Source organism: Argopecten irradians, chromosome 10, assembly GCF_041381155.1.
Source record: "Argopecten irradians isolate NY chromosome 10, Ai_NY, whole genome shotgun sequence".
Taxonomy (NCBI): Eukaryota; Metazoa; Mollusca; class Bivalvia; order Pectinida; family Pectinidae; genus Argopecten; species Argopecten irradians.
The window spans coordinates 7,712,141-7,764,400 of NC_091143.1; the positions used below are offsets into that span (position 1 = coordinate 7,712,141).

Here is a 52,260-nt window from a genome sequence, read left to right on the forward strand (position 1 = left end):
CGCAAGAAGGTACAATGGCCCTGTGAGGTCTGTAAAAAGGAAACACACGTTTGTGAGTTTGGCTCCATGCTAAGTGCGAAAACTTGAACATTGATCAACACAAGGCTTTCACCGCATCATCTTAAAGATCGATAATGAAGTGTAAATGTTAATTATGAACGAAGGTACTAACTTGGAACGTGTAGTACGAATTAAGTATAAAAACTCAAGCAGTCTTTCATATAAATGTACAATCAGTTATGATTAGTTTTAATATTATGTTCGTATCTATTTTTTCTGCAGTTTAACATGAAAGATATTAAATATCAATTGTTTGACAAATATAGATATGTATATATCATTTATACTAGCTGTCTGTGACATTAAAAGGATTTTGTCATTCAAACCATAATTAAAAAAATACATAGAAAATATTTACTTTGGTCCAAAATCTCTCGGTACACAATTTTTTATAATATTGCTCCTCAAAATTGTGGTATGTTTATGTTTGTTGTTACAAATAATAGACATCTGCTTTTAGTAGCACTAGTGCCTTCACGTTAGATTAGTGGTTCATAAATAAATTGTCAATCATCTGGTTACGAAACTAAGGCATTAGCCACCAGACAAACCTTAGAATTTCCGGCCATTGAAACCATATTTACAATGGCTTTATCCTATTGTAACTCGTATTACTGATCATGGATTCTTATAACTGACTTGAGGTTGGTTTACCCCCGTTTCATCAACACACTATGCTAGTACCCCCTCCGAACCAAAGAGACAAAAGAAAACTGAGAAAACTTCGAAAAGAACTTTGAAATTATCAAAAGGATAAAAAACAACACACCCTATTGAAGAGTAACATTCAAAACTCGCAATCGATTCGAATGTTTGAGTGACTCTGATGATTGTCAAGGCATAGAAAATGTAAACGTGATATTCTCCGACAATGAATCTGTCCACCATATTCCATCTGACAATGAAGCTGACCACCATATACCATTTGAAGCCTCCTATAGTCCAGTGAACACATCTAACTCAGAACATTTACCTCACAATGAATCAGTAGAGATAATTGGTGTTTATTTCTAACTGTACTGGAGAAGGGGGTAGTGTAGTGGGTATGGACCGGACTTTTAATCTAGTGAAATGCTTCGTTACTCCAATAACCTACAAGAATCAGGGAGTTCTAAACAACACGACAGACGACCATCCGATTATGTTAGGGCCATTATTCATACACTGGGACGGAGAAAAGAAGACATACAGGACTTTATTAAATCATGTTAGAGGGGAGGTAGGGAAACAAAAACTAACTATAGGGACGGACGAAGAAAAAGCCATGACAAATGCACTGTACGACATATTCCATGATGCAACTTTCTTGTTATGTACTAAACATATCCAGGACAATCTATACAGATATTTGGAAAAAGTAGGCACACCGCTGCAAATTCGAAAACAAATTAGGGACATCAACTTTTTGGACGAAAACACTAAATTCAGATCTTACTGGGAGAATTATTTAGAGCCCAAATTGAAGAAATTTGTCATAGAACCATTACAAACTCCCCGACCTGGTAGAAAAATGTCTCTTGTGTCCGAAATGCAAATGTTAGATTTACGTAGAGCTCTGCATGGAACAGGGAATTTTCGGTTACCTAACCAATCACAAACTTTCTATGTAGCGCCCTACATCTGGCAAGAAAAACTCAAACAGACAAAAAGGCATATTTCAATCGATTTTTAAAAAGCAAAAAAGGGAAAATCAGCAACTTTGTTTTGGCCTCTCGTGCTGACTTCCACTGTCCGAGGCCAAAACAAACATGCGAAAAAAACCGCATGGGTAAAGTACATTAACTTTGATAAGTCCCACTATCTGGTGAAAATGACGTTCATAATTAACAGAAGGTGCTACTGATCGACGGATGTACAGATATTTCATATATTGATTGGAGGGAATGTTTCCTTCACTATTAGTGAAGAAGAACTGAATGATTTCAGAATAAAATCTGTCGTCTATGTGTACAAGATGTGTAAATCATATTATGCTTAATCATGTATTGACTGAAAAAAAGAGGAGTTGATATATTTTTAAAGTATAACACTTTAATGTGAATTACATGCTGTATCCTTAAAATTATAGAATAGATGTGCGAGCCCGTAACGCCTCGCTGGTACTTGTACGGCTCTGCCCACCCCTACTGTTAGTTGTATGATTTTGTTATAAATTTCATATAACAAAAGAATAATGGGTAATGAATAATAATTAAGATAATAAAAAGCATCGGGTTTCACACTTTGTTATGCCATCCTATATTTAACGTATTAAGATATTTTGTATATACTTATACTTATATTATTTAACAAATAACTATTTATTAATGTAATGTTTACTTTGTATTACTCTTATATCTAAAAATGCTTTGTATATTTGTGTTTATTATTCATGCTTTTGTAATCTTCAAATTTGGAGGCAATAAAGAGAATGATAATAAAATCTAAATATTCCAGACTCAGCAAATGTTACTAACTTTACGAGAAGAATATTTTGGGTAGGTTTTGGGAAGTTTTGGGTAGTTTTGGGTAAGTTTTTGGTAGTTTTGGGTAAATTGTTATGCCCCGTTAGGGGTTACGTTCTGGTGACCTTTCAAATTTACCAATCAACCTTTTCTTAACTTTTAAATTCTGCATAGGAAAGCATTACGGATTGTTTTAACTTAGGATTTCGTATGGAGAAGTCTAAGTTAAGGAAAGTTCGAGATACTGGTACCTAAAATCTTGGAAGTGAATCTCAGCGGACCAGAAACATATAATATATATATACATAACTATGTAGATCTATATATGTTTCTGAGCGGACTAAATAGATTGTCTAGTTGGGAAAAGATTTGGTACAAATTTGACATATTTTTTGCGATATTTTCAATATGCATTCCTTGAATGTTTATCAGTTTCTGAGAAGGACTGCCTCTTGGGTGTACGTCCACAATAAAAAAATTATCGTCGTAACTGCAAGCTAAAAATAGACCGGTTTTATTCCTCACTACGTCACTTCCGGTTTTGATACAGCCAGGGGACCCCTTTTGGTACGCGGGACATTTTGCTTTGAGATTCTCGATTGGTGTGCTGAAATTTTAATGTATGCACTTTGATCGAAAAGTATGGTATTCATTCATAATTCTTTAAGTCTGTCTTTGATATTTACCGACGATTATTTAAAAAGTACCGCAATTCAAAACACTATCCAAATCTGGCTAGGCATTTCCCGTATTTTTCAGTGAAATTGAAAGACAGTTTGGTGATCCAATTAAAATATGAAGAATGTCCACTACACTTCTTCATATAAACTGATTTAAAATAGAACATACCTCTATCAATACCAATTTTCCAAACTTTTTAAAATATGTTATCAAAACGAAACAAGCACCTGCTCATTTGCATATCAACTTTGATATAACATTCCCAAGGATTTATAAGTGAGAAGGATTCGTGACTGTCTCTTTACATTACTAAACAACACGCGAGAACGCCTATGAACCGCGAATAAAAACCGTTTTTCTCAACAAATAAGTAAAGTTAAAATTTCACGACCGGGAATATTTTTTTCGTAACAACGGCTCATTACGCACCCTCCCACCGCAAGCTACATCAAAGGCTGCGCCGGCGGATATCAAAGGAAAATCAGTCGTCGCCCAACGTCACGGTCAGTGCGCTGCACAAACACAAAAGCTCCTGCCTTGTACTCCCCCAAAACTCAGTGTGACTTATCCTTCTCATATACGTCCTTGAACATGCCTAAACAGTCCATATTATAATTAGGCCTATAATATAGATCTAAATAGAACATAATTATAAGATATGGTATCTTGTTTTATATGATCAATTTATTTTAATGTAGTGTACATTAGTATACATATTGTAAAAAGAGCTTGTTTCTGTGTCTATGTAAAATGTATAGCCTTATGATGTGCATGTATTTAATTTGATAAGACTTCCTGATCCCGGCATGGTTACTTCCTCGATCGGTATAATTGCGGTGTTATACTAAGAAAAGTGTCGTATCTGCGTTAATAAAAGGGATATAGAGATTCATTTAATCCGTTTACTATTGTTGAAAATGGATAACAATGTAGCATAAAATAGCTGTCGAATGGCTCCACGGCACCCACTGCTAACATTTACGGCCCTTTCGTCCATTTCTAACATAAATCGACGATCGAAGTCAAATTTGAGCTTAAATTGTCATTTTATACTTGTATTTCACATCACAATAGTATAAACAACAAAACACAGTAACTAGGATTTTAGAGGGGAAACCCCGAATTTTGTACCAAAAGGGGTCGTGTACCAAATCACAGGGACCTGGCACGAAAATTTTTAACCAATAGTATACATATATATATATATGAAAACTATAATATATACATATGTATACTGTTAGTTTAAAAAAATCGTGCCAGGTCCCTGTGTACCAAATGGGGTAGGGTCACGTAGTCATCAAGCCAATTGCCTAATCTTTGAATAAGTGTATAAATAGTATTGAATTGTTGGTAAAGGCTATGATGTGAATTTGGCAGTAATTCTAAATTTAAAACTGACATAGTTAATTTGTCTGATCATTCATGTTAGGCCATACAAAAAATATTTGTGTTTCCGGTAACCAGACCAATTCAAATCATTGCCTACTCAAAAACTTTTTATCAGTTTTGTCCTCACGCAAACAAATAACACGCAAACAAATAACAACCTAAATTTGATTGGTTTTGCACAAAATTAGGAATGTGGGTACAAATGCTGTAAATTTAAGACACTAATAATAACCGGGGAACCAAATCCATGGTTTATATAAGGTTGAATAAAGTCAATTTCAGGTTTTTTTTACTGCAAGAAACTGGGATGAAGAGAAAAAAAATATATATATAAAAAAAAATTTAAGGGTGTTACCAGAAACAAGAATATTTTTTTATTTGGCCTTAACCTGACCCTGATCAGAACCTGCAGCTCGTTTGCTGCTTTAACTCACTGCAATCAAAGACAACATAATCAAATTGATGTTGAAATGGTCATTTATTTGATGACGTAGTTATCATCAAAAATTGGTTGTCATACAAGTATTGTAATTGCATTACGTTATAAATGAGAAACAGCAAAGATGGGGTTCAAATTTTGCCATCTTGCTGATACAAGATATATCGTGTACATGTGTTCATGACCAGGGCTAAAAACCAGAGATAAAACTGTAACACAGAAAAAAAACTTTCTGGAAAAAACTTTCTGAAAATAGTGAAACATGACCATAAAAAGTTGTCATACACAGAAAAAAAAACTTATGAAAATAGTAAAAAGTTGCATATAGTACATGCATATAAATAAAGAAGCAGCAAAGATGGGGTATAACATACATCTTGCCATCTTGCTGATGCAAGGATATATTACTCTTGTATTCATATCCAGGGTTAAAAACCAGAGAAAAAACTGTAATACTGAGAGAAAAAAAAAACTCTGGAAAACTTTTCTGACAATAGTGTAACCACAAAAGTTGTCGCACACAAAGACAAAACAAATGCAGTAAACACATATAGTAAGCACTTCCAAAATATATATAAACTAGCATTAAATTAGGACGCGAGTCATAAGTGTGGCTTAATAAGTAATGAAATTAAAATACAAATTTCTTAATCACCGTACAATGGCTTTTTCTTGAAAAGTTATCTGCAGACTAGGAAGTGACAATGCCCCCATATGTGGTATATATAGACAGATTGATACAATATATTCTCTTGTATTGATGTCCGAAATAAAAAACCAGAGAAAAACTGTGATACAGAAAAAAAACTGGAAATACAGAAAAAAACCTCTGGAAAACCCGACAATAGTGTACCATATAAAAAGAGAGGCAGCAAAGATGGGGTATAACATACATTTTTGCCATCTTGCTTTCATATCCAGGGTTAAAAACCAGAGAAAAAACTGTAATACAGAAAAAAAAACCTCTGGAAAACTTTTCTGACAATAGTGTAACCACAAAAGTTGTCGCACACAAAGACAAAACATATATATAGACTAGCATTAATTAGGACGCGAGTCATAAGTGTGGGTTAATAAGTAAGGAAATTAAAATACAAATTTCTTAATCACCGTACAATGACTTTTTCTTGAAAAGTTATCTGCAGACTGGGAAGTGACAATGCCCCCCACATGCGGTATATGTAGACACATTGATACAATATAATCTCTTGTATTGATGTCCGAAATAAAAAACCAGAGATAAAACTGTGATACAGAAAAAAAACCTCTGGAAAACCTTCTGACATTAGTGTAACGACAAAAGTTGTCATACAGAAAGACAAAAATATGAAGTACATACATATTAATATATAAATGAGAAGCAGCAAAGATGGAGTACAAATCTTTCTGATACAATAGATATATCACTTTTGTATTCATGTCCAGGGTTAAAAACCAGAGATAAAACTGTAATACAGAAAAAAAAACTCTGGAAAACCCGACAATAGTTTACCATATAATAGAAAAGCAGCAAATATGGGGTACAAATCTTGCTGACACAATTATACTCTTGTATTCATGTCTGAGGGTTAAAAACCAGAGATAAAAAACTGTAATATAGAAAAAAAAACCTCTGGAAAACATGACAATAGTGTTACCTAAAAACTTGCAATTATACAGTACATACATGTACATATAGAAAACCCTTAGATATAAATGGGAAGGGAGTCATAAGGGGAAGTGGGGGGTTATTAAATAATTAATAAGTAATGTTGGTAAATTTCATAATCACTGTACAATGGTTATCTCGTTTTCAGATTTCATTGGTCAAATAATCTGCAGCTGATAATATAATATTGTATCTGGTATTCATGTCCAAGGTTAAAAACCACAGATAAAAAACTGTAACACAGGAAAATAGATCACCTCTAGAAAAAACTTTTGACAATAGTGTAACCTATAAACTTGTCATACATAAAGACAAAAAATGCATATACCGGTATATATATATATATATATATGGGTGGGTGATTAAACAACAAGTGTTGGTATTAATATATATTTCCTAATTTAGCCGTACAATGGATATCTCTTGAAAAGTTATCTGCAGACTCGGACAAGCGGGGCCCTTTGATTGATTGATTGGGCTTAACGTTCTTGTTCAGCCCTAAAAATGCGCAGTACCTCTTGTAGTCAGATTTCATTGGTCAAATAATCTGCCACTGAAACTTTAACTGACCAATGATTAAGTGCAGGATTCAAGGTTTATTTATTCTCTCTGACTCATAAAAGTATGTAAGAAGTCAAATTTTTGTAATAAATATGTGATATATGGCATAAAGCAATCAAAATATTAGTGCTCTTAGCATATATACATATATAATTGAAAAGTAATCAAGAGCACTTAACAGGTAATGAATTAGGTCAGAAAGGCCACTTGATAAAGATTGATTTTGAATTAGTTTACATAAATTTTCTAAGAATCTGCCATTTGTATCTAGGTTTTACCATTAAATATATTGAACTTTCCTTGCATTAGTTCTTGACTTGAATAAGTATTAGTGCATTTATTTTAGAATAAGATTTATTTCTTAAAACATTACTGATTCCTGTGCTCATTTTAAAAAGATAAAATACATTGCCAATGTTGATTTACATAAATTACAATTTCTCTCATTTTGCAGAATACGAAACTATCTTCGACTCATGATTCTTCATGTAGATTATATAAGCGGTTCTAAATGTATACATAATTTTGCTACCATTTCATTAAGTTCTAATAAAATACTTAAATATGTCAAACTGTGTCAATATCGTCATACAGTTTCTGAATAAATTGATGAATTAAGTCTTAAATTCATCTTTTGTAAACTAGCTATTTGATTATATATATTCAAACATTACTTTAAGTCAGCTCTGGATAAAATATCTTTAACATGTGACATTAATTTAAAAGAGTTTACAAAAGTTAATTGATCTAATATCTTTAACATGTGACATTAATTTAAAAGAGTTTACAAAAGTTAATTGATCTAATATCTTTAACATGTGACATTAATTTAAAAGAATTCACAAAAGTTAATTGATCTAATATCTTTAACATGTGACATTAATTTAAAAGAATTTACAAAAGTTAATTGATCTAATATCTTTAACATGTGACATTAATTTAAAAGAATTTAAGTTACTTGATCATTTACGTAATGTTATAAGGTTGTGCAAAACATAATTCTGCATTTTATTTCAATAGCAAGCTCGTCAAAGAGCATGAAATTGTTTGTATACTTTCTTAATTTAAGAATGCCTTTACAAAATTGCAAATGTCTTTTTCTATAACATTTGTATTTTCAAATCTTCACACTTTGTATGAGTATACATTTTCAAAAGAACTGGCATTACAAGTGAATTGAATATCAACAGGAATAGATAAGTTTCTTATAGATAGCAAACAGCAAACTCTTTCAGCAGTTTCCTTGCTTTAAAAAACTTAACATCAAAATTTAAAAAAAATTATATACCTAGATATGTATACCCTTCTAATAAATCTAATTCTGTATTAAATAACTGGAGTTATTGGATTGATTTACAATTTTGAGAATATTATGATTGTTATGATTGTGCTCCACCGCTGACAGAGCATAAATGATGTTCATCATTTGAACAATAATTTGTGATTAATCTTGTCTATTTATGCCTAATTAACACAAAAAATAATATAAAATAATTTATTTCGCCTTAAGTGCTTGCGCAATCAGTACTTCATTCCATATAGGATATAGTGCCACGGAATTTTTTCTTGATATTAATTATTTTCAAATTTTTAACTTTAAGTAAAATTAAGGTGGTAATGGTGTGAAGTAAGTAACTTTTGGTTGTACTAAATCGTCTGCTTCTGTTTTTGATAGTGAAAAAATAATTTGTCAGCGGTGGAGCATCTTTAAATAGGATTTGACATTTGAATCTATTTGATGTTGATAAAATGATAATTCATTAATGATCTTATTAAAATGACGGGGTTTAAATCATAATTTATTAATGACATAATTATAAAAAATTGGTTGTCACAAGTATTGTAATTGCTTTACATTTCTATCAGCATTATAAATGAGAAGCAGCAAGATGGGTTCAAATCATGCTGATAAAATGTACAATGATAAAAACTCGTGTATTCATATCCAGGTTAAAAACCAAGATAAGACCAACATAGTAAAAACTCTGGAAAACCTTCTGACAATATTGTAACATAAAACATTGTCACACCAGAAACATATGTTTTTGTTGACGGAAGATGGACCTCTGGTTTATACATTATAAGCATTTTCCCTCGGCTAACTTTAATTCATATTTTTGCATCAATACAAAGATTAAACATATCATGGTCATGATTTTTGAAAGCATGAAAATAAGAAAATTATACTTTAATTTTAGACAGTCAGACATTCAAAACCGGAAGTGCATTTTGTATTACATTATTGTATGTAAGTTAAAATGTTATTTTTTTTATTTCCAAAGTCTACTAAAACCATCTGAAAATTATTGAACTTTTGTATCATATCAAAGTTATTCTCCTAAATTTAACTATTTAAGAGCATATTTAAAGAGCATATATGATCGTTAGCCTATACAGAAGTACATCTGCCAATCTAAAAATGGCCCATATAATTATATGTTTCTGGTCACACAAAGACAAAAACTGCAATACATACATAGAAAACTCGTGATTTTTGTAGACGCTTGATGATTCTTAACAGATGCATAAGTGCTTTAATTCTTTTGAAACCATACATAAAAATGATATTGGTCAAGGAAGTAATATCAACAGTTATTTTCCATATAACACTGGATCCTTATAGACAAAGGGACAGATCACCTTGAAAATTCAACAATCTTTTGTCCACACTGTTAGAATTACTTATTTGCCCCATATAAAAATGATATACAATGTACACGTATTTGTTTCAAAATAAAATTCATAAATCCCATAATTTTGATTTTTTGTTCACTTACGTACTGATGACATCTACAGTACCTGTAGGTCACTTATGTACTGGTGACATCTACAGTACCTGTAGGTGATATTTAGAAATAAAGTGAGATAACTCCTTAATTGAATTTGTTACAACGACAAATTAAGACAGTATAGTTTCAAATTGATCTATCTTACTAAATCTTATTCCATATCATATTGATTTTTCAATGATTATTTTATTACCACACTTTTTTCAATGCTATTTTCTGGTCTACAAGGCAGATGGTCATAACAGCTCAAGCCAGTATGTGTAGAAGGATAATATTTTCAAAAATAAAAAAAATATAATTTTTGAAGTTTATCTTAAAATTATTGACTAAAGAATATAGAAATTAAGTCCTTTGGAGTGAGAATGTGAATTAGTAGTTTTAGTGATAGGGTCAGTTCGTACGCGCCTCCCACGTCAGTCCCGTCTAGTCGTTTCTTGTCCTGTCATTTGGGAGGTTTTTCGTCAATGTCTTGCAGAGTGAGTAAAAGGATTAAAGAACTTTACTTTTCTATATTCATTAATTGAACAATATAAAATGAAATTTGGAAAAAAAAGAAATTACCTTTCTTCTTTTTTTCTTACCCAAAAACAGGCTACACAATGACAATTTTTCCAAAGATTATGATCAAGAATTATTTTTCAAAACATACTTGTTATTGCAAGAGCAAAAAAATGACCCTTCTGGCCTTCATAGACTAAAACATAACATTACTAAATGTGTCATTTTTAGAATATGAAATTCTGAATTATTTGGAAAATATAAGTCAATGTAATTTGAAATCAGAGACAAGAATTTGAATTTGTTATCTTCAGTTGTGCAATGTTAGATTTTTTAGAATAAATAAATATAATTATAATGTATATTCTTAACCTTAAGACTTTATTTTCAAATGATGGGAGGTTTCTGTTATGATGGAAAAAAAGGCATTCGTCTTTTATAAGAATAAACGTGCTAAAAATCTTTTGTCTCCCTTGACACTAGTTCACTAGATAAGTCTCTTTATCAAAAATAGTTTTCTCCTTCTACCATCATACTGATATGATCTAGTTGCTAAAAACATAAAGATGATCCACCGCTGACATACAGTATTTTTTCTCTATCAAAAACAGGAGCAGATGAATTAGTATTTTTCTTCAGTTACAAAAGTTACTTACACAATTACCACCATTGAAAAATTTGAGCTTCTTTTTTTATTTCAATACAAAAATATTAAAAATAATCAATTTTGTCCTGAAAGAAATCCATGGCACTATGCCCTATATGGAATGAAGTATTGATTTTGCATGTACCAAAAGCAAAATAAATGATTTAATATGTATTTTTGTATTAGAGACATACATACATCATTAACTATCATTTACCGTTCAAATAATAATGGGTATCGTTTATGCTCTGTCGTGCGGCGGTGGAACATCCCAGAGTAACAAAATTCAATGAAATATTTCGTAAATGATTTTGGCACTAGTGTGAAAACTTTTTTTATTAAATCGATCCTGGTATTAAGGATCTGCTCTGGTTAAAAGTAAAATTTGTCTGACTATACAAACGATAATCTAAAGCAATATTTTGCAAATTAGTTGTCTGATAAGTTTAATATTCATGAAATTGACAAAACCAAAGTTTGTTTTAAAGCAAAAATAATAACACACTGTCAACCCATATTTTTGCTCAGAACAGCTGTGTATGTCACCCCTACCCCCTAAATTTTGAAGATGAAAATACCTCGTTTTTGCCAGATTGAACGCTTCCCAGAAAAAGTTCTGATGACTGACTTTTTCTAAGATTTTGCAGCTCAAAGTTGTTTCTAAAACCATCATAAAAACAGGGGGTCAGCGTGTTTGATGTTTTGTCCAATTACAAAATGTGTTATTTTTCAGCTTTTCTTGTAAAAAATTCAAAGAAGTTGATCTTTCACTAAAATGTAAAAAATAAAGACCAATATGTTATAATCTCCCCCTTAAATGCTTATCATTGACATCTCAGTGATCATAACAAAACGATTTACAGCAAAAATTAACTCAATATATCTAAAACTGTTGTTGCACTGACAAGTTAAGTAAAACTATTGAAGCTAAAAAGGTGAAATTTCACCTCTCTACAAATTTAAAATGTAAAAAATGCACGTTTTCAAAATGGCCACCAAATCAAACTCATATATGAAAAATTTACAACAAAAAGAAGTCCACTTCGTAACATATTTTTATATAGCAACTTGCTACAAATTAAATGGTGAAAATTAGTTTTTAAAAATCTTTAATTAAAGATGAATCGAGACTTCAACGAGACGGAAACCTCACCAGAGCAGATCCATTAGTGGTATTCAGTTTGTATTGATAGTGTGTATAACTCAAGTATTGACCTTAAAGTTTAATAATTCATTAACATCTTTATCTCTCTTTAATGAGTGAAAAAAAAAGAAACTGACTTTGATTTACAAAATGTAATTTACTAAATTTCATAACAATACCTGAATGGAAAGGTACCGGTATCTGCCAATCACCATTTATCAGGGATCGTCTGCCATCGGGTGTCACTATCCTGATAATTGACACTATCTTGATGGTATCACTATCGAACATTTTGGATTGTCAACAGGAGTCACCAGACTTCCTTCTTTTGAGATGAGATAAGAGCCAGGCACCAAATGAGGTGCGCAGATACTGGAGTTGCCATTCGGGTTGTCACTATCCTGGTGGTTGTTACGATCCAATGGTGTCACTATCTTCATGGTTGTCAAATTCCTGATGGTTATGGCTATGGGTTCGAATCCCATGTGGGGCAGTTGCCAGGTACTGTTCACTGGCCAGTGATTTTTCCCCGGGTACTCCGGCTTTCCTCCACCAACAAACCTGGCGCATCCTTACATGACCCTGGCTCTTACTATTCTGATGGTTTCCACTAACCTCATGGTGGTCACTATCCTGACGGATGTCACTAACTTGATGGTATCACTTTTCTCCGATGCCTACCGTTTTGGGTTTGCCAACAAGAGTCGCCAAACTAAAACTTCCTTGTCTTGGATTGAACAGCCAATGAGTCCAGAGCCTTGCAGAACCCCAAAAGTGGTCAAGATACTGCAGCTGTCATTGGAGAGAAATAGTGAAATCATTCAGTAAAGTGGAAATCATGATATGACATGTTTATAGTTTCTTTTAAAGATTGCGGTTACAAAATTCCACTAATAAAAGATAGCTGCATGTTAGCTACTTGGCAGACATTTTTTCCCCAAATTACTACTCAACAAGGGTACTAGGGAAACATATATACAGATAGTATGTTGATTCGAAATAACATGAGCAATAAAACTGCAATTTAACTTTACAATTAGATGTAAGCTTTACACATGAGGTTTTCTAGTAAATGTACCTGTTTGGAGCTCTGCTAATCACTAATGGTCACCATCACGGAACGTCTGCCATCGGGCATCACTATCCTGATGGTTGTCATTTTTTTGATGGTGTCGCTATAATCCTGATGGTTGTCGATATACTGGTTGTCACTATCATGGTGATCATCACAATCCTAAGATGCCAATTATTTTGAATTGCCAACAACAGTTACAATAATAAAACTTCCTTTTCTTGGGGGTGAACAGCCACTTAGAAGAGTTATGAACCTTGTAGATCACCAAAAGATACTGCAGCTGCCATTTGGGGAGAAAAAGTGAAATCAGTTAGTTTGGTGAAAAACATATGATATGATTGAACCCAGTGGTTACAAACTTAAACTATTCAAATTCAAATTAGCTGTCTGTTAGCTATTTTAGACATATGAGCCCCAATATGCAATGTGCTCAACAAGGGTACTAGGGAAACCTTTATTCTTGCATGAAAATTGAGAGAGATCCCTTTGTAGTTTTGATAAATTATCAATGGACACAAGAATTCCACGGAAGTGGATGTGTCGCCTGCACAGCATCACAAAAATAGTTATTTACAGTTGAAAATATTGTTAATTATTAGGTGAAGTTATCAAGTCCCGTAACTCTTGCAAATATGGATGGATTTGGACCAGTATCAAACCACTCCCAGATCTTATTAATCAATATACCAAAGGAGAAGGTACGTTAAGACTCGAATATGGCCTCAAAATTAATTCTCCAGTAAAGAACAACATATTTTGCCATATAACAGCTGAATACATTTGCTAACACATTACATCTCGAAAATATCCCGCATGTGCCAATTATGTTCACTATGACGTCATCAACATGCAGTTTCCCGCCATTTTTTCAAAAATACTTGAAAAATCATACTTTTTGAGTGGTTTTCTCTAAAAATGAATGTGGCCGCCTTCGTGGAGCAGAAAGAGATTTTCACACGTTGTGTATCGTGTATTTACGCATATCCATGCAAAATATAAAGTTGCTCCAAGGTGGCGGCCAAATCCATTTCAAGCCTTTTCTAACCTAAAGATGATGAATTTCTAGCAAAATTTGGTGAGAAGAGGAAAAATCATCAATTTGATGACGTCATAGGTGGGACACATTGTGTACATGGTTATAAAAAAATATGTTTTAATGAATGGCAAGTATGAGAGTATTTATTGATATGAAATAGATGGGGATCAGAGTTATTTTTTCGGCCTGAAAAATTAAGGCCAAATACTGGTCCTATCATATCTACTCCTTTGGTTGAAATTGGACAATACCAAAGTTATCAAGTGAAAACCATGGATTTATCTGTTTTGACAATTTTAAAGTCCCATTACTCTTGGAAATATTGATGGATTTTGACAATTATTGAACTCATCCGAGATCACATTGATAAAAAGCAATATACCAAATGGTTGAAATTAGGCAATAAATACTAAAGTTATTGAGTGGAAACCATGGATTTATCTTTTTTGACAATTTTAAGGTCCCGTAACTCTTGTAAATATTGACAGATTTTGACAATTATCGAACTCGATAAATCGAATTATCGATATAAAGCAATGAACCTTTGATTGAAATCGGACATTAAATATTTAAGTTATCGCACAGAAACCATTTCCCAGACGTCGACAGTGCAGACATAGTGATACCTAAGTATTTCCCTTGCATTGTAGGCGACACAAAAATGATGGACGAACGGACACTGGTCCAAGGATAAAAGATAATTTGAATGACCCACCACTTGATGGTGATGGGCACAAAATACACACATGCAGTTGCAATAACACTGTAGTTTAATTTTACAATTCAATTATAGCTTTTTTTAATATAAGTTTTTAATAGTAAATGTACCTGAATGGAGCTCTGCTAATCACTACTAGTCACCATTACGTCTGCCATTGGGTGTCATTATTCTGATGGTTCTCAATATCGATGGTTGTCACTATCCTGGTGGTTGTCTCTATCCTGATGGTTGTCACTGTCCTGATTGAATCACTATCCTGGTCCAGATGCTCTGCTAAGCATTATGGGTCGCTATCAAAGAATGTTTGCTATCTAGTGTCACTGTCCTGATGGTTGTCGCATATCTTCATGGTATCACTATCCTGATGGTTGTCACTGTCCTGATTGAATCACTATCCTGGTCCAGATGCTCTGCTAAGCATTATGGGTCGCTATCAAAGGAGGTTTGCTATCTGGTGTCACTGTCCTGATGGTTGTCGCATATCTTCATGGTATCACTATCCTGGTGGTTGTCACTGTCCTGATTGAATCACTATCCTGGTCCAGATGCTCTGCTAAGCATTATGGGTCGCTATCAAAGGAGGTTTGTCCTGATGGTTGTCGCATATCTTCATGGTATCACTATCCTGAAAAATATGAAAATATTTGAAATTATTATGACATCAGGATCATGTCATGTATTGCCATTGTGAATTTTTTTATTTACAATATTTACATTTTTATTTACAATATTAACATTTTTTTTATTATTTTTTTTGCTTATTTTTTTTGTTTTTTTTTTTGTTTTTTTCATTTTTTTTTTTTTTTTTTTTTTTTTTTTTTTTCATTTTTTTTTTTTTTTGGGGTTTTTTTTTTTTTTTCCATTTTTCATAAAAACACAATTTTAATACCCCAGAACATTTATACATTTGAAAGCTGCCAAGGTTGGGGCCTTGGGGTCAGCCTTTTAAATATAAACAGATGTCCCCTCACAGGGGGGCTTTCATTCGTCACACGTTAACACTAACGATCTTTCTAACTAACTTTCTTTCTAACTTTCTTACAAACTTTCTTAGAAACATTTTTTCAAACTTTCATATAAGCTTTCTTACAAACTTTCATCAACTTTCTTACAAACTTTCTTACAAACTTCTTTCTAACTTTTACTTTACAAACTTTCTTACAAACTTTCTTACAAACTTTCTTTCTAACTTTCTTACAAACTTTCTTTCTAACTTTCTTACAAACTTTCTTTCTAACTTTCTTACAACTTTCTTCTAACTTTCTTCAACTTTCTTCAACTTTAACTTACAAACTTTCTTTCTAACTTTCTTCAAACTTTCTTACAAACTTTCTTTCTAACTTTCTTACAAACTTTCTTACAAACTTTCTTTCTAACTTTCTTACAAACTTTCTTACAAACTTTCTTACAAACTTTCTTTCTAACTTTCTTACAAACTTTCTTTCTAACTTTCTTACAAACTTTCTTTCTAACTTTCTTACAAACTTTCTTACAAACTTTCTTTCTAACTTTCTTACAAACTTTCTTTCTAGCTTTCATTCCTTTTATTACATACAATTTAATTCTACAACTTCTCTACCTGTTGTCCTGGATTTAGATGGCATTGTGCAGGAACAGGGAGGGAGGGGGATGCAAGGGCAAATGGTTACTTTAGATACCTTAGATACTTTATAAGGTCGACCTGAAAGGTCAGGATAACCTAACAATTTCGCAGAAACTTGCCTAAATTTCCAATATGGTCCCAACCAAGTGTTTTTTTCCGGGCCTATGCAAAATCCAAGATGGCCACTACAGTGTCCATTATTTAAAACTACTTCTACTAGTATGATTTAGTAATACTTGTCTGAAATTATCCGGACATGATTTCAAACATATGCTATTTTTTGGATTGATCCGAAATCAAAGATGCCTACCCTGACCACCATCTTCTATCTATCAACGCAACATGTCTAAAACGATCCTGACATTGTCCTTACCAAGTGTACTTTAAAATACATTTTCAAAGATGGGCACAAAAATCGCCATCTTGAAAAAAAATTCATTTCCTTTTTCAATGGAGCCAAGGTTGTTAAATGACTTTATGGTCTCCTGTATTTTAATTAGGGACCTTTCACCTTTTGATGACCAGTTCAAATCCCACGTGGGGCAGTTACCTGGCACTCATTGCTGGTCAACGGCATTTCTTCACCGATGACGCTGGCTGTTAATTTGGTCAACTGCAAGTGTACATATAGAAAGTAGCGGTTAGAATGTTATTTACTAAATGCGTGCTTAATTGTGCTAGGGTATTGGGTAGGGTAATGTGAGTATTGTTAGGGACAGGGACGAAATATTCCTATTAACTACTTTCTGTACACTTCAGTTGAGTCAAAATTAAAGCATTGCAGTCGTATCACTGCAAGTGTTCAGTGTCCTCAAAATCTTAAGTAAGTTATACCTCAAATAACAATAATTGGGTCACTGCAAATGGTCAGTATCCTCAAAATCCTGTGATTTACCAAGTCTTGCAGTCGTATCACTGCAAGTGGTCAGTATCCTCAAAATCCTGTGATTTACCAAGTATTGCAGTCGTATCACTGCAAGTGTTCAGTGTCCTCAAAATCTTAAGTTATACCTCAAATAACAATAATTGGGTCACTGCAAATGGTCAGTATCCTCAAAATCCTGTGATTTACCAAGTATTGCAGTCGTATCACTGCAAGTGGTCAGTGTCCTCAAAATCTTAAGTTATACCTCAAATAACAATAATTGGGTCACTGCTAAGTGGTCAGTGTCCTCAAGATCTTAAGTTATACCTCAAATTTATTCTCATAACAATAATTGGGTCACTGCAAGTGGTCAGTTATCCTCAAAATCCTGTGATTTACCAAGTATTGCAGTCGTATCACTGCAAGTGGTCAGTGTCCCAAGATCTAAGTTATATTACTCATAACAATAATTGGGTCACTGCTAAGTGGTCAGCTCAAATCCGTGTTTACCAAGTATTGCAGTGTATCACTGCAAGTGGTCAGTGTCCTCAAGATCTCAAGTAAGTTATACCTCAAATAACAATAATTGGGTCACTGCAAGTGGTCAGTATCCTCAAAATCCTGTGATTTACCAAGTATTTCAGTTGTATCACTGCAAGTGGTCAGTGTCCTCAAGATCTCAAGTAAGTTATACCTCAAATAACAATAATTGGGTCACTGCAAGTGGTCAGTGTCCTCAAAATCCTGTGCTTTACCAAGTATTGCAGTCGTATCACTGCTAAGTGGTCAGTGTCCTCAAGATCTTAAGTTATACCTCAAATAACAATAATTGGGTCACTGCTAAGTGGTCAGTGTCCTCAGGATCTCAAGTTATACCTCAAATAACAATAATTGGGTCACTGTTAAGTGGTCAGTGTCCTCAAAATCTTAAGTTATACCTCAAATAACAATAATTGGGTCACTGCTAAGTGGTCAGTGTCCTCAAAATCTTAAGTTATACCTCAAATAACAATTATTGGGTCACTGCTAAGTGGTCAGCGTCCTCAATATTTTGTGATGTATTTCAATTAACACCTTATTGGGATCACTGCATGAGTTCAGTGTCCCACAAAAACTTTAAACCTTAAAACTATATATATTGTATACCAATTTACAATACCAATAGATCAAAATTTCAGAAATTTCTCAAGAATTTAAAAAGTGGACACTGGCAGCCATCTTTGAATGCAATCCTGGAAAAAACCCTTTATGCACACTCCAAAGAGTATGTCTGTCAAAACCTTATAGCATTACATGATATACCTCAAATAACCGGAAGTTGTATCACTACACATGTTCATGTGTTCCTCACAACCTACCACATAACCATATCACTGAATGCATTCCGTATCCCAAAAAATCTTACAAAAATGTACCTCAAACAACCTTAAGTTGTAATAATAGTAATTTGAAACGGAGCAAAAACAATGTCCCTTCTTCGTTTAGGGTACAAAAGTATGGACCGGAATTTGGGAGGAAATTACCAAATCACCTAAATGGGGACTGATCTTAGATGTTGGAATGATCAACCAATTAATGGTGTATACTACTGTATACATTTTTGGGTGAGGGACAGGAATTGGGACGATTTTTGAGGGGTTACCACATCCTCAAGCAACATCATTCCATGGACAAACAGATAAAGGATATTACATTACAATACATTATATATGACATCACATTACATAATCCTTATGCCAAGCTGGTCTGCGGGTGGCACGACCAGATCTGCGGATAGGAACAGGTGATGCTGGGACTGGTACTGCGGGGACAACAGAGCTGGAGCTAGGCTGGTCAGCAGCAGGGACAGGGAAAACCTCTCCTCGGCAGCAGCAGGTAGCGTACACAACCTGCAAGATCACAAGTACACAGTTCAGTAAACAAGTATAGGCGCATATTACAAAATATTCAGCAGATATACAAGAGAGAATATTGCTGAAATATTGGCCAGATATGTTCATGGTTTATGAAAAAAATGATATCATTTATGAATATGAAAGACTCGTGAGTATGTGAATATGAAGGATATGGATATACTAGTAATCAACTTGAGGGCAAAGAACAATATTTATTTGTACGTCACAATTTATTTTTAAAAACTGTACGTACATTTTTCCATCCCGAGTGCAGATTATCCTTATTCTTCCTACACATACATTAATATGTATATGAAAGGAACCATGGCACAAATAACTTCTGCAAATATTGTATTAGATTTGTGTTCTCAGCCATGTTCCTTTTTGCTCAATTTTGACCTATTGTATTCCATGACGGCCATCGTGGTTTAGGTTACTGGTATATAAAAGTTGCACAAAAAAAGACCTCAAAATAATTTTAGCCGCTAGTAACAATACGATCTATAACTTAAAAACAATAAAAATGAACTTGCTAACGGATCCCTGCTGAGCAGTGAATAAAGAGAGATAACTCTTACTGGTTTTAGAAAATTTGAAACCGTGACAAAATTTGTTATTTTACTCACAATTATGGTATTTTTCACTTTAAAAATTTAGAATTTGATTTAAACATCTTTGATGCTGGTCAAAAAAAATTAAAACGGTCGACACATCTGCAGGTCTCCAGAAATGACCTTACGAAATTTCATGGCAATCCGACTTAAAGTTTGAGAAAATGGTCAAAGTCCCGGCAGAAAAAGAAGACCCAGAAGAAGAATAACTTATTAAGTTAGCTAATGTATCAAGAAAATATGTAAGAATCTGAATATAACCTTAACTTGTTAAATAAACTAGATAGACCATTCATACCTAGTCATATTCATATTTTATTTAAAAGTATTAAGGGATGTAAACACAACGTATTTTTGTCTAATTGAAAAAAAATAAATGCTTGGTAATTAACAGAGAGGAAATGGAAGCAACAAGCACGTCTTTAGAAACATGCATACACAGGAAAAGAACAAATATAAAAATACCTTTTCAAAGTTACCAAAGATACATCAATACAATGGTTCCAGTATAGACTACAACACCGTATACTCCCTTTGAATAATTACTTAAAAATATTTCTGAAATAAATTATGTAATATTTGTAATACAGAAGTTGAAACCAAAGAACACATATTTTGGTATTGTCAAAAATCTTTCCAAATATGGCAAGATATGAAAAGAAAAATATATGTAAAAACTAATAATGTTAAAAAACTAATTATGTTATGGAATTTAAATTAGAAACAGTACATGTTTTGGTATTGTCAAAAATCTTTCCAAATATGGCAAGATATGAAAAGAAAAATATATGTAAAAACTAATAATGTTGTGGAATTTAAATTAGATACAGTACTCTTTGGTGAGACTGTAAATTTGTCAATACCACTCAATTTTGATATTCTATAATAAATTATGAAGTTTTGTATTTTTCCTGTATCATGAAAAAAACAAAACATAAATATGGAAGGTTTGATGGAGTTTTTGTTTACAAAATATGATGTTGGAAAAAAAAGCTGTCAATACCAAATAGGTGTATTGAGAAATTTGATCAAATATGGATCAATTGGAAATACATTTTTGAATAGTTCTTGAAATATGCCAATCAATGTTTGTATGATGTTTTATGTTGTAGTACTTAAATATGTATGATTTGAATTCTTTTTGGTTTGTTTGTGTATTGTCTATAATTCTTTCTATGTGTGTGTGTCTTTTTTCTATTTTTTGTTTGTTGATACAAACATTACATTCTCTCTAGTTCTACTACAAACATTAATCAAAAACAATAAATTCCAAATCATTGTTATCAGAATACTCAATACACATGTAATTTTTTTTATTTGTTTTCTGCAAAAAGTTACATATACATGTCCCTTCAACTAAAATGGCTTTCAAAATTTATCTGTAAAAAATATATTTATATTGGTGCATGCTTTGGAGGACAATATTGTTGGAAGGAGTTGACCTCAGGGCACCCAGCTCTGGCAGCTCTTACACAATAAGTTCCCTAGGGACTCTATTGAGGGTGCAGGGGGTGGGGGGTGGGGGGGGGACTTACAAATTCTGAACTATATGACCCTGGGATCACGTAATCCATAATTTTGGTTGACCTTTGGCCATGAGAGGCTTCTGCAAATTTCTAATGAATTTGGTTAAGTGGTTTAGGAGAAGTCGTCGAAGATATAAATTGTTTATCGCTATACAAACAGAAGGCGATTAGGTCAAGTCTCTTGAGACTCGTCTCACGTGACCTGAACACTTTTTCACGGTAGGGAATAATGAATTTTACATCTAAAATCTTACCACAGCCTCCGCAAGAGAAAGCCCACGGCTAACCACCACTGCGAGCGACGTCGCAACCCGGTCAACCAAACTGCGGAAGGAAGTGTAAAACACAACCTGCAAAGAACAAGAACGACAGAAGTTCAGATAAGATAAAAAAAAAACCACGACAAACATCAACAATTGCTTTAGATTTATACCGGTCGTGTGTAATATTATGAAAAAACACATGAATAATATCAAGATTTTCTTTGGATTTCTTTGAAATGGGGAGAATCCATTGCTGTTAATTTATCGAAACCCTATACATATATGCTTGCATTCATACCAAGCTGGATACACATTCCCTAGGTGAAGGACACATGGCAAATGATGAGTGAGTGACCTTATAAACCTATTTCATTTGTCTAGGAAGCTGTTCCTGTTATTTACATCACAGGGATCTGAGAATTAGTTACAGATTATATATAATCATGGACCCACCAGAGTACCCCAAGACCATTTTTAAACGTTTTAGAGGTCTATATCAAAAAACGATCATGTGATTTGCATATACATGTAGGGGGAATTGACTTGTAGTCGCGTTTTTTTTTTAAATTAATTTCTCAATGGCGGGATATCACAGTTGTACAATACTTATATGAACTGACTCTATAGTACTTCTATATTTCGCTGGTGAACATATATATACAATTGTATCTATGTAGTGTTGAGAGTTGGTGAACATACAATTGTATCTGTGTAGTGTTGAGAGTTGGTGAACATACAATTGTATCTATGTAGTGTTGAGAGTTGGTGAACATACAATTGTATCTATGTAGTGTTGAGAGTTGGTGAACATACAATTGTATCTATGTAGTGTTGAGAGTTGACACTGCAATACAAGGAAAAAACACCAGCACGTAACGTTACACAACTACATTACAGGATGTATGTACATTATCGTATTTTTTTTGTATTTAATCGAAGCAGTGTGTGCGTTTCTGAAACCGTGTACAATTTACCTGTCCTACATCTTGTATGTATCACAATTTAAAGACCAAATCTATGTACGTTATTATTCATTCATCTTTGTAATCGCAAACATTTACATTGATCGAACATTGTACAAACGATCTAGAATAAAGATGAAAAACAAGTACTATGACATTATTCCGTGCAGATAAACCTACCATATCGAACGGTCAAAGATTGTCTTGTAGTTCAAGTTTGTTAACATGCCTGCCATCTTGAAACAGTCACAATTGCTAAACCGACAATTGCCGAAGAGTTTCGTAGATAAGGCCACAGGGACCTGGCACAAATATCTAACCAACAATAATATATATGGTTGGATTTACTTCCTTGTCCTATATTTACCATTTGAAGTAATACGTATCCAACAGACTTACGTTTGATTGGATCCCGTGTCATCTGGAAAATCCTGTTGATATTACTTCTTTGACCCCTATATATGTATTATAGTATCAAGGGTATGAACTCTACGGTAGAGAAAAACAGACATATTTTTTGTATCCGAGTTGTTTTTATAAACGGGCTCTACATATCAGTGACGCATATCTAACATTAAAGTTATATGTGCCGTAACTGGACAAAAAATTTGATATGCTATTTTTTCTTTATTAATCTATTGAAAACCACAAGGTTTGACGAATTAAGCTGTGAAAGTCATTCAAATGACTTCAGATGCCTTATAAATATTAGCTTCAACACATATATACTGTAAAGTTGTTGTATTTTAAGCGTTATGTATGTTTAGATGGAAACATACCTGCAATTATAATTTTACAATTACTAATTGTGAAATGAAATTGTAGACCACAATTTGGCTTCATGGTCTGACTGTATGTACTCATTTCAATTCACTATAAATACAAATATAATGATTTTTGGCAGTACTGCCAAAAATCATTTTCAGCTCTTATATGTGCTTGTAAAATAAAAACCTATGGATAGAAAGTAGTGTAATTCTCAAAATGATGGTTACTTTTGGTGATGAATAACAAATTAAAAGCTCATCTTGATTCGTGAGTATGAAAAATACGGCACCTATAACTTTAAAAAGAAATAATTGATACCATAAAACACGTATATACTATTGACTATAAATTTGTGTTAGGTCCCTGTGTTTAGACTTGCACATCTAAAATGTTTGTTTTTCCCGTGCGAAGTTGATCGGGTCACGACAATTACGGAAGCGTTTCGTATGTTCACTGGAGTTTGACGTTCTGTCAATAATAGATAGTTGAAATATATATAAAAAATACCTCTATATATACTATTTTATATAATGACTTATGTATAGTATAAATATAAGAAATACCTCTATATACTATTTTATATAATGACTTATGTATAGTATAAATATATAAAAAAAAACACCTTTATCCTATTTTATATAGTATATAGGGGTATTTTTTAATATTTTTTTATACTATATATTATTGACAGAACGTCAAACTCCTGTGGTATGTGCCTTTAGCCTATACATTGTAGCTACTAGTATATCGATCGGGCCAAGAAAATGTTTTCCGGAGTTTCCGTGAATTTATTGTGGGCCACATTAATTATTTCATATTTTTTTCATGACTTCACATTTGGTGTCAGTAACGTATTACCCAGTTTTAGTCAACATTTTATGCAGGGATCTAGAGAACGTGGCAATTTTCTTGTAAATGTTTGCGATTACAAAAAAAAAAAAAAAAAAAAAAAAAAAAGGCCCAAGAGGCCTTCACCTGAGTGCTACTACAGAAAGAGCATTGCAAAGTTGGTTCAAATCTGTTAAAAGTATTTATGAATCAGAATAAACTTTAAAGTTGAACCTTAGTATTAGAATTTTTATTTTTTGTTTTTTTATTTTGATAGTTAGTGTATTATGTTACCAAACCTTATGCTTAAAATTCCAATTTGCTTTGCCAACGTTAAACAACAAAACCAAACTAGAAGTCAGTCAGTGTCAGTGATTTTATAGATTTCACTTTTTAATCTGTGAAGATTATTTGGTTCCATCAAACCTGTGAATTCAGAAGCAGTTTTTTGAAATTTAAGCCATTTTGACCCATTTTGGCCACGCCCCTCTGGTCCCTGGGGTCAGCCAAGACCAAAATGGATATGGTGTTAAAATGCTATTTCATGGCTAATAATTCTAACCCAGTTCGACTCTTTTCCTATTAAAACTAAGCAAATAATGTTCATAAATGTATTTTTCCTATATAAACTATAGTAAATTTGACCCTTCCCCAGGGGAAAGTCTGAGATCCCATGGCCATGCAATTCAGAATTTTTGTAAAGGGCCTTATGACCTTCCAATCTATGAAGAGTATCTGGTTCCATCAAATCTGTGAATTCAGAAGAAGATTTTTGAAGTTTTAGTCTATTTGACCCCTTTTGGCCCCGCCCCTAAGGCCCCTTAGGGTCGGTTAGGACCGATATGGATATGACGATAAAATGCTGTCACAGGCAAAAAAATCTAACCCAGTTTGGCTAATTTCCTATGAAAAATAAGCAAATAACATTCATAAATGTGTTTTTCCTATATAAACTATAGTAAATTTGACCCCCCTCCCCAGGGGGAAACATGAAACCCCAGGGTCATATAATTCACAATTTTCGTAAAGGACCTTAAGACCTCTCCATCTATGAAGAGTATTTGATTCTACCAGTTCCAGAAGAATATTTTTGAAGTTTAAGCCTATTTGACCCCTTTTGGCCCCACCGCTAAAGGCCCCTAGGAGTCGGTCATGGAAAATTTGTTAATAGGATTCAATGGCCATTTCATAGGGATAATTCTGACAACATTTAACTAATTTTCTATTATAAATGACCAAATAATGCTCCAAAATGTGTTTTCACTACATAAACTATAGTAAACTTAACCCCCTCCCCACGGGGAAACCTGAGACCCCAGGGTCATGTAATTCACAATTTTTGTAGAGGGCCTTGAGACCTTTGAGTATTTGATTCTGCCATTTCTGGAATTTCAGAAGAAGATTTTTGAAGTTTTAGCCTATTTGACCCCTTTTGGCCCCACCCCTCAGGTCCCTAGGGGACTGGGACCATATATAATTCACAATTTTGGTGGACCTTTGGCTATGAAAAGTTTCTGCAAAATTTCAACATATTTGGTTCAGTAGTTTTGGAGAAGAAGTCGAAAAAGTAAATTGTTTATCGCCATACGACGCACGACGGACGACGACGGACAAAAGGCGATTAGAATAGGTCACTTGAGCCTTCGTCTCAGGTGACCTAAAAACTGAATAGTTACCTATATTGTACCTTTAACAGAGCTCTATCTAAAGTTTACATGTATACTATGATATATTGTCAATCTCCTTATTTATTACATCTAACTAACAATATTCAGCATCAAAATTACATCAGCCACCTATTTCAATCATTCGCTAAGTGGAATTAAAGTTATAGTAATAGCACAGGCGTTTGGCTCTACAGACATTTTCTCCATATATATATGTATGATACTGTACAGTATTACATAAAGAGAGCAAAATGTCTATAGAGTCAAATGCCTGTGGTAATAGTAAGTATACCTAACAGGCTTTACAACCTTTAGAAGTTGGAATGTATTTATACATGTACAGTATCTTTACTATACGAGTTTGAATGTATAATTAAGAAAAAAGCACAGACCATTTCCACGCAGCCTCGCTTTCAATGCTTTCAACTTTTCTTTACTTTAATGGCCAGAACTGGGAAACTAAGCAGAACTTGACCGTCGTATTAATATGTGAGAACTTTTGGAAGGCCAATGAACGCATTTAGACTGGTTTTCTTTGCCCGACAATTCACTTTAAGTGTAATTATTACTTTATTAATATTAAAATATTTTTAAAATCAGAATCATCTATTATATACATATTGCCGTGAATATGAGAAGGCTTCATAAGTTGAAATAACTTGTTCCCGATCCCATTGTTCTTACACAGATAAAAAAATGTTTTAAATAAGAAAATAACTTAAAACTTTAGTCTGGACTAGGAATAAAAACGAACGTTACATACCTTACCACAGTACACAAACTTGCCTAGACACTGAAGGATCACCTCCAATGCCAGGAAGAGCGCAACGAAGAGTTCCATGATGAATCTTGGATAGGTAGCAAAGAGCGTGCAGTATCGTCAGAGAAAATCTGAGAAGTGGGCAGAGATCTGGCGCCAAATTCAGAACCAACAATAGTCCTCGTGCCACGTGACCAGCATATTCAATCCAGCCAATAGGATACTACGACCGGTTAGTGAAAAGTGGTCAACTCACCACATCACGGGGATCACACAGGGATACGAGAATTACCGATTTCTGATTTAGACCTTTAAAACGTCTAAATATGTCTTAGGGCACTCTGGTCTAAACTGTGACTAATTCTCAGATCCCTGTGGAGGATCTGGAAATTAGTTTAGAACGTTTCTAAATTTATCTTTTTTTAAATTTAGACCCTTAAAATGCCCCATATTCCCAATGAACGTCTTGGAATAGTCTAAGACCTGGCATGAATTTCAAACTAACAGCATAAATATATCCAGACGTCTTGTGTCTCTCACCTGTTTTTTTAGAGTATTTATCTTACAATTAGATAATTAGCAAATTGACCCACGATTTGTTTGTTTTTAAATCCAAACCATATAATGATGATATATATACCATAGGAATATCCTATCCAATACATATTTTCAGAGAGGAAGTAATTTATATGAAAAAGTAGCCTAATTCACCCTTTTGGCCTCGCCCCTCAAGCCCCCGGAGGTCAGCCCTATCATTTGTGCAATTTTGAATCCCACCGTATATGGATGCTACTATTGAATAAAGAGTGCTATCCCGTGCATAGTTTCTGAGAAGTCGTTTATAGGAAATAGCCAAGTGACCCCTTTTGACCCTGCCACTCACGATCAGTCCCCATGGGGTCAGCCTCGTCATTTGTACAATTTTGAATCCCCACGGTAAAAGCCAAATTGATCCCTTTTGACCCCGCCCCTCTGGCTCCCGGGGGTCAGCTCATCATTTGTATAATTTTGAATCCTCACACTATAAGGATGCTACCATTGCATTTTTGGTGCTCTCTCATGCTTACCTACAGAAGAAGTCGTTTACATGGAAATAGACAAATTTATCCCTTTTGACCCCGCCCCTCAGGCCCCCGTGTTTTGAATCCCCACTCTATAAGGATGCTACCATTGCATTAAGAGTGATATCCCATGCTTATATGGTAACAGCCAAATTGATCCCTTTTGACCCCGCCCCTCAGGCCCCCGTGTTTTGAATCCTCACACTATAAGGATGCTACCATTGCATTAAGAGTGATATCCCATGCTTATATGGTAACAGCCAAATTGATCCCTTTTGACCCCGCCCCTCAAGTCTCGGGGGGTCAGCCCCATCATTACAGTCAGTAATCCATAAGGATTCAATTCTTTTATTCCTTGAATCTTACGGTTCATCAGAAAAAGTGCATTAATATATACAGTGCAACAAAACTTACAATATACAATCACATAGATATTTAACACACAGACACACATACATAGTGTAGATACACCCAACACGTGCACGATCGCTACGCTAGTGTAGAGAGTGTTTCTACATTTGTTTCAAACAGTATTTATTCTTTTGTTCATGGCCAAAACTATAAATTTTCCTAAATTAGATAATTCTTTATTATTCCTTGTTTCCAGAAGTTGAATAAATTTGGCCATGCGAGGATTATTATGATAATATTTTTTGATAAAACGGTTTCTAATATCTAAGTAATTATTGCATTTAATTATGAAATGGTACTCGTCTTCAATGTCATCATTATCACAACATTTTTGAATGTGTCTGTCTATATTTCTATATCTACCGGTTTCTACATTTAATTGATGAGAAGGATGCTATCATTCAAATTTTGTGAATTCCGGTGAGTGATTATGGGAAGAAGTCGATTGTTGATGGACGGACGCCGGACGCCACAGTATCGCTTATGAACAAAAATATATAAAAAAAAAAAAAAAAAAGAATAGCTTCTCCCAAGCGCTTTCGCGGCTCTTGTCGTTCTTCAGAAGATTTCATGGTATTAATAATAAATCACACAGAATAACTTACGTTTGAAGAGAACGTGTCCACCACTTTAGTCTGTCTAAGTGTGGTAAATGCATGTGTATAGCAATGAAAAACGATGTCCAGCCGTCCCTGTCCAGTGCGTGAATGCGAACATAAAGAACGTACAGGTGCACGAACAGGTACACAAATCACGTGACACATTTGCATGACACTACTAAAGCACGAGGACTGCTGGCACAACATATCAAACAAACCGATCGGTTATACCACAGGGATCTGAGAATCTGAGAAGATTTGCGTGTTATTTTTAAACGGCGACAGCACTTAAGCTTTGTATAGGTCACCGTCTATCATCGGTACACCGGACTCGAAGCGACAGCTCAAAAATACAGCATGACAGGGAATGATTCAGTCATTGTTTTTAATTATACAGCACAAGTATGCAGACTCTATCCTGGTCTCGTCGTTTCAGAAAACATTCGAATTAGATTAAATGTAAAACTTGTGGAATTTTAATGCGTCTTTATTGAATAATCTGTTAAGATATATGGTGTGTACCTGCTAAAAATTTAGGTTACTCACATATTTTCGTTTATTTTGAAATGATTATATGGTTTTAACCCAGTTCACCTCTCTTACTTAAAAGGATATACATATATATTTATTAATACAAAATGTCGGTAACCTGGGTTTCTTCAATGATGTTTAGATATTCGTTTTATAAGGCGAAATCAGTGTACGGCTTATAGCTGTGGGGTGTACGGATACTAGCTAAAATTGTTATTATGGTGTATGGAGTATAGCGTGATAGTAACAATGATTTAATCTATATTTACGTCATTCAATTGATTAATTCGGTTTGTTTGCTTCATATTGACGATCCTGTTTACACATGTGTTAATATGGCACCCTAGCCCGAGATACTCTGGCCCTAACACCAGACTTAGACATAATGACAGATAGATGTCTGGTTTAGGGCCAGAGCGCAGTAGTACTCGAAAACCTGGAATAAGCCGACACCGTTTGGTATCGGGCCAGGTCATCTCCGTACGGCACCCGTAATAGAAAATGAATTTAAAAACAGTTTGAGTTCTATGTTATCATTTAAATATAAAACATTTTTTTAAATTAAATCCCAATAGTTTCTGAACTATAGTATGCAGAAGTGAAACGATTGAATTTGGTATAACGTAATTACTTATGCAATCTTGTAATTCCCCAGTACATGTATGTGTTACAGTGGATATATTTTCTGGTAATGATAGTGCAGTGTAATTGTAAGTTTCTTATTAAAAGAGGTGTGAAGGAACCAGTCATGTGATGCTGTACATGTTGTTCTGACGATAGTATTGCGTTCCCCCTGTTTTAACGTAACGTTATCATGAACATTTGTCGTTTCAACACAGACAAACGAGCAAATCTCCTTCATTCTCTTTGCTGACGGCAGAGGGACCATCGAGTTATAGTCTTAGTTTCCCTTAGCTAACTACTTTTTATTGTATTTGTGCATAAATATAAAGTTTAAACATTATACCATGGTCTGATAAGTATAGTTTTTCCAAATTAAAATGTTTTAATATGATTTTTGAATGCATGAAAACAAGTTTTTTTTACCTGGTTTGTCCAGAACCTGACATTCAAAACCGACAGTGCATTTTCTATTATTGGTGTATAAGTTAATGTATTTTTTTTATCCTACTGCATCTAACTATTTAGGAGTGTATTTAAAAACCCCATGAGGCATACAGAGTTACGTCTGCCGATCGTAACAAGAGGCCCAGAGGGCCTGTATCGCTCACCTGGTTTGTAATGCCAAGTAATGTTCTGAATACAGGTTCATTGTTTCTTTTCTGAAGGAATTTTAATATTAACCTCTAAGTCCCCTATTGGGCCCCACCTCTCCTGCCCCCAGGGTGTCAGAGACAAAGTTCTGTTCTCCTTCCCCCAAGGATGTTTATGGCCAAATTTGGTCACAAACCAAGAAAAACTCTAGGACAAGTAGCGATTTATAGGATTTACCTCTATTTCCCCTATTGGGCCCTACCCGTCCTGCCCCAGGGGGCTCAGGGTCACCATTTATGCAAAATCTGATCCCCCCTTCCCCTAGGAAGTTTCTGGCCAAATTTTGTTGCAATCCATGCAGTACTTTATGACAAGTAGCGATTTAAATGAAATGTTGACGGACAGACGAAGGACCAGAGCCAAAATTTATACAAGTTCTGTTCCCCTTCCCCCAAGGATGTTTGTGGCCAAATTTGGTTACATTCCATGCAGCACTCTATGACTAGTAGCGATTTAAAGGATTTACCTCTATTTCCTTTATTGGGCCCCACCTCTCCTGCCCCCAGGGTGTCAGAGCAAAAATTTATACAAGTACTGTTCCCCTTCCACCCAGGGTGTTTGTGGCCAAATTTGGTTACAATACGTGCAGAACTCTATGACTAGTAGCGATTTAAAGAATTTACCTCTATTTCCCCTATTGGGCCCCGCCCCTCCTGCCCCCGGGGGATCAGAGCCAAAATTTATACAAGTTCTGTTTCCCTTCCCCCAAGGATGTTTGTGGCCAAATTTGGTTTAAATACGTTCAGAACTCTAGGACAAGTAGCGATTTATAGAATTTGCCTCTATTTCCCCTATTGGTCCCGCCCCTCCTGCCCCCGGGGGATCAGAGCCAAAATTTATACAAGTTCTGTTCCCCTTCCCCCAAGGATGTTTGTGGCCAAATTTGGTTACAATCCATGAAGAACTCTAGGACAAGTAGCGATTAATAGAATTTACCTCTATTTCCCCTATTGGCCCCCCCTCCTGTCCCCGGAGGGTCAGAGCCAAAATTTATACAAGTTCTGTTCTCCTACCCCCAAGGATGTTTATGGCCAAATTTGGTTACAATCCATGCAGAACTCTAGGACAAGTACATATTTATAGGATTTACCTATAATTCCCCTATTGGGCCCCGCCCCTTCTGCCCCCCGGGACCAGTGCCAAAATTTATACAAACTCAGTTCTTATTCTCTCAAGGATATTTCTGGCCAAATTTTGTTACGTTCCATGCAGAACTCTATGACTAGTAGCGATTTAAAGGATTTACCTCTATTTCCCCTATTGGGCCCCACCCTCCAGCCCCCGGGGCCAGAGCCAAAATTTATACAAGTTCTGTTTTGTGTTCTTTTACCATTCCAAGAGTCTCGCCAAAACAAGGCACTACAGAATTTTTAAGATACAACTGGCGCAAAGCAGCAAAGAATGATAAAATACAAAAGTATAAATATTTTATTAGTTCTTATCTCAATTCAGTAGATTTTCCCAAAAACATACGCTCAACATCAGATATTGATATTTATTACGAAAGTTTGAAATCCGTTCTCCTACTAGCATCAAAAGAATGCATTCCGAAACGTAAATTCAAGAGCCATTTGAAACCCTATTGGAGTGACGATTTGACAAGTAAGCACAAGCTTGTGCTTCGTAAAAGACAACTTTGGAAAGCTAATGGTAAACGTAGAGGAAACGATGTTTATTTCTTAGATTACAAATCTTGTAAAAGTGTGTTTAGAAATAAGTTGAGATGTGCCTTTAACGAATACATGAGACGTCAATTTGAAGAAATTGATCAATCAGGCGAAGTCGACCAAGCTCTGTTTTGGCAATTATACAAAAATAAATCAAGTAAACCCAAATTGGTTCAAACAGAACTCAAGTACAACGGACAAGTCTTTCGTGATCCAAAAGCAATAGCAAAAGCATGGGGTTCTCATTTCAGCACACTTTTCCAAAATAAACCTAATGAATTGTTCGACACGGAATTTTCAAACCATATTCTTAATCATGTAAAAGATATGTCTGAAAAAGCGAAACACGACAAAGATATTTTTCTAGACAGAGAATTCGGTATTAAAGAGGTTTCTGATATTTGCAAGTGTCTTAAGACAAACAAGTCTGGTGGATCAGATGGCCTTGTATATGAGCATGTAAAATACTGCAACAATCTTATGTTAAAACATATCACGTTTTTATTCAACCTTATTGTAAAGTACGAATATATTCCACAATCGTGGAAAGTTGGTACAATAGTCACTTTATATAAAGGTAATCGGAAACCCAAAGACGACCCTAACAGTTATAGAGGTATTACATTAATTCCAATATTTTTCAAAATATTTGAGTCACTTTTGTCTTCCCGTTTGAGCCCAGTTTTAGAATCACGGACATTTCCTAATAGACATCAATCAGCATATCGTAAAAAACTGTGTAGTTTATGCACCTCTTTTAACCTGCAGGAAAGTATAAATTATAACCTAGATAATGGATCAGATGAACTCGTTGCTTTTTTAGATAGTAATAAGGCTTTCGATTCTGTATGGCAAGAAGGCTTATTCTATAAACTTTATCAAATGGGTATCAATGGAAAGGTATGGATCATTCTAAAACAGATGTATTCCCGCTTCTCCAGTAATGTTGTCTTTAATGGTTTTATGTCGGAAAAAGTAATAATGGAAAGAGGAATCTTACAGGGTGGTTCTTTATCTGCAAAAATGTACCTCGTTTTCATCAATGACTTGCTTAATGAAGTAGAATTCAGCGGGAAAGGTTCGGTAATTAATTCATCGCGGGTAAATATACCAACCCAAGCCGACGACATATGTGTTATTAGCAATAATGTAGCTAACCTTCAATACTTACTTTCTATCTGTGAGAACTACAGTAGAAAATGGAGGTTTACATTTTCCGCTTCTAAATCGAAAATTGTCATATTTACTTCCAAAAATAAGCCAAATGTTTCTTGTAATGTTACAGTTTATGAAAATAAACTACCAATTGTTGATAGTATTGTTCATGTTGGTATAACATTGAATGGTAAAAATAACAATGTTCAACGTACAGAACGTGCTTGTTCTAAATTAAAGTGTGGTGTAATGTCTCTTATTCGTTCTGGTGCTCACCAGTGTGCCCTGAATCCGTTGACCACTGCTAAGATTATTAAATGCAAAGTTTATCCATCTGCACTCTACGGATGTGAGTTGTGGCAATTAAAGAAAAATGAAGTATACATGCTAGAAAAAGCTCAAAATTTCATTGTCAAATCTATACAAGGTTTTAATATAAGAACGAGGACAGATATGTCCACATCATTGATTGGTTGGTTTTCTATTGAAGTGTATATTAGTATTAAAAAATTGTTGTTCCTTGGTAGAATATGTTCCATGGATATAGGAGTTTTAACTCGCGAAATTTTCATAAAACGTCTTTTCGATTTTAAATTGTGCAGTTTTAACAGAGGATTTATCCCTGACATTATCCAAATTTTGAAAAAATATGATTTGTATTTTGTACTGGATGGATTTTTAAAATGTGGTACATTTCCAAACAAATGCAAATGGAAACATTTAGTAAATACCCATGTTAAAAAATATGAACAGTTTCAACTTTGTGAAAGGATGAAAGCTGATAAAGATTTTTCTCGTTTTTCTCTTTTACATGAAAGAATAGAACCATATGCAATATGGAAACTTGCTTTACGTTTTCCACAGTATAGTTCATGCATTAAACGAATTGTTAAAATATGCGTAGAAATGCGCGATAATGAAAATTTATATTTGTGTCATTTTTGTGGTCTAATGTATAATGATCTCATATTGCACAGTGTACTTGAATGTAGCCACACTGAGAACTTGCGAGACCAACTGTGGTGTATTATCAGTACTGTGAAAGATATAGATTTTGTTTTTTATCTCAATTCAATGTCAAAATATCATCTACTGCATGTTCTTCTTGGTGGACTATTTAACTACCATTTATCTCAAAATGAAATGGAAGACTTTAGACTAAACTCAATTATCATTGTTAACAAAATGTTCGTACAAAGTGGTATCCATAACTGACCTTTTTTCTTTTTCGTTTTTTTTTTTTTTTTTTTTTAGGCAAATATTTGATTGTATTAACTTCAACTGAAGTTATATGTATGCTTAATCTTGTGAACTCCAGAGTATTTGTATTATGTATGTTTTTGTGCTGGCCTTATATATAGACTTTTGATACATATATATCTGTTATTACAAACTGTATGTATCATTTGCGATGTCTCGTCTACATATGTTTGTAGCTAATTATTATAAGCATTCTCCGCTATCAGATAATGGCGAAATGTAGTCGAATATCTAATAGTATTTTCTTGTATTGATAGATTTGTATATATGTGTGTAACGTGTGTATGTTAGAATGTTTCTTTCTTTATTTATGTATTATTTTCTGTAAGCTCTTCAATATTGGAGGAAATAAAGGAAATAATAATAATAATAACAAGAGGCCCAGAGGGCCTGTATCGCTCACCTGGTTTGTAATGCCTAGTAAGGTTCATTGTTTCTTTTCTGAAGGAATTTGAATATTTACCTCTAATTCCCCTATTGGGCCCCACTCTTTCTGCTCAAGAGGGTTAGAGCCAAAAATTATAGGAATTCTGTTAACCCCAAGGATGTTTCTGGGCCAAATTTGGTTAAAATCCAAGCAGAACTCTAAGACTAGTAGCGATTTATTGGATTTACCTAGATTTCCCTATTGGGCCCGGCCCCTACTGCCCCCAGGGGGTCAGATCAAAAATTTATACAAGTTCTATTCCCCTTCCCCCAAGAATGTTTCTGGCCAAATTTGGTTTCAATCCATGCTGAACTCTAGGACAAGTAGCGATTTATAGGATTTACCTCTATTTCCCCTATTGGGCCCGCCCCTCCTGCCCCCGGGGGGTCAGAGCCAAAATTTATATAAGTTCTGTTCCTATTCCCCTAAGAAAGTTTCTGGCCAAATTTGGTTACAATCCATGCAGAACTCTAGGACAAGTAGCGATTTATAGGATTTACCTCTATTTCCCCTATTGGGCCCCGCCCCTCCTGTCCCCAGGGGGTCAGAGCAAAAATTTAAACAAGTTCTGTTCCCCTTCCCCCTAGGATGTTTCTGGCCAAATTTGGTTACAATCCATGCAGAACTCTAGAACAAGTAGCAATTTATAGGATTTACCTAAATTTCCCCTATTGGGCCCCGCCCCTCCTGTCCCCGGGGGGTCAGAGCCAAAATTTATACAAGTTCTATTCCCCTTCCCCCAAGGTTGTTTCTGGCCAAATTTGGTTACAATCTATGCAGAACTGTAGGACAAGTAGCGATTTATAGGATTTACCTCTATTTCCCCTATTGGGCCCTGCCCCTACTGTCCCCGGGGGGTCAGAGCCAAAATTTATACAAGTTCTGTTCCCCTTCCCCCAAGGATGTTTCTGGCCAAATTTGGTTACAATCCATGCAGAACTCTAGGACAAGTAGCGATTTATAGGATTTACCTAAATTTCCCTTATTGGGCCCCGCCCCTCCTGTCCCTGGGGGGTCAGAGCCAAAATTTATACAAGTTCTGTTCCCCTTCCCCCAAGGATGTTTCTGGCCAAATTTGGTTACAATCCATGCAGAACACTAGGACAAGTAGTGATTTATAGGATTTACCTCTATTTCCCCTATTGGGCCTCGCCCCTCCTGTCCCCGGGGGTTCAGAGCCAAAATTTATACAAGTTCTATTCCCCTTCCCCCAAGGATGTTTCTGGCCAAATTTGGTTTCAATCCATGCTGAACTCTAGGACAAGTAGCGATTTATAGGATTTACCTTAATTTCCCCTATTGGGCCCCGCCCCTCCTGTCCTCGGGGGGTCAGAGCCAAAATTTATACAAGTTCTGATTCCCTTCCCCCAATGATGTTTCTGGCCAAATTTGGTTACAATCCATGCAGAACTCTAGGACAAGTAGCGATTTATAGGATTTATCTAAATTTCCCTTATTGGGCCCCGCCCCTCCTGTCCCCGAGGGGTCAGAGCCAAAATTTATACAAGTTCTGTTCCCCTTCCCCCAAGGATGTTTCTGGCCAAATTTGGTAACAATCCATGCAGAACACTAGGACAAGTAGCGATTTATAGGATTTACCTCAATTTCCCCTATTGGGCCCCGCCCCTCCTGTCCCTGTGGGGTCAGAGCCAAAATTTATACAAGTTCTATTCCACTTCCCCCAAGGATGTGTCTGGCCAAATTTGGTTTCAATCCATGCAGAACTCTAGGACAAGTAGCGATTTATAGGATTTACCTCAATTTCCCCTATTGGGCCCCGCCCCTCCTGTCCCCGGGGGGGTCAGAGCAAAAATTTATACAAGTTCTGTTCCCCTCCCCCCAAGGATGTTTCTGGCCAAATTTGGTTAAAATCCATGCAGAACTCTATGACTAGTAGCGATTTAAAGGAAATGTTGACGGACAGACGGACGACGGACGACGGACGGACGACGGACGCCGCGCCATGACATAAGCTCACCGGCCCTTCGGGCCAGGTGAGCTAATAATGAGGCATACAGAGTTACGTCTGCCGATCGTAACAAGAGGCCCAGAGGGCCTGTATCGCTCACCTGGTTTGTAATGCCAAGTAATGTTCTGAATACAGGTTCATTGTTTCTTTTCTGAAGGAATTTTAATATTAACCTCTAAGTCCCCTATTGGGCCCCACCTCTCCTGCCCCCAGGGTGTCAGAGACAAAATTCTGTTCTCCTTCCCCCAAGGATGTTTATGGCCAAATTTGGTCACAATCCAAGAAAAACTCTAGGACAAGTAGCGATTTATAGGATTTACCTCTATTTCCCCTATTGGGCCCTACCCGTCCTGCCCCAGGGGGCTCAGGGTCACCATTTATGCAAAATCTGATCCCCCCTTCCTCTAGGAAGTTTCTGGCCAAATTTTGTTGCAATCCATGCAGTACTTTATGACAAGTAGCGATTTAAATGAAATGTTGACGGACAGACGAAGGACCAGAGCCAAAATTTATACAAGTTCTGTTCCCCTTCCCCCAAGGATGTTTGTGGCCAAATTTGGTTACAATCCATGCAGAACTCTAGGACAAGTAGCGATTAATAGAATTTACCTCTATTTCCCCTATTGGGCCCCCCCCTCCTGTCCCCGGAGGGTCAGAGCCAAAATTTATACAAGTTCTGTTCTCCTACCCCCAAGGATGTTTATGGCCAAATTTGGTTACAATCCATGCAGAACTCTAGGACAAGTACATATTTATAGGATTTACCTATAATTCCCCTATTGGGCCCCGCCCCTTCTGCCCCCCGGGACCAGTGCCAAAATTTATACAAACTCAGTTCTTATTCTCTCAAGGATATTTCTGGCCAAATTTTGTTACGTTCCATGCAGAACTCTATGACTAGTAGCGATTTAAAGGATTTACCTCTATTTCCCCTATTGGGCCCCACCCTCCAGCCCCCGGGGGCCAGAGCCAAAATTTATACAAGTTCTGTTCCCCTTCCCCCAAGAATGTCTGTGTCCAAATTTGGTTACAATCCATGTAGAACTCTATGACTAGTAGCGATTGAAAGGATTTACCTCTATTTTCCCTATTCGGCCCCGCCCCTCCTGCCCCCAGGGGGTCAGAGCCAAAATTTATACAAGTTCTGTTCCGCTTCCAAAAAGGATGTTTGTGGCCAAATTTGGTTACATTCCATTCAGAACTCTATGACTAGTAGCGATTTAAAGGATTTACCTCTATTTCCCCTATTGGGCCCCGCCCCTCCTGCCCCCGGGGGATCAGAGCCAAAATTTATACAAGTTCTGTTCCCCTTCCCCCAAGGATGTTTGTGGCTAATTTTGGTTACAATCCATGCAGAACTCTAGGACTAGTAGCGATTTAAAGAATTTCCCGTGAAAGAGTCTCCCGTGTATGCAGTGCGTATCGTGGGTGAAGTGCGAGGTGCGTGTTTTGGGAGACTGCGGTATGTTCGTGTATTGATATTTTGTATGTATTCTTATACGGAAGGGAACTTAAAATTCCCCATGGTGTTATTGGAATACATGACACTGTTGTGCCTTATTATTGGAATACATGACACTGTTGTGCCTTATTATAAGTCAGATAAATGTTGAATAAACCGTACGAGCAAAACAGGTAATCTTGGAGAGCGAATTTAAGAAAATGTACCAGACAAATGGACGGATAAATTAATATTGCATGCGATATCCCCTGTTTCGGTAAAAAGGGGGATAATTAAAAGTCTGTAAATGTCTTATATTGTTTCGAAATACTGTCCAAAGACTATTACCATTATCATGTCATTAATAGTTTCCATTTTTAGCTCTAGAAGAGAGGGGATTTATGGAATCACTTTGGCGTCGGCGTTCGAAATCCCAGGTTAAGGTTTTGGTGCAAGTGTTGCCATACTGCTATCCGTCACAATTGGCATTAATTTCTACAATCATTTTGTAATTGTTGTGATGGGTATGAAAAATCATTTAGATAAGCAAAATGCTGGATTTTGAGAATTTCAAGAGGCCCAATGGGCCGAAAGTTATGTTATGTAATGACATTACTATATTTTGTAATACTGAAAAAAAAATTACAAAGAACCTTAATTAAATCAACAAATCAATGCTTTATTTGTGATTGTAAATCCAACTATGATTATTTTTTTAAAGATAGTAAATTCCCAAAAACGAACACGTTTTAAAATGTTTTAAACTTGCTATACTCCGTAAACCTTCCCTGCTATACTCCGTACACTTGTTATTTTGAAATGGCTATACTCCGTACACAAGACGACTAAATTACGTATTGAAAACGGCATTTATAGTACAAATCATGTTGTTATATCGGTCTAATTACAATATTATAGCAATTATACATATTGCTAATGTACAATAAAGGTCATCCAAGCCGAAGATTTGCAATAAAATGAAATTATTTTCAGATTTCATCATCTCGCCGAAAGTACACGCCATGAACACCATACATATTGTCAAATAATTTTATAATGACTCCTTCAATTTACAAAGTTTATACCTTTAACGAATCTAGAATAGTTTGTGAAACACCTAAACCAGGAAAAGACAAGCAATATTAATTTTATATAGCTGAAAACATTGATTTGATTATCGGTGTTTTGTGCTGTCGCTTCGAGTATAGCTATATCCGGTGTACCGATGATAGACGGTGAAGGTGTGTGAGGATGATTTCGCTTTTTCCAACGGTAGAACGAATATACGTACCCGGCCTACTATACCTTTCGGCCGGGTACGAATAGGTTCCTATGTCTCGTAGTGGAGCACTGCCTCCGAAAATCACTCGGGCACAGTTTTCTATACTTTTTTGTAGGTTTCCAATTATTTTAAGCGTATACATGCATTTACATATTATTTTTGTCTAAAACAAACATAACTACCATTCTTAATATATACCGTATCGCTCACAAGACGTCAAATTCACAACTTGTGGAATTGCCGTATAAATTCCCTTCAGAATGACTTTCATATGTATTATGTAAAAAAAATTAATGATCGATGAGAATTTGATATTTTATATAGCTCAGTCCTATTCCCTACTAGCTAGTAGGTAAGCGATATCAAAAAAGTACGATAAAATGCAAAAGAAACGTTTTATAATGGTTTGTAATGTATAATCATTACTTTGCTCCATTAGCAGTAATAGGCACCAATTGTAGCTCTAAAGACGACACCATTTTCTGTCTAAGTCTTTTGAGCTACAATATTGCAGCTATTTCCAACGGTAGTAGCCGTTTTTGTGAAGACGTGATAGAAATGGGATTTTTAGCCGCTAACGCTAGGTTGGGTAGAAGTTTTGTGTCGGGGAGCTTTCTGCCCTTTACGTGTATAGTAAATGTAATGTATGATTTTTACCGATTTTTTTTATCTAGACCCCTAAAACAGTCTATGGGCATCTGGTGGGTCCATGAATGATATAAACTGTAATTTATTCTCAGATGGTTCCAGGGTTGAAAATATTCGAATACGTAATAGATTACATAGAATCACCTCAGGACCACAGGGATCTGAGAATTAGTTACAGATTATATAATCTTGGACCCACCAGAGTGCCCTATAACCATTTTAGACGTTTTAAAGGTCTAGATAAAAAACGGTAAAAAATACTCTATATAGTACCATGTAGTGTAACTTGCAGTCGGCCGGAAAACACAGAAGGTCGGGTATATACATAGACCCTACGGGACATTAGTTGTCAATGACAACAAGCATAAAATGATAAAAACCATGTTCCAAAAAACTGCCAGAGAGGTACATGGGAACCTATTTCTCCTTCCCCACTGTTAAGGATGATGATGTAGAGAATCAAATAGTGTAAACATGCTATCCGACAATATTCTATGAATTAAAGAGAAAGGTCGAGTATTAGATCTGAATAGACGATTTAATAAGGGCGCAGCCCTTCGTGCCCGAAGCACTTCTAAGGTAACACATACACGAAAATACAAGGAAAAACCACAATCTTCAAAATTCAATCCTACACACTGATAGCTTCAGTTTGCGGCCGCGATTTTTTCATTCATATGGGGTGGTAGACTGGATTACCTGCCTTAGTACCAATTCTCTCCGCTAGCTCATAAATACTGTGTCGTGCATGATTTTAATGCCTGCCTTCAGTCATATTACCCCTAACTCACTAGCACCCCCAGTTATGGCAAGCCGTTTTGATATTTAATACATAATAGCTTAAGTTGAAAAGATTTCAACTTAAGTTAAAAAGATTTCAACTTAAGTTGAGGTTTAATGATTAATTAAACTTGGTTTATAAACTAAACAAATGTCTCCATTCATCACTCCTTCAATTCGCTCGACTTTATACGCTATCATAGCTATATGTTTGTACTGATAACTCTTGCGATGACCTCGTTATGAGATCATGCATATTAAGTAGATCTGCTATATTTAGCATTACTCCGAGATGCGTGGCCGAAGTGGTAACCTCTCCTTTGTGTTTAGTCATTTCAGTTGCATTATTTTCTATTTCTTTTCAACATTTGCATATGGAACAGACTTTTCCTATCATTGACATTTGAGTTACCTAGACACTACAACGGATATGTGTGCGTAATTTTACGTCTTTCGTCAGAGCTAGGGGTTTTAAACCTCACGTGTGTTGAGACTGTGTTTTTGTTTTCATAATGGCGCCTAAACGTAAGGCTACTCGCAATCACCCTTACGATGCTACCAACCCGGCAAATTGGACAGTGAAACAAATGCGCGAGGAACTCGCTAAAAAGGGTATTGTTGTCAACCACACATCAATTTCTAGAGTTGCTTTATTGCAAATGTGTAAAGACAATGGGGTTAACGTTGTGTCCACCCATGGCGCACCTCCAGCTCAATCACCATCTTCGGAGTCGTCCCGAATTACTGGACAAAGAGACAACACGTCCGATGTCAATCTAGACTTAAACCATCGTGTTAATGTGAACACTATCAGACTGTCATCTTCACGTATACCAAGACCAGTCATCAGCATGCCGGAACGTGACGTACTTTCTTTCGACGCGGAGCCCATTCCAACGGTAGAGCTTGAGCCTACTGTGAGTGAAGCGGCCCGCACTGTTGACCCGCGGCCCTGTCACATCCCTGCTACGCGTAGTGATACCGTGACCTCATCCAATATGGCGGCGCCCAGCGAAACGTTACTAGAGAGAACTCTGTCTTTGATGGAAATGACATTTAAAGTCATTCAATCTACTCATACCAAGCCAACGGAGCCAGCCTTTGATATGGAGTCAGCATATAATAACTTACGACGAATTCGTAGCGGTGAAGCGTGCGAGAGGCTGTCCGGCTCGTCTCTAGAAACCATTCGCCACCACGCTGATCTTGACGGTGTGCCAGCGGACTTATTGCCGCAGATAGATATTGTGTCGCCAAACCTGAGACAGAAAATCATTCAAGGTAAGGACGTAAATCTATCATTGCTCCTTACACCTGGCGCTGAACCTGCTCTTACCGATCCTCTGGCAACGAACAAACGTTCTAAGACTGACCTTACCATCGCCGAGTTTGTAACAGCTTTCGGTATCTATAAACGTATAGTTACCGAGGTCTTCCCTCACAGGCGCGAGGAACTAGATCGCTACGAAGCAATAGTTATTCGGTTACATAACACACATGGAACAGCAGCATTCAACGAATATCACCGTCTTTTTTCTGCTAAAGCCGCCCAGTATATTGAATTGGAGAACTTTAAGATTAAATGGGGTGTCAGAGACAAAGATATTTATGACAGCGTGGTTGCTGGCCGTCGTCCGATCACATGTAATGTCTGTAAGAGTGTGGAACACACTACCTCTCGTTGTGATCAAAACTTTGTTAACCGAGGTAAACAAGACCAGCCAAAAACTGACAGACATAATCGACCAAATATTTGGCATAATGGTCAAGTAGTGTGCAACAATTTCAACACTAAGGGGTGTTCCTGGTCGTCATGTCAAAGAGCACATGTGTGTTCAAAGTGTTTTAGCTCACAACATAGTGAGAAAAATTGCGGAGTCGTCAAGACTAAACCAGTGGTCAAGAGACAGGTCAGAACAGGAAATGACTAAGTCATGCTCCTAATGTCAATGTTAGCCAAAATAATTCCAGTGTTTTTAACGCGTCTACTCCTATCAACGTTGAAAGACTTTACCATGATTTGTTATCACACCCAGATAAGACTTTTGTCAGCTATTTGTGTGACGGCTTGTGTGAAGGATTTGATACCAAAGTTTCGCCGCTCCCTCAAGTTTCTCATGAATCACGTAATAACCTATCGGCCATTCATGACCCTACGACTGTCATAGAACTGATTTCTAAAGAGGTAGAGAAAGGATTTGTTATAGGCCCTTTCTCCTCGCCACCATTTCCCGTGTATCGCGTAAGTCCTCTAGGGATAGCAGAGCATAAGTATTCCCACAACAAACGGCTCATTCTGGACTTATCAGCACCACATAATTCACACCCTACCTTAACTGACACCAAGAGTATCAACGATTTGATAGACAAAGCAGAATGTTCGCTGCATTATGTTAAAATCGATGATGCGATTCGTACTATTCAGGACAAGGGTTTAGGTGCTATTATGTGTAAAACAGATATCGCCGATGCATTCAAGAATATCCCTATACATCCATCTCAGTGGCATTTGTTTGGTTTTAAATGGAACAATTCCTACTATTTCTATCAACGTTTAGCCTTTGGATGCCGTTCGAGCCCTATTATCTTTGATCAACTTTCCACAGCAGTGTGTTTGATTGCTAAAAATAACTATAACATACAACACATTTTTCATCTTTTGGATGATTTCTTAGTTATAGAAGACCCTAAATCTGACGGTGATAGAACTATGGCTCTATTAACTATGATTTTCAACCGTTTGCGCATACCGTTATCTGCTCATAAAACTGTTGGACCATCACCTGTAATGGAATATCTCGGTATTATTCTGGATTCCGTCAAAATGGAGGCTCGTTTACCAGATGATAAGGTTGTTAGAATTATTGACTTTCTTAATACCTTTTTAACCAAGCCTTCATGCACTAAACTAGAACTACAACAGCTTTTGGGTCATCTCAATTTCGCCATGAGAGTTATCCTCCCTGGTCGCAGCTTCGTTTCGTATTTACTTACTCTCATGACAGCCCTTAAAGAGCCGCATCATCATGGACGTCTTTCACGCGAGTGTAAAGAGGATATCTTTATGTGGTTAGAGTTTCTTAGGAACTGGAATGGAGTTTCTTTCTTTTATGAGCGTCATTTTACGAGCAATCCAGATTTCGAACTCTTTACCGACGCCGCATCAACTATAGGTTTCGGAGGCATTTTTAGGTGTCAATGGTTTGCATCTCCCTGGCCACAAGAGGTCAATGTAGCTATGCAAGGATCTGCCCCTTCCATGTCATTTCTCGAACTTTACCCTATTGTTGTTGCTGCACTATTGTGGGGAAAAAATTGGACCTCTAAGAGGATCTTATTTCATTGTGACAATCAGGGTACAGTGGATATCATTAACAAGGGACGGTCTAAATCTCCACTTATCATGTCGCTTATGCGTAGACTTACCTGGTGCTCAGCAAAAAATAACTTTACTATCAATGCTTGTCATGTTGCTGGTGTTTATAATAATGTTGCTGATGCTCTTTCTCGTCTTAAATTCCAGGAGTTCCGGAAAGCGGCACCTCAAGCAAACATACATCCATGTCGCTGCCCAGAGTTTTCGCACATAATGTGGAACTACAACAGACAGTGAATAAACTCTGGGAGGCAGCTACGACCCAAGGGACTCGGGAAGCCTACAACACAGGGTTCACCTCATACAAGACTTTCCTTTCCTTAAATGGTATCAATTGGGTTTTCTCTATGCCACCAGTCTCCGAGGATCCATATAAATTTTGCTGCACAAAACAGCGTACAGTTCAAACCTGTCTATAACGAGCCACTGGAAGTGTGAGACATGAAAAAAACGGTCAACTATATACAAGTGTTGCCGTTATAGACAGGTTGGGGCTTTTCGTGCCAATCACAAGCCTGTAACTAAAACAGAATTATATTAAATGCAAAAACAGACCTGCTATTGGATATTTATAGATATTTATTACAATAACATATTTAAGAAATAATTGTGTCCAATATATATTCCCCGTGATTTGTGTTCGTTTAATTTTCTTTTTAGGGTTTGGATGGGGCTTTCAAATGCAGATATCGGAAATTTCGATATCATAACACAAATCCACTCGTTTTGATACGATAGTAGATTTTTTTCAGCTATGAGTATACAAAAAGGTTTAAAACACAAAAAAAACCGGTTTTGGGCCAGTACCTCTCCTCTTTAAACCTTAACACCCCCGCACAGTCTTCCCCAGCCACCATAGCACTCCCCTCTGAAGAAGGGTAAACCAATGCCGTCATGTCTCATGACATCAATCTCTTATAACTACGCGGCACACCCCCTCCCCCAATCCAAAAGGCAACCCTCCCTTGGGAATACCATCGATAGCATACAAAAAAAGCGGCACGCACCGCCCAAAAGGCACCCTCCGGTATGGGGATTCTAATGACATAGCGACGACACGATTGCATCAAATTTAGAAATACTTTAAGAATCATGTTGTGTGCGCAATGCTAAACCGCCTAAAAAAGAACGATTTATGTATAAGGCATTCCCTACTACTATTACAGGTAATATAATCAACGGGATTGATAAAATTAATGTAACTAACATTAATGTTTACTACGGCGCTGTACAACGATTAGCTCTAGCGGATCGGCGATTGCATCACATTTCGAAATAACGTACAGTCGTATAGACGGGTAGTTCATACGTTATTACTCGAAAGGTAGTCTTTGTGTAAAACGTACCTAGGTACAACCTTGTAACAGCTGTTATGCCATATTTGTACATGTATTTTATTGATGTTATTTTATAAGGAGAAGATTTTTGTCCAGACACCCATTTATAAAAGTTAAGAATTTTAAATAAAAGAAAATTCAATTTTTGGTTTTCTACTGAATGGAAAACATTAGCAATAAATAACTTTTGTACGAAGAAGTAGTGTGACTCGTCTTTTAATGTTCAGTATGTATTCAACCAAGGACGTAAACATATAACTTCAAAACAAGCTTCATAATATATATATATATAATCACAAAGGTATCTCAAAATTTCACCATCATCTAGGCAGAAGCTGCTATAATCCTGCCATTAAAATAATAAAACCCTTAATTGTCTCATATTGGTACTCAGCATTATACTGTAAATATCAACAATGTACGGTGGAGATTCTTACTTGTCATAGTCCTTGTACCAACCACTCTAATTCTATAAAGCTTCCTAGGCCATAAAAGTACGAAAACGATAAACAGTAGTTATTCATTACTAGTAGCTGTATGATAATATACGGCACATTACTCTGAAACTTTTCATTATTCAAGCTGTTACAGCCGATGTGATGAGGAAGGTACAGGAAAAATAGCTAACAACCTGTACAGAAATAGTGCAATGGGTAAATAATGCATAGCCTGTCAGTACGACCTGCGTCAGGTTAGCTGTTAATGATCTTCTCCAGGTTTATGATGCCGGGCGTTTACGTAGCTTCCTATCCTTGAAATAGGGTATACACAACAATGATACTCCGGGGTTGGGGCCAAGGTGAGGATTGGTTCCCAAAAAACAAGCTCGATTTAATTGTTTTATTGCAATTATCAAACCTAGCTGGAATTGTCACTATTTGATGATGCAATGAATTATATTTATTAATACCAACTAAGCTATTGGCAGACAGTGCGTTTTATGGCTAAGCGCTCTCCTGCATATTACAATCTTTTGAAGTGAGGCATTCTAAATCAGATGCAATTTTCGTGATTTAGCAGGACATTGTTATGGTTATCAAAATTCCATCCGCATAATAAATGAGATACATTGTATACTCTCTTTGCTGTATCGTGAAAGTTTGATTCGCTTATACATCATTTTGTTTTATGTCTAAATTACGAAATTGTGGACTGGCGAAAATAGCTTACTATACAGTGTTTCAAGGATACTCGGGGGTTGTGGTAGGATACCCGGGGGTCGTGGTAGGATACCCGGGGGTTGTGGTAGGATACCCGGGGTTGTAGAAGGATACCCGAGGGTTGTGGTAGGATACCGGAGGTTGTGCTAGGATACCTGGGGGTTGTGGTAGGATACCCGGGGGGTTTGGTAGGACACCCGGGGGTTTTGGTAGGATACCGGGGAATGTGCTAGGATACCCTGAGGTTGTGGTAGGATACCCGGGGGTGTGGTAGGATACCCGGGATTTTTGGTAGGATACCGGGGTTTTTGGTAGGATACCGGAGGATGTTGCTAGGATACCCCGGGGGTGTGTAAGGATACCCGGGGGTTTTGATAGGATACCGGGGGTTTTGGTAGAGATACCGGGGGGTTGTTTTAGGGTACCCGGGGGTTGTTGTAGGATACTGGGGTGTGTAGAATATAACCGGGGGTTGTAGGTAGGATACTGGGGTTTGTGTAGAATACCCTGGGTTGTTGTAGGATACCTGGGGTTGTGGTAGGATAACCCGGGTTGTGGTAGGATACCACGGGGTTGTGGTTAGGATATAGGACCCTGGGGTTGTGGTAGGATACCCAGGGGTTGTGGTAGAATACCCGGGGTTGTGGTAGGATACCCGGGGTTGTAGGTACATGTAATGATACCCAGGGGTTGTGGTAGGGTACCCGGGTTAATGGTAGGATATACTGGGGTTGTGGTAGAATACCCGGGGGTTTTGGTAGGATACCCGGGGTTTGTGGTAGAATACCCGGGGTTGTGGTAGGATATCCGAGGGTTGTGGTAGGATACCTGGGGGTTGTGGTAGGATACTGGGGATTGTGGTAGAATACCCGGGGTTGTGGTAGGATACCCGGTGTTGAGTGGTAGGATACCCGGCGGGTTGTGGTAGGATACCCGGGGTTGTGGTAGGATACTGGGGTTGTAGTAGAATACCCGGGGTTGTGGTATGGATACCCCGGGGTTATGGTAGGACACTGGGATTGTGGTAGATACCCGGGGGTTGTGGTAGGATAGCCCGGGGTTGTGGTTGAATACCCCGGGGTTGTGGTAGGATACCCGGGGTTGTGGTAGAATACCCGGGGTTTTTGTGGTAGGATACCCGAGGGTTGTGGTAGGATACCCGGGGGTTTTGTGGTAGAATACCCGGGTTTTGTGGTAGGATACCCTGGGTTGTGGTAGAATACCCCGTTGTGGTAGGATACCTGGGGGTGTGTGGTAGGATACCCGGGTTGTGGTAGTATACCACGGGGTTGTGGTAGGATACTCCCCCGTGGGTTGTCGTAGGATACCTGGGGGTTGTGGTAGGTACCCGGGGGGTTACCCGGGTTGTGTAGAATACCCGGGGTTGTGGTAGGATACCCGGGTTGTGGTAGTATGATACCCGGGGTTGTGGTAGGATACCACCCGGGGTTGTGGTAGGATACCCCGGGGTTGTGGTAGAAATACCCGGGGGTTGTGGTAGGGATACCCTGGGGTTGTGGTTGGAATGATACCCGGGGTTTGTGGTAGAATACCCTGGGGTTGTGGTAGGATACCCGGGGTTGTGGTAGGATACCCGGTGTTGTGTAGAAAAGAATACCCGGGGTTGTGGTATGATACCCGGGTTTTGTGGTAGGATACCCGGGGTTGTGGTAGGATACCCGGGGTTGTGGTAGGATACCCGGGGGTTGTGGTAGGATACCCGGGGTTGTGGTAGGATACCCGGGGTTGTGGTAGGATACCCGGGGGTTGTGGTAGGATACCCGGGGTTGTGGTAGGATACCCGGGGGTTGTGGTAGGATACCCGGGGTTGTGGTAGGATACCCGGGGTTGTGGTAGGAATACCCGGGTTGTGGTAGGATACCCGGGGTTGTGGTATAGAATACCCGGGGTTGTGGTAGGAATAACCCGTGGGTTTGGTAGGATAACCTGGGGTTGTTGGTAGATACCCGGATTGTGGTAGAATACCCGGGGTTTGTGGTAGGATACCCTGGGGTTGTGGTAGGATACCCGGGGTTGTGGTAGGATACCCGGGGTTGTGGTAGGATACCCGGGGGTTGTGGTAGGATACCCGGGGGTTGTGGTAGGATACCCGGGGGTTGTGGTAGGATACCCGGGGGTTGTGGTAGGATACCCGGGGTTGTGGTAGGATACCCGGGGTTGTGGTAGGATACCCGGGATTGTGGTAGAATACCCGGGGGTTGTGGTAGGATACCCGGGGGTTGTGGTAGAATACCCGGGGTTGTGGTAGGATACCCGGGGGTTGTGGTAGGATACCCGGGGGTTGTGATGAATACCCGGGGTTGTGGTAGAATACCCGGGGTTGTGGTAGGATACCCGGGGTTGTGGTAGGATACCCGGGGGTTGTGGTAGGATACCCGGGGGTTGTGGTAGGATACCCGGGGGTTGTGGTAGAATACCCGGGGGTTGTGGTAGGATACCCGGGGTTGTGGTAGGATACCCGGGGTTGTGGTAGGATACCCGGGGTTGTGGTAGGATACCCGGGGTTGTGGTAGGATACCCGGGGTTGTGGTAGGATACCCGGGGTTGTGGTAGGATACCCGGGGTTGTGGTAGAATACCCGGGGGTTGTGGTAGGATACCCGGGGGTTGTGGTAGGATACCCGGGGGTTGTGGTAGGATACCCGGGGGTTGTGGTAGGATACCCGGGGTTGTGGTAGAATACTTGGGGTTGTGGTAGGATACCTGGGGGTTGTGGTAGGATACTGGGATTGTGGTAGAATACCCGGGGTTGTGGTTAGGATACCCGGTGTTTGTGGTAGAATACCCGCGGTTGTGGTAGGATACCCGGGGTTGTGGTAGAATACCCGGGTTGTGGTAGGATACCCGGGGTTGTGGTAGAATACCCCGGGGTTGTGGTAGGATATCTTACCCTGGGTTGTAGTAGAATACCCGGGTTGTGGTAGGAATACCCGGGGTTATGGTAGGATACTTGTGGTTGGGGATACCCGGGGTTGTGGTAGGATACCCGGGGGTTGTGGTAGTAATACCCTGGGGGGTTGTGGTAGGATACCCGGGTTGTGGTAGAATACCCGGGGTTGTGGTTAGGATACCCGGGGTTGTGGTAATGATACCCTGGGGTTTGTAGTAGATACCCGGGGTTGTGGTAGGAATACCCGGGGTTGTGGTAGGATACCCTGGGGTTGTGGTAGGACTACCCGGGGGTTGTGGTAGGATACCCGGGGTTTGTGGTAGAATACCCGGGGGTTGTGGTGTAATACCCGGGGTTGTGGTAGGATACCCGGGGTTGTGGTAGGAATACCCGGGGTTGTGGTAGGATACCCGGGGTTGTGGTAGGGGGATACCCGGGTTGTGGTAGGATACCGGGGTTGTGGTAGAATACCCGGGGTTGTGGTAGGATACCCGTGGTTGTGGTAAGAATACCCGGGGTTTGTAGTAGGATACCCCGGGGTTGTGGTAGAATACCCGGGGTTGTGGTAGGATACCCGGGGTTGTGGTAGGATACCCGGGGTTGTGGTAGGATACCCGGGGGTTGTGGTACCCGGTTGTGATGGATACCCGGGGGTTGTGGTAAGAATACCCGGGGGTTGTGGTAGAATACCCGGGGTTGTGGTTGGAATACCCGGGGGTTTGGTAGGATACCCGGGGGTTTGTGGTAGGAATACCCGGGGTTGTGTATAATACCCGGGGGTTGTGGTAGAATACCCGGGGTTGTGGTAGGATACCCGGGGTTGTGGTAGGATACCCGGGTTGTGGTAGGATATACCCGGGGTTGTGGTAGGATACCCGGGGTTGTGGTAGAATACTGGGGGTTGTGGTAGGATACCCGGGGTTGTGGTAGAATACCCGTGGGTTGTGGTAGATACCCGGGGGTTGTGGTAGAATACCCCGGGGGTTGTGGTAGAATACCCGGGGTTGTGGTAGGATACTGGTTGGTTGTGGTAGGATACCCGGGTTGTGGTAGGATACCCGGGGTTGTGGTAGGATACCCGGGGGTTGTGGTAGGATACCTGGGGGTTGTGGGATAATACCCGGGGGTTGTGGTAGATACCCGGGGTTTGTGGTAGAATACCTGGGGTTGTGGTAGGATACCTGGGGTTGTGGTAGGATACCCGGGGTTGTGGTAGGATACCCGTGGGTTGTGTAGGATACCGACGGGGTTGTGGTAGAATACCCGGGTTGTGGTAGGATACCCGGGGTTGTGGTAGGATACCCGGGGTTGTGGTAGAATACCCGGGAGTTTGTGAAAGATACCCGAGGGTTGGTAGGATCACCCGGGGTTGTGGTAGGATACCCGGGGTTGTGGTAGGGTACCCGGGGTTGTGGTAGAATAACCGGTGGTTGTGGTAGGGTACCCGGGGGTTGTGGTAGAATACCCGGGGTTGTGGTAGAATACCTGGGGGTTGTGGTAGGATACCCGGGGGTTGTGGTATGATACCCGGGGGTTGTGGTAGGATACCCGGGTTTGTGGTAGGATATCCGGGGGGTGTGTGTGGTAGTGGAAGGACACCAGGGGTTGTGGTAGGATACCCGGGGTTGTGGTAGGATACCCGGGGTTTGTGGTAGGATACCCGGGTTTGTGGTAGGATACCCGGGGTTGTGGTAGGATACCCGGGTTTGTGGTAGGATACTGGGGTTGTGGTAGGATACCGGGGGTTGTGTAGGATATACCGGGGGTGTGGTAGGATACGTGGGTTGTGGTAGGATACCGGGTTGTGGTAGGATATCTGGGGTTGTGGTAAGATACCTGGGGTTGTGGTAGGATACCCGGAGTGTTGTGGTAGGATACCCTGGGGTTGTGGTAGGATACCTGGGTTGTGGTAGGATACCCGAGGGTTTGGTAGGATTAGGATACCCGGGGTTGTGGTAGGATATCCGGGGTTGTGGTAGGAACCCGGGGTTGTGGTAGGATACCCGGGGATTGTGGTAGATACCCGGGGTTGTGGTAGGATACCCGTGGGTTGTGGTAGGGTACCCGGGGTTGTAGTAGGGTGACGTGTTTG

At 37.8% G+C, this 52,260-nt stretch overlaps 2 protein-coding genes and 1 long non-coding RNA gene across 6 annotated transcripts; 1 reads left to right on the forward strand and 2 right to left on the reverse strand.

Annotated features, from left to right (window-relative positions):
- Positions 1-11,417: 11,417 nt before the first annotated feature.
- On the reverse strand, positions 11,418-16,227 carry LOC138333016 (uncharacterized). The gene is made up of 3 exons (XR_011209928.1): positions 15,239-16,227; positions 13,378-13,654; positions 11,418-13,091 (listed from the first exon to the last, which is right to left on the reverse strand). It is a non-coding gene; the product is annotated as an uncharacterized lncRNA (long non-coding RNA).
- Positions 16,228-18,142: 1,915 nt separating this feature from the next.
- On the reverse strand, positions 18,143-29,179 carry LOC138333017 (uncharacterized). 4 transcript variants are annotated; one of them, XM_069281111.1, is made up of 3 exons: positions 28,957-29,179; positions 21,886-21,981; positions 18,143-19,488 (listed from the first exon to the last, which is right to left on the reverse strand). In XM_069281111.1, exons 1-3 carry the CDS (start codon positions 29,155-29,157, stop codon positions 19,315-19,317), a joined length of 471 nt encoding a protein of 156 aa, XP_069137212.1. In that variant the 5' UTR covers positions 29,158-29,179; the 3' UTR covers positions 18,143-19,314. The 4 variants fall into 4 exon arrangements, with proteins under 4 accessions (XP_069137212.1, XP_069137213.1, XP_069137214.1 ...); XM_069281112.1 differs by lacking the exon at positions 28,957-29,179 and adding an exon at positions 26,883-27,959; XM_069281113.1 differs by lacking the exon at positions 28,957-29,179 and adding an exon at positions 23,037-23,184.
- A 12,718-nt stretch (positions 29,180-41,897) lies between these two features.
- Positions 41,898-45,180, forward strand: LOC138334066 (uncharacterized). Its single transcript, XM_069282781.1, has 2 exons — positions 41,898-42,666; positions 44,909-45,180. Exons 1-2 carry the CDS (start codon positions 41,898-41,900, stop codon positions 45,178-45,180), a joined length of 1,041 nt encoding a protein of 346 aa, XP_069138882.1.
- Positions 45,181-52,260: the final 7,080 nt, after the last annotated feature.

Coding starts and splice junctions, on each gene's coding strand:
- LOC138334066 (XM_069282781.1), top strand. CDS start 41,898: ATGGCGCCTAAACGTAAGGCTACTCGCAATCACCCTTACGATGCTACC. Junction 42,667..44,908: donor GAGACAGAAAATCATTCAAG/GTAAGGACGTAA, acceptor CTTAAATTCCAG/GAGTTCCGGAAAGCGGCACC.
- LOC138333017 (XM_069281111.1), bottom strand. CDS start 29,157: ATGTTGTGCCAGCAGTCCTCGTGCTTTAGTAGTGTCATGCAAATGTGT. Junction 21,982..28,956: donor TGGACACGTTCTCTTCAAAC/GTAAGTTATTCT, acceptor TGTTCTTTGCAG/GTTGTGTTTTACACTTCCTT. Junction 19,489..21,885: donor TTTCTCTTGCGGAGGCTGTG/GTAAGATTTTAG, acceptor GTGATCTTGCAG/GTTGTGTACGCTACCTGCTG.